The sequence below is a fragment of the Camellia sinensis genome, chromosome 10, assembly GCF_055761805.1.
Source record: "Camellia sinensis isolate YWXY chromosome 10, ASM5576180v1, whole genome shotgun sequence".
NCBI lineage: Eukaryota > Viridiplantae > Streptophyta > Magnoliopsida > Ericales > Theaceae > Camellia > Camellia sinensis.
In genome coordinates, this window is record NC_138970.1 from 180,377,879 (window position 1) to 180,449,967 (window position 72,089).

Here is a 72,089-nt window from a genome sequence, read left to right on the forward strand (position 1 = left end):
AATAAAATGTCGAACGATTGTATAGATTAATTGATTAATTCCATCAGGGTGACAACATCCTATGGATTCATCAAAGATAGGTAGACCATTTGCATCAGTTTGGTTAGCATATATAATTGAGTCTCGTTGTTCTTCAGTAAGGTATTTTTCCCACCAAGATTTGAGCATACCAGTAAAACCAGAGGTAAGTAAGGAAACAATTTCGGGTTGAGAATATTGGGGATAATTATTGAGATAACTATTTGCGACCATAGATAAATGATTTAATTTTTGAAGGATTTGATCTTCACTGAGACCATCAATGTTCCATTCATATAATTTTTTAGCAGAAACAGAAAATTGATTACTAATATTAGTTTCTTCAAATTGGAGGTCAGGTGGAGTAGGTCGAGAATACCAGTTTTTGGTAGTTTGAGGATTAACTTTAGGATAGTGAATTTTATTAAGATTAGAAGATTGGAATTGTTGGGCTAATTGATTGATGTCATCATCAGTGTCAGTGTGATCAGAAATAGTAGGAGTAATAGGTTGTTGATTTAGCACAGCAAGACCTTTATCTTTGGATGTAGAAGTATCATTGGGAGTTAATTTGGTAAATAAATGTTCAATAGCTTTGACAGTAGAGTGATCATTAGTAACAAGGCTAGTTCGTTTGGATCGATGACTAGGAAGATTAAGTAAAGGTTGATCTAAGGGTTTAGTAGATTTGGTAGATTATTCATCTAGATTAAGTTCTAATTTATCTAATTGTTTACCAATGGTTTTTAAACATTGATTAGTATAATTATTTTGTTCAATGACTTTTTTAATTTCAGGGTCAGAACCAGGTAATTTAAAAGGAGAGGCAGGAACTTCAGAACCTTGGTGATCAATAATTATATTTTCTAATGGAGGATGATTAGAGCTAACAGAAGTATTAGGAGAAGTTTTCCACTTATGTTTTGTGATTGTGTTAATCTTTTTGTAATAGTGATCTAGATAATCAAAGAAGGATAATTCAAAACCATACTGAACCATAAAATCATACCATTGTCTAGTTATTCTGGATTGTTGAGTAGAATCATATTTAGCACGATAAGCATGTCTTTTAGTCCTATTGTCATTGGAGCGAAAGTCAATAAGTAATTTATCTAAATGAGGAGTAAAATCTTTTTTGATTGTCATTAATTGGGGATTCACTGGTGGTATAAATTCTTCGAAATCAGTTTGAGTTGGGGAAGTATTTGAAGCTATTTCTTCTTCGGGGAGATGTGTAGTAGTAGTATAAATAGGTTTGCTAATCTGGGAAGTGGAAGAATTATCAATTCCTTTTAATTTGTTTTGGGAAGTTTGGTTGGTTGGACCAAGATGTATTTGACTATTTTTGCGGAATAAAGGGATGTTAAATATTTCATCATCAGTTGAAATTTCTGTAGGGATACTAGAGGTACTATGCCTAGAGGATTGACTTCGATTAAATTTAATTCCAACAGAACCATCATTAAACTGTTGAATATTTTGAATATCTTGGATAGAGGATTGTTGTTGATTATGTTTGTAATTTTCATTGACAGTAATCCATTGTTCAGGTAAATCTATATTTTGCCATTCAATCATTTGGGGAATATTAATATTGGATTCACCACTACTACTGCTTTGGATTAATAGAGTTTTATCCTTGGGACTTTTATGTAAAGCATGAACATTTAAATTTGTTTGCATAGATTTATAATGAACACGATAAATCAAAGCAATATTATGAGCTTTTTCTAACATTTCAGTGTATGAACCATGTAATTGAATATTTAATGTTAAAGCCTTGAGTATATGTGGATCTCGTAAACTAAGTGTGAAATCAGGAAAACAGTTAAAATGAACTGGACCTTTATGAAGACCAGTTTCCATCATTCCCATTAAACTATCATTGTAGTTTAGAAAGCGAGCATCACGTAAACATAAAAAAACAGAAGTATTTTTACCAACTATAGTTAATGGATTGACACCAACTTGAATTAAACTAATATGCATAAAATTATAACCATTATCTAAATGTCGTTTGATTAATTTTGCATCAAATAATTGGCAAGTTTGTAGAGGTTTTTCTAAAGCATAAACTTGTTCAATAGTTTTAACATGGAGAGTAACTTTGAAAACATTTTGTAAAAAAGTAGTTTTATAAATTTCTTTAATTGGCAGTTTGGGTATATTCCATCCAGTATTAAATTTATCATTTTGAATTTCAACATCTTCTTCATTAATTACTAATCCTTGATTAGGTATTGAGGGCAAAGTTGTTGACCTAGAACTGACTGATGAGTTACTTCTAAATAATCGACTCATTGTTTTGTGTGATTAATCAGTTTTACAGATATCTTAATACATACCCTATTCTTGTCAATTTTACCACATACCTAGTATACATACATACCCTATCTTGGAACCCCAAAGTCTGATTCTGCCTAAACCGAAGGACTTACTCTAGACTGGGAAGAAGTGGGTGACTTAAACTAGGTGGATAGAAAAGACTGGTCTTTTGGGTGATTAAGATGATCAGAAAACAGGATTAATCAGATAAACAATAGAGAAGACTGAATAGAAGTAGCAAAACAGTTAGAAACAGGATACAACATAACTTGGCTCTGATACCATTCAAGGCGGAAGCAGAAAACTACAGGATGAAGGAGATGGATTATGAAATCAAAATAAAACATTTAATATTAAAAAGATATAAATGGATCACATTCAAGGCGGAAGCAGAAAAACTACAGGATGAAGGAGATGGATTATGAAATCAAAATAAAACATTTAATATTAAAAAGATATAAATGGATCATAACTTATAAAATAACTTATAAACATTTAATATAACGTACAACATTTAATATTAAAAAGATATAAATGGAAAATAACTTATAAACATTTAATATAACTTACAATTACAATTGTAGCAACTGCAAGGATCTTAACTAGGTGCAAATATATATATATATATATATTGTGTGTTTATCTTAGATTCTGCTTATAGAATAGCTTACTGCTTGGAATAAGTTGCACCAGAGAAATGGAATTTAAGTACGAAAAAGATAAACACAGACAAATAGTTTAGCCCTCTTGGATATGGCCCAATCTGTAAAGATGATATATCAATAAAACCCTAGGTGAGTAGTGATTATAGGATCCAAATTGGCCTAGGGTGAAATGGAAGTGGAGGATTTGAGTTTGACATTTTGTGAATGACACTACAACAAAAGTAACCTATGGTGACGAAAATTAGTGAAGAAAATAAATTTCGTCACTAAATAATAATAATTTGTGAGGAATTTATAAATTGTCACATATAATAAAAAAATAAAAATAATAGGTGACGAAATTTATTTTTGTCAATAAATACTTCCTTTTAGGTGAGAAAAAATTAAGTTTCGTCACCAAAAAATTTCCCGCTAATTTTTTTGGGCGGCGCCAAAATTTTGGGACTTTTGGTGAGAAAAAAATTTATCACTAATTATAAAATTATTTGTGAGGAATAAATTTTCATCACTAATAATTTTTAATATTTTTGAGATCTTTTGGTGAGGAAATAATGTTATCACCAATTTTGGTGGGAAAAATTTGATGTGTTGAGCAGCAATGAAAAAAAACTAGGGTATTAATTTTTTAACCCCTTTTTTGCTTATCATCTCTCTCTCTCTCTCTAAAAATAGGGTATTAATTTTTTTTTCCCCTTTTCTAATTATCAACTAACTCTCTCTGTCTCTGTCTCTCTCTCTCAAAACACACACACGTTACCACTCCACCATCGCTCTTTGCCCTCGCTACTCCACCTTCAACGCCTACGCTACCGGTGGCCTTTCTTGTATACACAGGACTCCACTCTCTGCATCAAACTCGAGTTCTTTTTTCTCCATTTTTTTTTGTATTGCATCAATTTAATAGTTGTTTCAAATATTTTATGGGTTTTCAATTTTCACAATTTTCTTAGCTTATAATCTGGCTTTGTTGTTGATTTGGTAAATAAATTAGTGAAGAAAACAAATTTCGTCACTAAATAAAAATAATCCGTGAGGAATTATAAATTTTGTCACGTATAATAAAAAAATAAAAATAATAAGTGATGAAATTTATTTTCGTCAATAAATACTTCCTTTTAGGTAAGAAAAAAAATTAAGTTTCATCACCGAAATTTTTCCTGCTAATTTTTTTGGATGGCGCCAAAATTTTGACACTTTTAGTGAGAAAAAAATTAGTCACCAATTATAAACTAATTTATGAGGAATATATTTTTGTCACCAATAATTTTAAATATATATATATTTTTAGAAACTTGATTTGAAATATTTTAATGTCATTTGGTGAGAAATATATTTTTATCACTAATAAATTTTAATATTTTAAGACTTTTTGATGAAAAAATTATTTTGTCATTAATTTTGGAGGAAAAATTTTGCCATATTGGGGGGAATGAAAAAAAATAGACTACAAATTTTCCCCCTTTTTATTTTTGTGTTTATGAGTTTTTCTCTCATCTTTGTCTCTCTCCCTCTCAAAACAAAACATGAGTTAGCGCTTTGTCCTCTTTCTTCAGCGCGCTCTTCTCCGCCGCCGTCGCCTGTTCTTCTTCTTTAGTGGCGCCACCGACGTTGTATCTCCGAGCCCGTCCTCCCATCTCCTTTAGTGTCGCGTGTTCTCTTCCATCAATGCCTCTTATTATTCGTTTTCTCTGTTTTGTATATTCAGGTATGGGTCATCTCTCTCTCTCTCTCACTTACTCACTCACTCAAATTCTCTACTTTTCTATCTCTGTTTTCCTTAATTTCCAGAATTAATGTTTTCCCTAATTTTCGAAACTGCAATGTCCCATATGTGGTTTGTTGGGACTGTATTTTGCATTTAAAGGTTGTGATTTCTTCAGATTGAATGGTGGAGACACGATTCATTTGATTGTTAATGTTTATCCATGGTAGGCAGGTAGAGAATTATTTATTTGCTTGGTTGTTTTCACAACATTGATTGACTTCTGCTGCCTTCACAGTTTTTCCTAATTGAACATGTTTCTGAATAGCATATTGATGAAATGATGACTCAAGGAAGGGGGGTTAACACTCAAGGAAGTTAACTAATTATCCGTGGTAGATAGTAGGGAAAAAAAGGATTGTCAATAGATTTCTAGCAAAGGTTTATTAGTTGACGCGGCTTGATTATGCTACTCCAACTCCATAAATTTGTTATCTATTTAATTATGTTTACTAATATCAAGTAATTGTGCAAACTGTTTTGTTTCCCTATTTTTTGCATCCTGAGAAATTTCCTTGTTATGTTTGAAAGTTGTGATTGGTTTCAGAAAATCACTGATATTGTTATGTAATGCTATAGTTGAAATAGTATCTGTAGTACGCTGATATATTAGTGTGATGAAAAATTGCTTCCATCACTCACTCCCTAATAGGCTTTCTGCCCTACGCTTTTGGGGGGCTAGGGGCAGAGAGCTAATGGGGAGTTCTCGTATTGTTTGGAGTATTACAGCAATGTTACAGCCACGAAAATAGGTAACTATCATGTATGTTGTGAACTTAGATACAAGTCTTGGGCACATGATTTGTCTACTTGTTAAATTTGCCTTTCCTCATCCTTAAATTTCAGAAGTTGTGATTGTAGGTGAGCTGTCAATGCATCCAATTTTTCTTTGAACACCTATGCGCTATGTTACATATTTCCTTTTAGGAGGGTGAGTATGGAAGAGGCAGTTTGTTCCCCATTTGGCATTTTCTTCATTTGTATAAACCTCCAATGCCAGTCTATATTAGTATTGAAGGTTTTCTCCTACTCCTATGCTAGGAACCAATATCCTTTTCTGTTCATGCATTTACTATCTGATGGATGGATGTTTGCTTTGTTGTCATCAGGATGCTGCAAATAATCTCTGCCTGATGATGAGTCATATGACTTGGTCATTGGCATGTTGTTATTGACAGACCAGATTGACGCTGCCCTAAAATATATAGATTTGACTTTAAAATCTGGGTATATCCTATCAGTGAACATGTTTACCGAATGTGTGCGAACTGTGTTAACAAGGGAATGATGGATACATTGGTGTCAATTATTGAGAGGTGCAAGGTATATGTATCTTCTTTTAGTTAATTGTTAAATTTTCTATCGTAGTTGGTGCATTTTCTAAATATGTGACATTATGGGGCATTATCAGAAAATGGATCAGAACAAAGCCCTCTGTCCACCCAGGAACCTGTGCAACTATATTGCAGATGCTGCAATGGAAGAGGATAGTAGTGAGTTTGCTTATTATGCCCTGGAATTCATGGCCAAATGGATTGCATGAGGTGAGAATGTAAGGCCACTGGTTCTGCTCTCTGTAGATGAAGGACTAGTCGTGTCTGCGTACAATGCTAAACTCCTTGATGGATTATGGGCAATCCTTAAGCGTGCGTTGCGCCAAAAAAAGGTTCCAAACCCAGAATCTTACCTTGCTAAGATATATGCCCATGCTTCCTTAGGGAATCTACAGAAGGCCTTTAGTACTCTGCATGGGTTTGAGACTACTTATAGAAATTCTGCTAAGGAAGCTGAAGAGGATCCGCTCTCTCCATTTACCTCTTTGTATCCACTAGTTATGGCATGCTCCAAGGATGGCTTTGTGACTTTAGATTCAGTACGCTTTTATTCCTCAAACACCATATAACTTTAGTGTATACTGGCTCATCTTTTGACTTTCTATATTGTTGCAATGTCCTGTTTTGTTGAGTCAGCATTTCTTGTATTACCTCTTGAATTTGTTTCAAAGTGATGCTAAAAGTAAATTGATTGGTGTTCATTTTATTTGTTCTTTTGTTGTTCATTTGATTAGTCTAAAGAGATTTTGAAATACACAAAGCCTCTCTCTGCCCTTTCCTGCTTCTTTTTATTCTTCTTTTGCATGTGGAAAACAAGAATCAAACAATATTTACTAGTTTTTTGAAGAATGAATACCACACATGTTGATAAGAAATAGTTGAAAAATTGCCTACCGTATAAATGAGCACTGGTATGTATATATCATATACCATTTTAATTTTAATTTCTTTTCTTTTCTTTTTTGTGTGCCCGCATTTTGTATTATGTTATTCACAAGATGAGATGACTGGTTCAGACCTTGGGAATGATAGTGTTTCTATTGTTTTCTTGTGTTGTTGCTTGGTTATGCAACTTTACTATTATTTTAATTTTTTTTAGCTTGTCATTGATTTGTACTATTGAAATGTTACTCAGGTTTACTATCAACTGGAGAATTTGAGCCAAGCTGATCCTTCTTACAAATTTGTTGCTGCACTAAATTGTATAATTTTAGGTTGTGCAAATACATGGGATGTTGATCGGGCCTACCAGACTTTTGAGGCAGTTGATGGCGCATTTGGGTTGATCCCCAACATCCATTCATACAATGCTTTGAAGTGTGCGTTTGTAAAGCTCAACATGGTGGACACTTATTCTCCCCTGCCCACACACATGCACACACGCACTCATACAACAAACAATGGAAGAAAACCTTCTTCCAAACATGCCTTATAAACTAGGTGTTTGATACGATGACCTTTTTTAGCACTAGTGATGGTCTTTTTTCTGTGGCAGACATCTGAAGCTTCAAGTGTGTTTGACCACTTAATAAGTAAGGGCATGAAACCAAACTCAACGACATACTCTCTGTTTGTTAACACTCATCTTGTTAAGCGAGACCAAAAACCAGCTCTCTCTGTTATCAATGAGATGGTAACTGTGTTCTTCCCGTGTTTTTAGAGAGTTGGCTTTAGTTTCTGCATAGTCAACTGGTTCATGCAACCAAACTAATATATTGTATGACAACCTCATGAGCAGGTAAATTCAGGATTTGAACCATCAAGGGAAATGCTAAAAAAGGTCACAAGGTGATGTATACGAGAGATGGACTACGAGAGTGATGACCAGGTCGAGTCCCTGGCTAGAAAGTACAAAATTCGAATGGGTATGGAGAATCGCCGAGACTTGATGTTTAATCTCCAATACAGCACTGCTTACGCATGATAGGTAACTTCTAATACACAAGAGGAAATACATGCGTCATTTAAAATGGTTTCAAATTCAAGCTTTATTTTGGTCTGTTTGGAAACCTTAGTGAAGGAATTTTATTATCAACCATCATTTACTTTCATTTACGCTCCATTTGTTTAGCTTGATTTTGGTGTCTGTCCGGAAACATAGCAAAGGAATTTGATTATCAATCATCATTTAATTACATTTACACCCCAAGAATAGGGGAGGAATAAAAAAGAAAAGATTAGTCTCTTTAATAACTGATTTGGGGATTGGAACTACTACTGCACTTCTGTTAGATTAAGCAGCAAACAGGAGCATAACACACTGATGTGGGAGCTTTAATATGTATTCTTTATATCATTGATTAAAATAATTGCCAGTATGAGTACATACATGCTCATCTACCCCTCCAAAAATCAGACTTGATTTGCGAAATAAAAAATGACTTCCATTTTTTTTTTCATACGAAGACTCATTTTATGCAATTTTTGCCTCTTTGGTACTGCATACTTGCGATAATACAATGCCCAATTTTGCTTACTCCTTTCGTCATGGCTTACCATTATCATGAATAACCCACATTGACTTGATTTATCTTGTTTATCCCTGAATTACGGATGTCATATAAAGCTGTCAGAACACTTAAAAAATTAAAGATGTAAACAAAAGCTCTACTAGTTGATACGGTGGTCACTTTATACCATGATTGTCATTATATGTCTTGCATTATTGCCAACATTGCAAATTTGACTAATTGGTTAGGTTTAAACTGCTAAAAGAGTTACTTATTAGAAAATTACTTCTGCCTGCAAATACACATGACGAAAACCAGAAAAGAAAAAATCAGTGTCAGCTATGGTTAGGTAGCTTATTTATTGATATTTAACCAATGCATATGGTAATCCAGCCTGAAAAAGGCATTTGAAAATTCGCTTTAAAGCCTCAAAATCCATCTCAATTAACTAGACAAGGTTTATTGAGGGAATACCAGTCAGTGGTTACAAACATTAGGTGCAAATATTGAGAAGCTTGAAGTTATTCATGTAGGTTTTCCTTGTTCTTGCCACTGTACCTGCACCAAATTCCTGAAAGAATATTATAGAGAGTTAATAGCATTAGTATAACACACATTTTCAGGCTCACAGCACTCAACCCACTATATCTGAACTCACATCCCTCACTCTTGGTAAGCATCCTTCTGTACCTGCTGCTGTAACAGATATAGATATAAAGATTAGTACACCTCCCTGTAGAGCCTCTCATCACACAACCCTCAATTGGTAACTCACCAACACTCAACCCTCAGAAAGCTACACTCCACTCAATTTAAGAATGGTGGCTGGAAGCCTCCATTCTTGCTGAAACCAATCATCAGTGGGTGAATTCTTGATGTTCTTCAAGGCCAGATACCTGTATCTAACCATACATATGATACTCTGAAGGACAACCTCTTCAGGCTTCCTTTCTTTATTGAACACCCTGTTATTTCTTTCCAACCAGATTTGATAAACAGAGCAGCAAAGGCCAAGTTTCTTAATAATGGTAGATAGAGATTTACCCTTGCAATCTCTAGCCACCACACCCACCCAATCATTCCAGTTATTACAAGTCCAGTTCACATTGCATTTCCCAAGGATAGCAGCCTAAATTTTAGAGGAAAAAGGGCATTGAAAAAACAAGTGGTTATGATCTTCCCCAATCTGCCCACACAGAGGGCATGTGGAGGCAATGTTAATGCCAAATATAGTAAGCCAATCACCCGTATTGAGTCTACCAAGGATAACCATCCACACAATAAAGCTAACTTTAAGTATGGAATGAGGACCCTAGAGGAATCCAGCCCATTGATTCTTAGGCCACTTGGTTCTCCATTGTTGCCAGGCAGACTCAATACCAAACTTACCATCCTTATTAGGAACCCAAATAACTTTGTCAGCTCTCAACAGGGAAGGTGTCAAATCAGGGGGAGTGGTGGAGATGATCTCTTGTACCTCCCAAGAGGAATCATTGGGCCACTGCCACCCACTATTAGTCACAATAGACCTCACTTTAGAATTGCTATCAAGAGCAGTATCATAAATGAGCCTAGACACACACACACACACACATAACAGTTAAAGAAAGAGAAGAGTAACTAACTAATAACCAACATCTGGAACCAAGAGACATGTAAAGGCTTGGTAAATATATCAGCAACTTGGTCCATAGAAGCAACATAAGAAACCACAATCCGTTTTGTGCAAACAAGAAAATTCAGGATTATGAGAAGAACGAAGAAGCTGCAAAGGTAGGAAAGAGTGGAGAAACAAGAAAATGGAAGAGCAAATGTAACTGTGAGAAAGAGAAAATAACTTGAGAAAGGAAAAGCATCAACTTGAGAGTAAGGAACAAAGCTATAGTTGTATCTGTGTGGCTGCTGGTAGTGCTGTTTGTACAAGGCTCTTAATGGCAACAAATGTGTTCCAGTCACAATCATCCCAATTTATACCTTCTGTTCCATGTATGAATCTCTAAATGCTTAGTTTAAAGCTAATGGCTAACCAATATTTGGGCCTTTCCCAAAAACTGTAATGTTTATGGCCCACTTGTAGGTCGGTTTAAGGGGGCAAGCGATCATCATAAATCATAGCAAGTTGCATAAACTATTGTGTGTCTAGTTTGCAAATTAGTGCTCTTACTATGGTTGCTGTCATTTTAGAACTATATTGTTTTTTCTTTTCCTTTATTTTTCTTGTATTGTTTCATTCTTTTATGAAGATAGGTCGGGTTCTAGCCAATGAAATGACAAACATGACATGGAACACCGTTTAATCAACCATGAGCTGAACCATATTTCCCTTTTGATGTTCTGATTAGTTAATTATGTTTCAAAGTTTCAGCTTCTATGCAATGTTAATTTTAAGGTATTTTTCACAACATGTGCAACGTTTTACTAGTACTTTTTCCTTTTGTGTGGGTTGAAAGGAAAATGTTCTGAGTGGTCATTACAAAGTAATTTGTTTTGAATTTGCTTCTGAAACCTCTTGAGTGCAGGGTTTGAAGTAGTTACTAGAAAGCAATTGACTTTGATATAACAGAGACTTTGATGTAATAGAGAACACAGTTTACTTTAGATAAGGGTGTAGTTACAGTAACATTAGATAAGGGTGTGCCATTACAATAACACGGTTTACATAGAGAACACAGTTTACTTTAGCAATTGACTTTGAAGTAGTTACAGTAACATTAGATAAGGGTGTGCCATTGACTTTGATATAATAGAGAACACAGTTTACTTTACCATTTTTATTGGCTTCAAATTATTCGCCGGAGTGCGAAAAGAATTATGTATGTATACTTACCTTTTGTATGAGGATGATTGCAATTTTTATTGTCTCTTTATTCATTTTTTTTTTAAATGACAGGATAATATGATAAAGATCCAAGCTGAACATTGCTCCCAACCTGGTGTGGTTCCAATTACTCCGGAGGAGCTATCTGTGAAGGTGCTCAAGCCAAGGTCGGGATATGTTAAAGGACTTGGGTTGAGGCGTTCCTTTTCTGTTAGGACTACTAGTGCTTCGACTGATAGTGACTATGTGATGCGTCTAGATATGGAAATACAAGAGCAAAAGGACGAAATTAAGTTACAAAAAGAGGAAATTCAAGCACAAAAAGAGGAAATTCAATCACAAAATAAAGAGATAGGGAAGATGAATGGGTCGATTGACGAGAATTTTGAGATGACATCAAGCATCATGGAGTTTCTTAAGAAGCAAGGTTTCAAAGGACAATTTAGAGGAGGAGGTATCCCATGAACTCGTATATCGCCTTTTCGGTAAGTCTCGCTTGTTTTATCTTTTTATTTTTCTCATGTTGGTTAGTATATACTAGTTAAAGTACAACAGTTTGACTACTTATTAACTAAGATGTAACAAGTTTGAAGATGTATTTAATGAAAATAGATTCATTATCAAAATTCTTACTTAGCATGACCCTAGTTAAAAGACACACTAACCAAAGTAGAGACAAGACTATGTGTTTACCTTTTTTGTGTATTTTTGCTAGGCAGTGTTGGAGTTGCTCTAAGTTAGTGATGTGATTAATAATGGGTGTGTCTTTGATTGAGTTTTTTACAGTAGAAGAAATGAAAGAACATTTATTGAGTCTCAGGCAGTGGGTTGGTTAAGTTTGTATATCACTTTATGATTGCTGCTGTTTTGTATATATCATTAGGATGGTTTAGCATAATAAGGACTTTTAATAGATGGTGGCACACATGATGTATATGCATGCTGATTGAATTTAAAATCTGAGAAGTGTAACAGTTTTTCAACTGTGGAAATAGTATGGTTAATGTAAAATTTTAGTTTCCATGTTTGGGTCCAAAGTTTGTGAAACCGAATATGGGTGCAAATGTGATACGAAAGATAAAAGGAATACTTACATTTTAATTGCAGAAATCCAGTGCATAATGAATCATTTGTACTTTCTTCATTTGTCCTACTTTCTATATGGTTGAATGTTTTCTTCAGTGTGTTAAGAATTGGAAAAATCATATCAAATTATATCTCTCAAATCCGTCTATAGCTATAGCAATGTGCAATTTGGAAGGCCAGATGAAACTTGAAAGCAGCGAAAATGGAAAATACTTCGCTCAACAAAGCCACCATAATTAATGTCTTCTTTTTCTAGCGAAAAATGGAACAGTAAAGAGGAGAACATGGCCTTCTCAAGAATGTAACTGTCATGAGAACGTGGCCTTTGGAAAATGGTTTGTTAAGTTCACTAGTTTATAAGGTTTTGTATATTACATGTTTACCCCTATGGGTAAAATGCCAAATTCATCAAATAGTATGGTTTTTTGGTCAACAAAACTACCATGACACAACTTCCAGAAAATGTGGACACCATGTTGAGGCTTCCCATTATATATTAGTATAGATTGATACATTTGAAGGTTTTCCCTATACTCAACCTAGTGAAGCCACATTTCAACCACTTTGTCCTGGCTAAAGAAGTCTTTTCTTGAGATCATGTGCTTTCTCACAACTTACATTCATATCTGTTGGTCTATCTCTTGTTCTTGAGGCTTCAACTTCTCCCTCTTAGTGGTGCTGTCCTTGTTGTTTGACACAAACATTCAATTCGTGTTAGCCAACCAATCATATATTGTCTTCATTGTGCTCAATTGGACTATATAAGAAGCAAAGGAGGAATATTTAGCAAACTTTATTTTTAGCTGGTGCTAGCTTGAGTTGTGTACCAAAGGACTCGTATTTTCATATTCTTTTTTTTTTCTCCTTTTATTTTTAGCTCATCAAAATTATGACCATCCTTGTTACATGATTCTATGAATTTTTAATAATACAGTCTTATGTTGTAATTCTTTCAGTTTGACTGAAAGTAGGCAAATATCCAGATATATGAAACTAGTTCAAAGAAGAGTTTTTTGGATTTTAAATTATATGATTTTGAATCATTATTTCAAATATCTCTAGAATTCTAAACCCTTTAATGCAAACACACTCTTAGCTTATTAGAGTGGTTTGTGACTGCATACGCCCCAGGAAAAAGATTTCTTTGGGCCTCATAGATATGCTCTTAAAGCTATCATGGTTTCTGCTGCTTCCACTCAAAACTTAATGTATGCTGCTTATGAGTTGTCTCTTGCTGACAAAAGAAAATATTTGTGCAAATCTGTAAGCCATTTTACTTGTTCTTGCAGATTGGATTACTCTGTGCATACGTTATCAAAAAGTTCTACTTTGGCAGGTATGTAAATGCTGGTCTTTTGATTTGCCTCATTTTGTTCCACTGGAAAATCATGTTTTCATTTTTGCTTTATTTATTAATTTAATTGAGTCTCCAGAGGCAAGTGCTTCTGCATTATTATTATGCGAGTGACCAAATGAATGAATATAGTCCATTGTCATGAATCAAATGTACCTTAAAGCTACGTTATATTTTGGAGCTATTATATATATATATATATATATATATTTTACCATTAGTGATAGTGATATATGGCATTCTTGTAATCTTTTGGCATCTTATATTATCCGTGTTGCTTTATCATCAAGGATCACCTCAACTCTTTGAAGTTTTGATTTGTTAGATGCATTTCTACTAAATTAGTTTATAAAATAAAATTATTTATATATGAGTTCAGATGTATTTGATAATATATTAATGTTTTCTTTGTTTATTTTTTTTTTTTTTTGTAGATTGGTTTTTGATGACGTTTGGAAGCATACTTGCAAATGAAGATCAATTGTTGAATTTTGTTTCTTGAACATCAGTTGTAGTTGCAAATCAAGATTGAGTGTTGATTTTTTTTGCGGATTCTACGTTAGTTCATTTTGGGATTTGCTTTGATGGTTTTTTTGTTATACTTAATGGTTTATATTATTAAAGTTGTTTGATGGATATATTTTGATTTATAATATAAATTGTTTATTAAATTTTTTTGTGGAGTGATGTATAATAGCTAGTGGATTTCTTAGTACAATTAAAAGGCTATAGGGATATGAGCAAGGATATTTGTGAAATAATAACTGAAATTGAAATATAAAATATAGAACAGGTTTAGTGACGAATTTATTTCGTCATTTGAACTTGTTATTATGACAAAGTGATTATTCGTCGTTAATAAACATTTTTTGTGACAATTTATTGCAGCGCATATATGAAAGTTTTCATTGATTTTGTCGTTTGGTGACGAAATATATTTCGTCACGTATATATATATATATATATATATGTTTGCGACAAAATAAATTTCATCACGTATATAAATATATTTGCGACGAAATATATTTCGTCACCCATGTATGACTTTTGGAGACGAGAAATTCCGTCAGCTTTGCATCTTACTGTGACGAAATTATTTCCTCATCAATGATCAACATTTGTGACAAATTTATTCGTCAACTAAAATTATAAATATGGTACTGAATAATTATTTGGTGACGAAAATGATAATTCTGGGCGACAAAATCCTGTTTTATTGGTGACAACAAATTTCGTCACTGAATTAATTTCATTGGTGACAAAATTATTTTTCGTCATGGTGGTTTTTAGTGACAAACATTCAATGACGAAACTGGTGACGAAAATATTTCGTCACAAATATCTATAGTGACGAAATTAGCTCTTTCGAGACAAAAAAAATCCGTCATTCAAGACCCAACTTGTTGTAGTGTGAGTTTATTATGCAACAATCTAGGTCAAACCAGTTAATAATATTAGTAATGATAATTTTTTTTTCCAGCATAAAATTGCATGTTCAAAGTGCAATTTCATGGTGAAATTGCATTTTGAAGATGCCATTTCATATTCACTTGACTTACTGATATATAGATGTTGGTCATGTCAATATAAAATTGTATGTTGAAGATACGATTTCACCATGAAATTGTATTTTTGAACCTACGATTTTAAAAAGTGAGTTAGTTTGAGAAATAGTTTGAAAAGTTGGTTATTTACAAGGATAGTTTAATTTTTTGGAATATTCACATAAAAAATAAAAATAAAAACTTGCTGATTTGGATTTTTGAGATTATGTGATATTTATTTTTTGTAGTTCACATAAAATGAAATTTTTGGCTTTCTATAATGGAATTCACTATTTTTTCAAATTATTTCACTTTTTGGAATCGCATATTAATAATGCGATTTAAAATTGAAATTGCATCTTGAAGCTGCGATTTCAGTACAAAATTGCATTAACTCTTAAAAAAAACTCCAACTATGAAGGCATTTTGGTGATATTTGGTGATGCCTTGCACACACATACACCCCATTGTACTATTCCATACATGCTTTTTTATTTTATTTATAATTGCCTGACTCATAGATATTTCATGATGCCAAGTATTGCTAGGAAGGTTATTTCTATATTAGCATCGAACATGCTTTGTAATTAGTTACAATAGTTTAACCTTCTGATATAATGTTGTGTCTGATGTTTCCAATGTTGCTGCCAAGGTAATAAAAATATCGTCATCCATTAAAATATAGAATTCTATGTCATAGTGGAAAAGAATTCATGAAAACAAATTTCATTGAATTGAACTTTGTATAATAGAATATAATAGATAATAGGATACAAAATAATAAATAAATAAATAAAAATCTGAATTTACAGTTTGAAATCAACAATACAATTAAATAACAAAACATGATGAAAATTGGCCTTAATAGAACATAGACAAAACAACTCATGATTAGTATAGCTATCAGCCGTTGCATCCACTTGCATCCCAATTGAGATAACTTGCTTTAACTTTTTTCTTTAAACTGTACTACAATGAAATTGTCCTTCTATTATGTGTGAGTGCACAAAAAGTAGATTACAGAGATACTAATATTCTATTTAAATTAGTTATCATAGTTTTTATTAACATATTTGACTACAATATCTTGTTGTGATCCATTAATAAAAAGATATTATTCATTTTAATTAATTACAAGTTTATTGATTTATTTTGTTCACATTTATTGTATGATAAATTTGAACACAATGTTGATGTTTACATGTTCGATATATTATTTGTAGGTTATTGTAGCGATGGACCCAGGTCCAGTTGATCCTACTGTGTTAACACTACAATAGTCTCACCGATCCTCTTTAGCACGGATTGCCTCGGTACGTATATGTGACACTTCCTTTGCTTTAAATCATTAAATTATATGTCAAGTGAAATTGTATTAATTGTTAGGTTATTTTTACACACGATGATGTTGACTCCGTTATACTTACGTGTCGACCTCGCGACGCTACGATAGCACGTATGGGATGCCCTGATGCACGCATAGTCCCATACTTACAGAGAGCAAGATTTTCTAGACTCATCCATGTGTCATTCATACAATTAGATTGGCATCTTATTACTGCACTAGTAGAGAGGTGGCAATCGGAGGCACACACATTTCACTTAACATCTGGGGAGGCAACCATCACATTGCAAGATGTCAGTATCTTATCTGGACTATGGGTTGATGGAAATGTTGTTACAGGGAATACTGGTTATGATTGGCCTGCTATATGCAATCGTCTTCTAGGGATAGTTCCACTTACCAACCAGCTCAAAGGCTCGAGGTTGAACATGATGTGGCTTTCCCAAACTTATGGTAACTTACCCATTGGTGCTGATAATGTCACAGTTCAGCACTATGCTGGAGCATTCACCCTCCAGCTTTTGGGTGGTAGCATTTTTACAGGCAAATATGGTAATATGGTGTAATTGATGTTTTTGCCTTTACTAAAGGACTTTGATGCTACTGGGGAATACAGTTGGTGGAGTGCAACACTAGCTTGGTTGTATCAAGAGTTATGACGTGCATCTCGCGAATGTATGCGTGACAGTTCTAATTTTCTCATCCTTGTTCAAATCTAGGCGTGGTATAGATTTCCCCACATTGCTCCGCATCGTCTTCTTAGACAGCCAATAGTAGACGGTCCGCTTATCACACGATATTAATCATTTACATGTTATTATATTTTAATTTACTATGATTATTTAGACATTATTATAGTATTGATTAATAATATACTCAATTATTTAAAATCTTTAGTTGGCGAGATGCATTTAATGTTCGAGAGATTTCACTTATGTCCTTCGTCAATATTGTTATTCCTTGGAGAGACAAACCTTTGCATTGGTAAGTGTTCTGTTTATGTTTTACAGTAGTAAACATGAGTTACTTATATTGCTCAATTTTTTTACTTATACTTATTTCTTAAGTTGTAGGTGGTGTGGCGACCTTACAGTACTGAGTTCATTGAGGGGCTTCCACCATATTGTTTGGATGGTGCAGATATATGACAAGCAGTAGTTCCATTGATCTGTTTTTTCATTGTCGAGATGCAGATAGAGTACAATGACAATTTGGATTTTGCCAGACCATACCTCACAATTGTGACACTGTCATTGCTCTTTATGACCTCGATTTTCGTGGGACCATAACTAAAGATTAGATGAAGCATCACAAAGAGTGGATTCAATTATGGGATCAACGTCAAACCCGCATTGCTATAGGTGAACCATGGGATGGTAATATGCATGATGATGATCCTTACATGTTATGGTATCGACGTATCACTCGTCAATACATTAGTCGTGTTGCATGTACATTTTGATTTCGTGGTACGTATATATTTTTATTTGTCAACATTATTACTCATATTCAATATGGTTTTTCAATTTTAACATTTTCGTTATGTTTGTTAAAGTGGTCATTTGGTACAAATATGTAACGCATCTCTAGAGGGATCACATATTGGCACACTGGCTAGGCAGGCACTTGCGGCTCTTCATAAGCAAGATCTCTTCGTAGAGGTACCTCCACCACAGCTTGACGTTCACGCACATGCAAAGGCAGAACCATCTGATGAGGTAGATAGTGAGGTACATGTTGAGAGGGACTTTACCTCTATACTATACCTCAGATCCATGTTAAATGATTGGTGTGAAATCCATATCCGCATTGAAGATTTTGGGATTGCAATGACAGAACAACATGAAAAAGGGGTCAGATATTCTAAGGAGGGTGTTTCTCATACAGTAGTAGGGGCTCTACATGCTAGAGACGGACTAACACAATCACCTGAGAGGGTTCCAGCCTTTACCGAGATAGTCATACATAGTGAAGAGAGATCACATGCTGATGAGCAACATCTTCAGACTACACATGCATCGCACGAGGAGGTCCTAGTATCTGCCATTACACACTCTGAAAAGAGAAGTAGTCAGAGCGAAGATGGGATTCCATTATTTACCGAGAGAGTTACACATTGTGGGGAAGGAGGATCACATGTTGATGAGCGAGTACTACCTATTGTGCCTGTGGACCTTGTTCCTCATAGGAGGAAATGAGGCAGACATCAAGCTACTGAGGAGGGTGTCACACAAGTTGCAGAACCCTTACGTCACAAGGAAAGGATTCTAGCCTTTACCGAGACAGTCACACATAGTGAAGAGAGGGGATCATATGCTGATGAGCAACATCTTCAGACTACACATGCATCGCACAAGGAGGTCCCAGTATCTGCCATTACACAATCTGAAGAGGAAGGTACTCAGAGCGGAGATGGGATTCCATTGTCTACCAAGAGAGTTATACATTGTGGGGAAGGGGGATCACATGTTGATGAACGAGTACTACCTAGTGTGCCTGTGGACCCTGTTCCTCGTAGAAGGAAGCAAGACAGACATCAAGCTACTGTGGAGGGTGTCACATAGGTTGCAGAACACCCACGTCGCAAGGGAACTCGCAAAATTAGACATCCTGGGTATGGCACCTGTGGAGAAGTGGTTTTTGGAAATACTCTTCTGATCCTGGGGAGCGCTCGAGATCCTTCGATAGTCACCTGAAAGAAAATAAACACTCTGGTCGGACGTGCCGGAATTAGCACTCCGACGGACAAGTCAATCCCAAGCTCTAGGTTACTTATATTCTAAGTTAAATACCACAATTATCACACATATCTTTCCAAGATTGCAGGTCTCCTATATATAGTATTCTCCTTGGGTCTGGGAGCCTGGCCCACTCCTAGCCCCTATAATGCATTCCTACACGGCACTTATTAGTAGGAACGCCGGCTCTTATACTCGGCCCCTCAACTGGATAGGGTAAATGCCAAATAGAAGTCACGTTCGGTGCCAACCTATCTTACTCTCGTTGATCCAGAATTTATTCGGCTCCCACAATTGCCCCCCAAACACCCTACTAGCAACAGTTTAGTCGGTGTGTTTGGCTCCTGGTCTGGAGGTTAGAAATTCGACGGTTATTCCTTTTCCCGATGCGTGTCAGAACGCGTTCATGCTCCTTGGTCATTGCAACGTTTTCCCGCCCCTTCGTACGCTGCCTCCATTTAATGCGATTTGAATTTGCCTCTTCGAATGTGTGTTTTGCATACTCAAAGATATCTGGCTCACCTTCTAATGGGACTCCTGTACTCCGCGGCTTTTGCAACCCTTTGTTCCTCACCTTTTCCTTCTTCTCCTGTAAGTCTTCTTTTTTCTACATTCTTTTTGATCCCTTTCTTTATTCGCTTTTAGTTAGTTTTTTTTTCTATAATCCTTGGGTCGGCCAAAAAATGGCAAAACACTTGAAGGATCTCCTTTCTGCGGATCGAATTTTCGGCTTTAAATGCCATTTCTCCATCCCCGACGACGTCCATCTGTCACTTCTGACAGACAGCACCACTGATATGGTGAGGGAAGATGAGAACTCGATCGTCTTTCCTCTCCTATCAATTGCTGAGGGCGGCGTCCGTTTTCCTCTACACCCACTTTTGAGGGTCGTCCTTCGATACTGGGGTCTCATCCCTTCCCAGCCCAATGTGAACTTCTTCCACATCATAATGGGAATTGTAAAAATAAATCGGCTTCTTAGAATTAATTTAGGTATCCCCGCCATTCGGCACTATCACGTCCTTGCCAAATCTATTGGTCGGCTAGGACGCTACTTTCTTAGAGCCAAGGATACTGACCACCACTTAGTGACCATGCTTGCTAGCTCTAGCAAGCGTGTCGATGACGTGATGGTCGTAGTCCGAGGCAATTGGGAATTCGGCGAAGGGGAAGATCGCCTAGATCCTGTGCCAAGGCAAAAAGGCAAATCAGGTGGCCGACCGGATCACTTTTTTTTTGTCATTTACGTATGCATTTATTCGGCACCGTATCTTACCTGACTATTTTATTTATGCAGGCAGCGATTTGAAGAGAGTGTTGGCCTCAGACGACGAAGTTGTGCTCGCAGAAATCAAGACTGCGTTACAGTTCTTCAGCCGTCCAGACCTTAAAAAGCAAGGAAGGGCAGCCCATATTCTGTTGCGGTACGAGCCCACCTATACGACGTTCTCGGCGGCAGACAACATTCCCATCGTGCGAGGCGATGACCATCTGACGACCCTGATCTTCCCCAGCTTCAAAAACTTGAGACAGATCGGCCTCGAATCATCTAACTCTGAGAACGAACAAGTGGTTGAACCAATCGTTGAGGACCTAGAGGAGTTGGCTGCGAAAGTTGACGAAGCCATAAATTCGGCCTTTGAGGAAGCCAGGTTGAACTCTTCTGACCCTCCATCTACATCAGGCCGAGGGGACGCCTACGAAAATATCTTTACAAACTTGGGAGACCTTCCCGGCGATTTTTCTGAAGATATGGTTGGGGAAAGCCTGACGCAAACGGCACGAAAAAGGAATGCCGAACGCTTGGCCGCCCGACAAAAGGCCGTAGTCGTTCATTCCGGACTTATTCCGTCTGAATCTGTTGCCCCGGCTGTTGTAGAAGAAACGGCTCACGTCGTCGTAGCCGAGACGGAAAAAGAGGTCGATCGCCCGATTACGGAAATACAGCCGATTTCGAAAGAACGGGGCGAAAAGTGAAACACAGAGGGTGAGGACGGCTTCGAAGGGGTTCCTACTGAAAAGCGGCCACACTTAGAGGAGTCGGCCGTGGTTGCTCCTTTTGTTATCGAGCCAAAGATAAAAAATGTGCTGATCTCCTCCGAAGCGTCGGCTTTGAAAGATCCAGCCGTGGCCCTAAGCCTGGCTGCCTCGATCTCCTTGCCGGCGGACAGGGCAACCTTTCGTTTCGAGCCGGATTTGGTGACAGTAGCTTTAGCCACCCAATCGGCTCTTCTGGTATGTGACACTTTGGTTCGGTTTACATTTGATATTTCTCGGCATATGATGATCCTTTGTTTTGCAGACGGTTGGAAAGATTGCAGAATTGGGCCACCGCCAGCATGACGCTGTGGAAAGGATTGGCCGTTTGTAATTTGAAGTCGAGGGTCAAAGGAGCAAGGCGGAGTTTGAGGCGATGAGAGCCGCCATGGAAAATGCACGGGAGCTGATGCCGAGAAGAGGGAAAATGCGAGCGAGGAATCGCTCAAGTTAGCCAAGGAGGCGCTTGCCAAGCTCGAGGCCGAGTTTGAGGAGTTGAAGCAGGCCAAGGAGAAAACCGACTCTAAGTCTTCGGCGGCGTTTGAGGCGGGAAAAAACTCCGCCCTTCAGGACTATGTAGAAGAGGTTCCCAAATTCGAGAATCGGGGGTTCAAACACAGCTGGCTCAAAGCCTTTGCTACCACTAGAGTTACATTGGCCATGCCAATTCCTTACGAGCAAGTGGATGTTGAGCCGCTTGAGTCTGACCTTGAGACTTGATTTGGGAGACATTCTAGTTTTGCTAGGCTTTTCTTATTTTCAATGTTTTTTTTTGTCTAGTAGATTTTCGTCTATTTTGGATTTTCATATGTAAAATGTTCGCTGTTAGCGCTCAATTTTATGAATAAAAATTTTATATGCTTTTCCAGACATTTTTCGTATTGTTTGTTGATTGAGTAGACAATTAGGAGCATCAGTAGTTATGACAAAATTTCAAGACTATGTGAGGCGGCAGGCTTAGGAACCGAATAACACTTTGATGATGATTCTTGTGTTGATGAATCGATTCGTGGAACAACTGGGGCATTTGAGCTGAATAAATTGATGAATCTGCCCTTGGCCCAGCGGGTCCACAATCGCAGCTCGCCGAATAACATTTTCATGATTCTTTGTTGATGAATCGATTCGTGGAGCGGCTGGGTCATTTGAGCCGAATAGATTGATGAATCTGCCCTTAGCCCAGCGGGTCCACAATCGCAGCACACCGAATAACACGTTTATATTGATTCATGGAACGGCTGGGGTATGCGGGCCGAATAGATTGATGAATCTGCCCTTGCCCCAGCGGGTCCATAATCGCAGCTCGCCGAATAACATTTTGCCGATGATTCTGGTGCTGAAGAATCGATTGGTGGAACGGCTGGGGCATGCGCTCGGCACACGACCCGGTCGGCACCGGGTTGTTTGGCGCTTCGACATTAAGGAGATTGCCTCAGAGGTGCTGCCCCCACAGGTAATAAATGGGCGTGTACTTCGTGAACGAGGGTCCTATTTACGTGCTCAATCAGCGGTTCAGTCCAGCTCTTTCGAGGAAGATTAAATAAGCGCAAATGTCAGATAAACTTTTCTTCAACAACAAAGGAGAAGCGAAGACGCTAGCTGAGCTGGGAGGAGCCATGAGTCGAAGCGGTGAGCCTTTACGCATGGGCAATAGGACTTTGAGGGATCGGGAAAGACGCCAATCTCGTCGTCGTCGGAGTAGGTCGCCCAGGAAGGACAAACAGCCTCACCATAAGTCTGCTCAACTCGGTCCAGGCAGGCAATCTGACGTGACTCCTCATCCATTGAGTTTCGCGGTCTTCATGGGTAATAGACCAATGACAGAAGCGGACTCAATTATTCGAGATCTAAACATGGCAGTCGAGTTTGCTCAACAGATTTTCCCGTCCAAAGTTCAGCAGTCGATGGTAGGTCGACAGGATTTCGAAGTGTTTCGCGAAGGCGTTCACGGGGCGGTGAGGGGACTATACACGGCTTACGAGATTGGCATGCGTCTCCGCGTCGTTCGCCGCGATATCGAATAGAAAGATGACCGCATTCAGAAATTGGAGGCTCGTGTCGAGAAGGCCGAGCGCGAACTAAGGAAAATCAAGTCTGCGGGGCCCTAATCGACCAGCCACCCCAACTCGATTGTTGAAGAGAGGGTTACTCAAAGGCTGATTAACGATGCGATCGCCGATCGAAATACGGCTAGCATGTTTGCGATCGAGACTGCGAGGACAACGGCCTATGAAAAAGGCTTCCACGATGGCCGAAAGATCAAAATTCAGAAGACCAAGGAGAAGCTCACCGAAGAAGTCTACCGATGCGAAAATCGCGGATTTAAGCACGGTTGGATCAAGGCGCTTCAGCAAGCGGAGAGTCTCCGGGCAATAGGGCTGGATTCGGCGTTTCCATTGTATCAACAGAATGATCTTCCCTTCTCTGCATTTGAAATTGAGAAGAGCGATGACGAAGAAGACAACGAACCGAAGAAAACTTTGTAATACTTTGTAATGCTTTGTAAAAGTGAAGTTATGTATTTACTATTTGAATTTAATAAAATGGTTGATTTTTAGTTCTTTGTAGTAGCGCACTTGTTATTTATATTAGTACGCCCTTTATTTATATTAGATGCTTGTGCGGCTTGAACATTCTTATTCGGAATTTGAAAATTTTGTTCGGCACATGCGTAATTTCTGCGGGTCCTTTTTCGGCCCAAATATTTGGATTGACTCCGAACTCGGAGACTCCAATTAGCCGATCGTGATATCTACGAAGGGCGCTCCGAATCCGGATGATTTCTCGGCCTAAAGACGTCTTGCGCTGAGGGCGCTTCGAATCCGGAGGCTTTGATTTGACCAATCGTGATATCCACGAAGGGCGTTTTGAATCCGGAGACTTTCTCGGTCCAAAGACGCCTTGCGCCGAGGGCGCTCCGAATCCGGAGGCTTTGATTTGGCCAATCGTGCTATCCACGAAGGGTGCTCCGAATCTGGAGACTTTCTCGGCCCAAAGACGCCTTGCGCTGAGGGCGCTCCAAATCTGGAGAATTTGATTTGGCCAATCGTGCTATGCACAAAGGGCGCTCCGAATCCGGAGACTTTCTCGGCCTAAAGACGCCTTGCGCCAAGGGTGCTTCGAATTCAGAGACTTTGATTTGGCCAATCGTGATATCCATGAAGGGCGCTCTGAATCCAGAGGCTTTCTCGGCCTAAAGACGCCTTGCGTCGAGGGCGCTCCGAATCCGGAGGCTTTGATTTGGCCAATCGTGATATCCACGAAGGGCGCTCCAAATCCGGAGGCTTTGATTTGGCCAATCATGATATCCACGAAGGGCACTCCGAATCCGGAGGCTTTCTCGGCCCAAAGACGCCTTGCGCCAAGGGCGCTCTGAATCCAGAAGCTTTGATTTGGCCAATCGTGATATCCACGCAGGGCGCTCCGAATCCAGAGGCTTTCTCGGCCCAAAGACGACTTGCGCCGATGGGGCACCTTTGAACTACGTGTGATAAATGAACGGGAATCTTTGTATTATAGAAGAAAAAAGATGTACATAGCATTATGTCCCATAAGTCGGGTTAATGATAAAATTTGCGTAAATACGTGGAATCCCAAGGCCGTGGCAGACTCCTTCCTGACATGTCTTTAAGCCGATATGCCCCTACTCCTGCGATCGAATCAATCTCATAGGGGTCGTCCCAGTTAGGACCTAATTTTCTATCAGTCGGTTTCTTGGCGGCTAGCAGTACCTTCTTCAGGACCAACTCTCCTGGTGTGTAGCGGCGCAGCTGAACACGTTGATTGTACGACTTAGCCAGCTGCTGTTGATACTGTGCCATGGATGCGAGGGCACGGTCTCTTCGTTCTTCAATTAGGACCAAGTCCAAGGCCAGCATCATATCGTTTCGGCCCATATCGAAAACTGCCAATTTCAAGGTTGGGAGGCCGATCTCCAGGGGTATGATGGCCTGGGTTCCGAAGCAGAAAGCAAATGGGGTTTCCCCAGTAAACCGCCTTGGCGTAGTTCGATGAGCCTATAACACACTTGGCAATTCCTCGGCCCATTCGCCTTTGGCCTTTTCTAGCCTCTTCTTGATGCTATCCAAGATAGATTTGTTAGAGGCTTCGGCCTAACCATTGCTTTGTGGATAAGCCGGGGTAGAAAAGTAAGGTCGTATACCGTACTTGCTGCACAGCTCTTGGTAGACGCCACAATCGAATTGGGTGTCGTTGTTTGAGATAAGTGCTCTTGGAATGCTGAACCTTGTTATGATGTTTCTCCAAACAAATTGCTTCACGTCGGTGTCTCGGATGTGGGTTAGTGCCTCTACTTCTACCCATTTTGTAAAATAATCTGTCGCGACAATCAAAAATCGCTTGTTACCCGGGGCACAAGGCAGTGGTCCGACGATGTCGAGTCCCCATTGGGCGAACGGCCATGGACTGGTTATGGAGCTCAGCTCTTCAGCAGGCAGGTGGGTCAAAGGAGAGAACTTCTGGCACTGTTCGCACTTTTTCATGTAGCATTCAGCATCTGCTCTCATTGTTGGCCTGTAATATCCCTATGTCACGGCTTGGTGGGCCAACGACCGCCCGCCAGAATGTGTGCCACAACTGCCCTCATGTATTTCATTCAAAAACTCTTCGACTTTGTCTGGGTGCACAGATTCCAAATACGGGCCAGAAAGGGATTTTTTATAAAGCCTTCCTTGTGGGTCCAAGTAGTAGCGCAAAGCTTTGTTTCGCTGCTTGTGCGCTTCTTTCTTGTCTTCTGGGAGCTGTTCGGAAGAGAGGAATGCGGCAATGGGATCCATCCACCTTGGTCCAAGTTCTACAACATTGACCTGGAATTCCTCCGAAGAGCCAATGCTCGGCTTTGGGATGAATCCTACCTCGATGGTTCGTTTAATCTCCGAGTTAATGGCAGAGGCTAGGCAAGCAAGGGCATCTGCATGTGTGTTCTGATCACGTGTTATCTGGTTCAGCTCATGATGGTCGAATTTTGCCAGCAAGGAGTTGGCCGTTTTCATGTAAGCCGCCATACGGTCGTTTCTTTCCGCGTACTCCCCTTTTAGCTGATTGATCACCAGTTTTGAGTCACAAAATACAAGCAAACGCCGAGTGCCCAGAAGATGTGCATTCCTCAAACCGGCTAAAAGAGCCTCATATTCGGCTTCATTGTTTGACGCTTCGAAGCCGAGCTTGACGGCCTGCTCAATTATTGCGCCATCCGGAGCCATGATCACAACTCTTGCTCCGCTGCCCCGTTGGTTGCATGATCCATCACAGTACAACTGCCAAATGTCCCTGACATAAATCCTCCAGTTCATCTCCGATCGACTCTCCTCACCGGACTTGAAATCGGCAAGACCCCCAGTGAATTCGGCAACAAAGTCGGCAAGAACCTGTCCCTTGCTTGAAGTTCTCGGTAGAAACTAAATGTCGTATTGACCGAATTCAAGAGCCCACTTTGAAACACGTCCTGCCGCTTCCGCACTTCATAGTATTAATCGGAGGGGATAGTCTGTTAGCACCCCAATGCTGTGACCCTGGAAGTAATGCACCAGTTTTCTTGCCGCCATGACTAGGACAAGGATGAGTTTTTTTAGCGGAAGGTAGCGTGTTACGGTGTCAACCATAGCCTTGCTCATGTAATACACTGGACGCTGCTCCCCCAGCTCTTGCTTTATCAGTACGGCGCTGACGGCCCTGTCGGAGACTGCCAAATACAAAATGAGCGAGTCACCAGCAGCAGGTGTTGACAAGAGTGGTACTGAACGAATGTAGGTCTTGAGCTCGTTGAAAGCGGCTTCACATTCGGCGGACCATTCAAAAGCCTTGCCCTGCCGTAGTGTATGGAAGAATTGTCGACAGCGATCTGTGGACCGACTGATGAACCTGTTGAGTGCGGCGGCCATCCCCATCAACTTTTGAACCTCTTTTACTGAACGGGGGGAGCGGAGTTCCAAGATTGCTGTAATTTGCCTCGGGTTGGCCTCGATTCCTCGGTGGTTGACAATGTAGCCCAAGAACTTGCCGGAGCCGATTCCAAACGCACATTTGGAAGCATTCAGCTTCATTTTGTATTTTCGTAAAATGCCGAATGTATTCCCTAGATCGGCTATATGATTCTGTTCTTCCTTGGACTTGACCACCATGTCATCAATGTACACTTCCATAGTGTGGCCGAGTTGCTCCTTGAACATGGCGGTAACCAGTCTTTGGTAGGTTGCCCCTGCATTCTTCAGCCCAAAAGGCATGACCTTGTAGCATTCCTCTTAGGGTGAGGAATACAGTTTTGTCCTAGTATTCTGGATGCATAGCGATCTAATGGTAGCCTCTGTAAGCATCAAGGAAGCTCATACGTTGATGGCGAGCCGTCGCATCGACAAGTTGGTTGATTCTAGGTAGGGGAAAACAATCTTTAGGGCAGACTTTGTTTAGGTCGGTAAAATCGACACACACTCGCCAAGTCCCATTTTTCTTCTTCACCACCACTGTATTAGAGAGCCACGTAGGGTAGGTTACTTCTCTAATTGCCCCGGCGGCAAGTAGCCTGTCAACCTCCTCAACAACGGCGGCAATGTGTTCTGCGCCTGACCGCTGACTTTTCTAAATAATCGGCTTGCATTTTGGATCAACATTCAACTGGTGCTGAGAAACTGACGGATCGATACCCGGCATCTCATACGGAGTCCAGGCAAAGACATCCAGGTTATTGAGCAGGAAAGAGACCAAATGTTGTCTGTCGGCCTGATTTAGGGAGGAGCCGATCATGAAGAACTTGTCCGGGTTTCTATCGATTTCAACTCGGTCTAAACCTTCCGTGGCCTTTTCATTTGGGAGCTGTCCAACATCGTCGAGGCTCTCTTGATCCGGGACCTCAATGGAATTCACCTGCAGTTCCTTTGGCATTTTAGCAGCAAGAAGATAACATGCTTGTGCCGATTTGTGGAAGCCGCGAATTTGCCCAATACCGCGCTCCGTCGGGAAGCGTAGCAGCTGATGGTAGGTGCTTGGCACGACTTGCATTGTATGCAACCAAGATCATTCCATGATGAGATTATACGGCGATGGCAGCTTGACGACCAAGAATTCTACATCTACTGTTCGGGAGCCTGCTCGAACGGGTAGCGTGATTTTTCCCAACGGATACTCTGGATTGGCATTGAAGCCGAATAGTGGATAAGGGGCCGGAGAGAGATCGGATTCAGAGAAGCCGAGTTTGGTAAAAGTCTTATAGTACATAATCTCCGAAGTGCTCCCCGGATCAATGAGTACACGCTCAATTATGAATCGGTTTACGCGTAACTCGATTATTAAGGGATCAATGTGGGGCAGTGTTACTCTGGCCAAATCTGAATCATCAAAAGTAATGCCCTTGGCTTCGTGGGGCCGTTTAGCCGGGTGAGTTGGTTCTGAGGTTCAGACTCTGACTGGATCGCGTGCTCCGCTGATGACATCGGCAGGCTGTATATCATGTGGATTACGCCGGGCGGAGGTGAATCCTGTCTCAAGGCTATTGCTTTGTTTGGGACTGCCAGTGCTTTGAATTTCTTAGGTAGCACTGCCTTTGCAATCCGTTGTACAAAAGGATTATGTTGATCTTCATCCGAGCTGTTTCTTCTTCGCTTAAGCCTTATACGGGGCCTCTCTTCAGAAGAGCTGGAAGTTTTAGCTCGTCCCTTCTTCTTGAGCTCCGAGGGTAATGAGTCAGAGTTGTTATCAGTGTCTTGTTGTCGGGCTCAAGATCGTCGACCATCTGTCCTCACGGGTTGCTCCGGGCCTTTGTGTGCAGCTTGTTTGGACTTCGCCACCTCCGGGGCCAAATCCTGGCAGAGACGCTCGTTCTCTGCGCTCATGTTCTCTAACCTCCGTTCGTTTTTCTTTGCCTGTTCTATGATCGCTTGCATTGCTTCATGCTCTGGAGTCGAAGGTGAGACGAAGTTCAGGGCGCGTCTTACGGGGATGGTTTTCGGTCTAAGCATGGTTGTTGCAGTGAGGTCGTCTCTCTGCATGGTTTCATGAATGACTATCAGAGGGTCCTCCGTTACGCCCGCCATGGATGTGTTTGAGTATTCCCATAGACAGCGCCAGTTGTGGAGAAGTGGTTTTTGGAAATACTCTTCTGATCCTGGGGAGCACTTGAGATCCTCCGATAGTCACCTGAAAGGAAATAAACACTCCGGTTGGGCGTGCCGGAATTAGCACTCCGACGGACAAGTCAATCCCAAGCTCTAGGTTACTTATATACTAAGTTAAATACCACAATTATCACACATACCTTTCCAAGATTGCAGGTCTCTTATTTATAGTATTCTCCTTGGGTCTGGGAGCCTGGCCCACTCCTAGCCCCTATAATGCATTCCTACACGGCACTTATTAGTAGGAACGCCGGCTCTTATACTCGACCCCTCAACTGGATATGGTAAATGCCGAATAGAAGTCACGTTCGGGGCCGACCTGTCTTACTATCGTTGATCCATAATTTATTCAGTTCCCACAGCACCCATGCACCTCCCCCTGCCTAGCACAGACAGTAGTGATGTATAACATATATTATTTTTGTGACATTTATAGTTTTTAGTATTTAACGTATAATTAGTATTATAAGTGGGAAAGAAAATGTTAAATTGAATATGCACAGTTTCATGTTTTAATTTTTGATTTTGGGTTCTGATTTGAATGTTGATTTCTTAATGTGGTTTGACTTTGAGGAAATTAAAGAGGCTAATGGGCTTATTGGGGACACCATCTATGCTGGCAAGTAAGTTATTATTTCCTGATATGATATATCATCTTGTACTTGATGTTTGTCCGTAATTTTATCTTGGCTTTAAGCTATAACAAATGTGTCTTATTAGAAAAAATTGGTTCCGCAAGTAGTGTTCTTCGTTGATCCACCTGTTTACACAACTGGTCATCATTTAACCACATAAAAGCTTTGGCTTTGGCATCTTTTGTATTATTTCTTTTTGGAATGTTGGAAATAGTACATATTTTTTCCATAACGCAGTAGGCGTGTTGTAACAGAGCAATGTGAAACAGATGTACATGTGATATATCTGGACTTATAATATATTGTATTTGTTACTTACTTATTTTTGACATTGGTTTTAGCCGAACATGAAGGTGGTTCTATGAACGCCTAATCTGTGAGTGCAGTAGAGGCTGAAAAATCTTTATCTGATAACAATTATGTTTCTATTATACTTACCGGATCAGGTCTCTCTTCGAGAAGTTGTTGAACATGCTGCCTCATGTCACCCTTCCATTTCTCAGGTAGTTCATATCCATTCTATTAGTTTATTGTTCTAATGGGGACTACGGATTTAGTGTACAGTCTTACTCTTGGCTTCATTTCATTTGGTCAATGGTTTATATATTATTTTTGGCTAGACAATTTGAAGTTAGTTGCTCAAGTAGTTGTATTATTAATTTTTAGTGACACAGAATTTTGTTTGTAGTTTGTTTCCCTTCTTGAAGTTTTCTTGCAGAAGTTTGGGCAGATTAACTCACAAAATTCTTAACTTCTCCAAAAGCTTCTCTTCCTTACCGAAGTCGTCATTTTCTTTGGACTTCTCGGTTTAAACCAATATGTACTTCAAATGTTTAATTTTTGTCTATATCCTACAATCTCTTCCGATGGAATATAAGGGTTTTTGGTTTTGATAGCCTCTATTTACATATTTTTGTAAGGGTCCAAAATGTGTCATAGGTAACAATTCTCTCATTCAAGTGTTAGGCGATGTGTCATTCAATTTTGTTTCAATTCTCTGGATGGTTTGATTTCAGGAATATGAAATTGGTGCTAAGCTTTGTTTCTTACTTGGTCAGAGTATTGTTAATTTGGGACAATGGGATTTGTATTAATCCAATTATGATCTATAATTTAGGTAGAGGAAAAATGGTGACCCTTGCCCAATTACATGGAAAAGGTTTGAAATGATATTAATCAAACTATGCGAGATATTCTATTGGATTGGTTAGTTGAGGTTGCAAAGGAATACAAACTTGTCTCGGACACCCTTTATCTCACTGTATCCTATATTGACAGATTCCTATCTCATCATGCTCTAAGCAGGAACAAGTTTCAGCTTCTTGGTGTTTCTTGCATGCTTGTTGCCTCATATGCTCATGAACCCCATCGTATATAGTCTTATTTTTCTTGGTCATTACGTGGGTTGATTCTCTTAATGGTACTCTTTTATGGTTGATAATGCAGCAAATATGAAGAGATTAGTCCTCTTCATGTTGAAGATTTTTGCTATATAACAGATAATACTTATACAAAGGAACACTATATAAGATGGGTACTCCCACAATAATTTATTTTACGAGGTAGGAACACTGTCATTTTGCAATCCGACTATTTCTTTCATTACTACTTATTTTTATAGTGATATTGCTGTTGCGTATGCCTTTGTGATTAGATTTGAATTATTGTGGAACCAATAGCAATTTTCTTGGTAGATTTGCAGAATTTTCACGAGGACTTCTCAAGAGAATTGCAACGTAGGCCATCTTCTTGACATAGTTGTTATTATTATTATTTTATGTTTCTATCTTTGGTTCTTCTTTCTCACTTTGATTGTCGTTGATTCAATATTTTCTATCCATTCCAGTTTTTCGATTTGCAAATAGAGTTTTTGGGTTGTTACCTTGCAAAGTTAAGTTTGTTAGATTATGGGTGTCTGCGGTTCTTGCCATAATTGGTTGCTGCTTCAGCCATCTTTCTTTCTAGATTCACAATCGAACCTAAGATATATCCTTGGGTAAGAACTAGTTCCATTTATTTACTGGTGCAATAGAATATTTCCATTGTAGCCTCAATATGTAACTAGACAACCTTGTATGCAAAATTTTCTTCTTGTGCTGAAGACTTAAGCTGGTAGGTGTAGCTCGACTTTTCGTGCCCCCTTTTAGAAGATGAATAAGCCCTACAGTATCGGACTTCTGTGGTTCTGAATCTGATCTCACAAGTGCAATATGAAATAGATAAACACCAAAGAGTCCCAATCCGGAAAATCTTTTGAAAAAATTAATTTTGAATCAAATTGCCAAAAATGAACTACTTTGTCAGATACAGAGTCGCCACCTACATGTTTTTTGAGAAATCTAGGAAACCCATGACTCGTGCCAAAGGCCACGTGTCCGTCATCACCAAGATTGTCTCGGCTTGGGAACTTAAGTACGAGAGAGGAAGGTCATGAATTCAGCACCCCCGCTGGCCCGATCAAAGATTGATCTCTACTAATCATGATATGAATCTTATTTACATCATATGCTCTTGTTCCGGTTATTAGACTAACTTTACTATGTGATGCGCACACACACAAGTATAGACTAATTTGCATGGACCATTTTGATTCATGTTTGTTTTGAGAATTGTTTTGAATATGTATCACTTGAAAAAGTGATTGCATATGAACATTACTTAAATTATTCGAATTTTCAAGCAATTGGCCTTCATCCACAAGCATTCAAGCAATTGTAGCACTTAAGCAATTAGCCTCATGGCAAGCATGCTAGACATGGCAACAATCACACACATGCGATATGCAAAAGCGAGTAAAGGCTTACCTAGTACTTCAAGCAAAAAAAAAAATGATAAAGTTAGAAAGATGCATGATCCTAACTAGGTAATATGACTAATGCAACAAATACGATATGCAATTACTAGGCTCGGCTATTAATATGGAAAATGAAGCAATTTAATAACATGCGGTCTAAGCACATATTCAAAGAAGTATTTAAACTAACAATGCAAGTTAGAATGATGAACCAAGCCTCAGTGCATGCAATGCAAGTGGATGCAAAACATGAAAAATGCTAAATGAAACTTGATGCCTTAAACTAACCATCATAAACTAGTAAATAAAAGGGAGAAAGACGTGGGGTTGGAAGACATACACGTTATTACAACATTGCGCTCTTACAAAGGAGAGTCCAAATGAACTAACTAATTAGCTAAACTAATTAACTAGCTATTACAAATTCAAATGAATAATTAGCTAAACTACTTAACTAATTATTACAGACCGAATTAATTAACTATTCTAGCTAACGAAAATAATTACAACACAAGATGCATTAGTTATTATAACTAATTAAGTACAAAGCCACTATTTTAACAACACTAACATATACAACACGAATCCCGAGGATCGATGGAGGCCTCATGAATGAACATGGTTTTCACCCGAAAAAGCCATTGTTTCTACTAGTGAATGCCTATGTCGCACAGTAGAACATTTGCACTCATTTTCATCTCCAGACTAGCTATGTTTTGCTTCAAAAGGACACTACTTGATTTTGCACTGGTGGCCGGCAAAAGGCCTGCCGTCACTAATGGAAAGAGGGCTTAAACCAAAAGTCAATTGAGGGCTCAAACCATCCATTCTTTAGTCAATTGAGTCCAAAAAGTGAATTTAGTTCCTCTAATGGAAAGAGGGCTCAAACCAAGAGTTACTTTGGGCATGAAAGAGACATCATACCATTGGTAATGAACCCCAAAAGGGATTAAACCATTAAGCATGACATCTCAATCTCATGCCTAAACAAACAAGTAATTTGAAGCCAGTTTCAAAGCAAAACAAAAGCCAAGAAATGAGGGAGATTGCAGAGGTGATTAAGAGTGATCACAAGTATGGAAAGCCATAAACAAGCACAATCAACTCAAATAAGATGGTGTCTAAGGTCTAAAACACCAAACTCATGAGGACAATTACACTACAAGCATACAAAACAAAGCTCAAATGCAACAAACACTTAGAAACAATCCTAAAACAGTCTAAAAGTAGTCCTAAAACATGCTAGAATTAAGACAAAAATGGCTTGAATAATAAGCTAAAACATGGATCAATCTAGACTAGTAAGCAAAACACAAGGAGGGGGAGGCTAACCCCTCCAATTTTGGACTTCAAAACATGATTTTAGCTACTGAAGTAACTCTAAAAATCAATGTTTAAAAGCTCAAAAAAGATAGTGCAAAGGTGGGAAGCACAATGGTAAAGGCCTTGAGAGTAAGGTGTAAAGAAGGGTGAACCACCCCTCAACCTCTATTGGCCTTAAAACCCAAGTTTCAACCCAAAAATATAGAGTTTTTACAGTCCAAAAAAAGTCAGAAAATAGTAAGAAAAAGAGTGAATACAACAAGTAAAAAGGCAAAACTTTATACCTCTTGAAGAGGAGATCATTTTCAAGCAATAAACCAAGGCAAACACACCCTAAAAAGCTCAAACAAGGCTCAAAGATACCTTAGCTCAAAGATGGAGAGGTTTAGTTAAAAGCGTATAGGCAAAGGTGAAGGATATGTAGGCAAAGGCTAAGAAATTTGCAAAAGTGAGAGAGAGAATTGTATAGAGAGAGGAAAAATTTTGCTCCAAAATTTTTCTAACCTTTAAATGTGAGAGGGAGGTCATCTATATATAGAAAACATGAATCTCCCTCATAAACATCCAGCCATACACGTGGGATCAGATTTAAGTATCTGTGCAAACAGCTAGCACAGCTGTCACAAAATATCTGCAAAAGACATTGGTGGCCGGTCGGCCATCACTAGTGGCCGGAAGGCCACATCAGTGGACGGCAACCAGAACTGATGGCCGGCAGCCCAAAGTAGTGGCCGGCAGGCCACCAGGGGTTGCAGACTTGAAAATCCAAGGTTTTGATCAAAAAACAAGGCAACATGGGTGCAAGGTTTGGAGGGCTCAAAGTTGTGGCATTCCGCTGAGGACTTCGAGCACTTGACAAGCATAAGCACCCATCATTGGGTGTGTAAGCGATGACCTCCAAGTCGTAAGGGTCGTAAAAAATGGGGTGTCTACAGCTGTCCCTCTTTGACAGAACTCAGAGTCATGAAATGACAGGAATGAATGTCAAAGCCCAAAGACGACCCATTTTGATAAGGCCATAAGACTTGGACAAACAATCAAGATAGAAATAAATGGTTGTGCCCACAGGCTGCCTACGTATCCCTTTGCAACAAATCAAACCAGCGTAGTTCTGGGGCAAGATGAAAATGATATGCACAATGACTTTGAAAGCTGAACTCACACGCTTTGTGAAGCCGACCATTTTGAAAACTTATGATCATGTGCGATGATGCAATAAATAATAACATATACGATAAGCAATAACAAGTTACCAGCATATGATCTAAAACAACACAAGTTTCCTGCAAAAAGATCTAAAACACACTCTGACCATGCCAAAACAAAAGACGAGGAAAGAGAACACTACCTAGGGTTACGTTTTACGTATCCTAAGAAATAGAGAAACGAAAATTGCTCGGGGCCGTGTTTCACACGTCCCGAGATAAAAAATGCTCAAGGTCGCATTTTACGCGTCTTGAGATAAAAGCAAAACTGCTCAGGATCACATTTCACACGTCCCGAGATGAAAATGGCTCAAGGTCGCGTTTCACACATCCTGGGATACACAAGAGAAACTGCTCAAGCTTGCGCTTCATGCATCCCGAGATAAAACACGCCTAAGGCCGCGCTTCATGCATCTTGAGAAATAAAAGAAATCGCACATGCTCTCGCTTCACGTGTCTTGAGATAAGAGAAAATTGTTCTGGCTTGCGTTTTACGCATCCCGAGATACAACATGCCCAAGGCTACGCTTCACACGTCCTGAGAAAAGAGAAACCGCTCGGGCTCGGGCTTCACGCGTCCCGAGATACAAGAAAAATTGCTCACGCTCGCGCTTCACGTATCTCGAGATAAAAGAAAAACCGCTCAGGCTCAAATTTCACGCGTCCTGAGATAAAATAGAAAGGTGTGCGATAGATGTACAAAGTGAACGTGTGCGATAGATGCACAAAATCAATACAGTGATAATGCATATTCTATGCAAGATGGTGAACTGACGTATGATGTTAATTGAAGGCATGTTCTATGCAAGAAACAAAAGCAAATTCTATACAGGAAACGAGAGCATATTCCATGCAAAATTGACAGCTACGCACGAATCATAATGATGCAAGACACGCATGCAACATATGTATATGTGAAATGCACATTCTATGCAATAAAAGAGAGCAAAGACGTAATTTTAACAAAATGAATAAAACGATATTCGGTGGCAACTTTCGATTTACCTCTCGGAGGAGTTACAACATGTTCAAAAGGATACACCTTGTTCAAAGTAGCAAGTGGGACACGTTCGCACCAGAACGCAGCTGTAAGCTTCCAAAATAGAACCTTCCACACACTACTCAAAAAATAGAAGCACAGAACAGCACCATGACCTACCTGAGAACCACCAGCCACCTGCCAGCCACCAAGAGAGGCTGCCGGCCAACTGCCGGCCATCAAAACATCTTGCCGGCCACCAGTGGCAGATTCGGGGCAGAATGGTCCTTTTGCTCATGCGTCTTTAAGTATAGACCAAGACTCCTCATTTCCACACACACACACTTCCGAAAAGCCTCTTTCTCTCTACGTGCTCTTTCTCTCTTGATTTTCACTTTATACGCGTTTTCCAATGCCCTACGCACATTTTTTTCGCAAAACCCTCTTAGTTCTCTTCATTTTAACCAATTAGATTTTGATTTCGTCACTTTTTCTCAGATTTTCATCACTTTAGGCTTGTTCCCCTCGAGTTTCTCTCAGGTTTCGTGAACTTTCCCTGGCTTTGACTTTTTCTCCCATTTTCTCTCTCCTAGGATTGACTTTTTCCAAGTTTATCCTCTTTTCTCCATTTTTCTTTACTTTTCACCTACTTTTCAACCATTTCCAGATGGTAGATGAGATTCCTCACAACGGAGCTCCTCTAGAGGTTCCACCTGCATTTCCACACGTTGTTGTAGACGCACCCGCGGAGGGGGGCCTCATGCTACTACAGTTCGGACTCGCGATTTTGTTGTCCCGGTTCTTAATCTGAACCAAAGAGTCCAAATCTGGCAAATCGTTTTGAGAAACAAATTTTTGAAAAAGTAGTGCCAAACATGGACTGCTTTGCCAGATACAGAGTCGCCACCTAAATATTTTTTAATGGAGAAATTTAGGAAACCCTGACTCGGTGCCGAAGGCCACATGTCCGTCATCACCGGAGTTGTCTCGGCTCGGGAGCTTGGGTACGATCGGGGAAGGTTAGCTATGAGCACCCCCTTTCGCCCGGTCCGAAGACCGGCCTCTACTAACCATGATATCCGATTTAGAAAACATTACGTGTTCTTATTCCATTTATTAGCCTAGAATTACTATGTTATGCGCGCAGCAAACAAGTATAGACTAGATTGCCTAATTTGGAAATAAGCATTGCATATCCGTTTTTTTTGGAAAATGTTTTGGATTTGCTACTCGCAAGTAGGCTAAAATGCAGATTTCAACGAGTTTTTCCAACTCAAACAATCCAACCTTCACCCACAGGCATTCAAACAATTTAACACATAAGCACTTAGCCGCATGGCAGGCATACTGTCATGGCAACGCTCAAACGCATGCGAGATGCTAAAGCATAAATACTTACATCGTACTCCGTGCCAAAACAGTAAACTAGTTAGCAAACATGCATGTCCTAGTTCATGTTAAAAATGGCTAATGCATCACATGCAAAAATGCAATCTAGGCAGGCTCGGCTAACCCTAAACATGGCATGTGAAATGCGATCAACTACCACATATTCAATTTGTGAATTGAAGTACAGATGCAGTTAGCGTGATGTACCGAGCCTAATGTATGTAATACAAATGTATGGATGCACGCATGCATAGCATAAGGTATGCTAATTTTAAAGATGCCCTAATCTACCATCATGAGCAGGTAAATAAAAGGAAAGAAAGAAGTGGGGATTGGAAGACATACACACCACCCACACACACTTATTACAGATTTGCCCTCACTCGGAGGGACCAAATAAATATTACAAATTAATTAACTACGCAAGCTAATTAAATATTACAAATTGCCTAATCAACTAAGCAAATTTAATTAAACTAAGAAAACAATAAATCGCCTCGGGAAATGCGCCGCCATGCGTGAGCTGCCTCTGTTTTCCTTCCTTCACTCCTCTGGAGGTTGCCAAAACCTCAGGACTACTTCCTTGGATGCTGGGAGACATCACCGGCTGCATGGAATTGCCACCGGCAGTGGGATGTGGCCACCGGCACAAAGTTAAGCTGTCGGCAGGGAAATGATTGCCGGTCGGCACTTTACACTGTCGGTCGGCAGAGTGTTCCTGCAGAATCTGCAAATGACAGCAACAGAGGGCAAGGCAAAGCATGGCAGCACAATTCAAGGCATATATGCACCAACCATGTCCCTTATCATGTTTGTGACTCAAAGGGGCATGTGTCTCGATTCTCGGACCACCAATCACGGATTTCCATGCATGATGGCCCAAGGGATCAAGTATGCAACTTTCATGTCAAATGAAATGCAAATCAATCAAACAAACTAAGGCCCAATTCCTATCATCAAGTCAAGGAATAAGGCATGCATGCAAGATGCAATGCAACCTAGGCATGCAAGCTAAGGATGCAACTTGACATGGCAACAAACTTATGCAAGCATACATGCGAACATGAGGTAATGCTAACCAATGAAAAGGTGGTCTCAAACATGGTTTGGGCAGCTCTAATAAGGCCCAAAACAGTGGCCAAAATGACTAAAATAAAGGACCAAAACACATGCACACATGCACATAATTAAGGGCCAACACTTAGGCACAAATTGGACAACCCTCAAGCACACTTGAAAGAGGCATTCATGGACAAATTAGCATGCAATCATGAGCTCTAAAATCATGCTATAAAATGATGCCCAAATCATGTTAAACAAGATAGGCAAATGCATGCAAGCATGGTCCAAATACTTGAGGCAAATCATGAAGCTTTGAAGCACATTTATCACAACAATCATGGCATGCATTAAACAACTAAAAACAGGTTTTTAGCATGTTAAAACAAGGCTAAAGGACTACTTAGATGGCATCTAAGTGGCTCAAATTTAGAGGCATGCACAAGTGCCAAAACAAGGAGCATTGCTACACAAGCTTATGAGGCATTAAAGATGCATTCAAGGCAAACACATAGGCATGAAAATGGGACTGAAATAACATGTAGGGTGACCCCAAATCACCAAATCCATGCAAAGATGTCATGCTATACATGCACATACTTAAGGCCAACAAGCCGGAATGCAAAGTGGCTATACTAAGCATGCTAAAATCAACCCAAACACTTATGGACAGACCTAAAACATGTCAAGATACGCACAAAATCTTCACAAATGTAAGCCTAAAACATGTTAGAAACAAAGGCACACAACCTAAGACATGTTAAGGGATCACAAGGCATTACATGGCAACTATGCTAAGCATGCATGGAGTACCAAAACCAATTTAAAATCATGTTATATTATGGAAATATAAGCATGAAAAACAGTCTATACATGCTCAACACACACTCAAACATGATGCTCTCTCAAGAGGCCAAAACATGCCCTTTTCAAGGACAACAAGGAGAGGGGGTGGCCCTCTCCTTTTGGAGACTTCAAGGCACCATCTCCACCACTAAAATCCCTCAAGATTTTAGTGGTGAAGAGGCCCAAACACCAAAGTCCCGAAACTAGTACAAAATAGCACAAAATAAGGCCTTTCAAGGCCTAAGAGGGGTCAAACACCCTCAAATCACAAAACACCCTTAATAAACAATCAAGAGGGTCTAAAAACAGAACTTTTTTGTATTATACACCAAGCTCAAAAACGAATTTAAGACAGGTAGAAATAAGGTGCAAAAAAGGGGAATAAAGGGGTGAGATTCTTACCCTTGAAGCCTTCTTCAACAATGATGCTCCAATGGCCTTCCTTGGCTTGAATCCAACACCAAAGTACTAAAATCAGTCCCTTAGAACCTCAATAGCTAGACAAAGGTGAAACACTAGGTGTTTATGTGCAATAGTAAGACACAAAACACCTAGAGCACAAAAGAGAGGGAAAGAGAGATAGGATGTGTATCTAACCCTAACCCTAGAACTCAAACCCTAACAATGGCTGTCTAAGCTCTCAAAATATCTCAAGTCTCTAACCTCTCAAGCCAAGAGACCAACCCCTCCTTTTATGGAACTTCTTGTCTTGTAAAGCTTACAAGACAAGCTTCATGAGAGGGAAATCCCTCTATACACGTGTATGGAGGGGAGCAAAAAGCAAGACAGCTGTCTTAAAATATCTGCAAAAGAAGATGCACAGTAGTCGACCGGCCAAAAATGCCATCTTGGCCAAAAGTAGTGCCGACCGGCACTAAATAGCGCTGACCGGCAACAAAAGGTGCCGGCCGGCAATAAAAAGTGCCGATGGCAGCAAAAACCAGCCGGTGGCCTCTAGCCACTGCCGGTGGTGGGTGGGGATGGTCTACAAGCCCTACCCTGCATCTCAAAGGCAAAACACAAGTGTTTGGTGTGAAACCAGACACTAAACAGTCAAGTTCGGAGATCCTGAGGCAAGGCGCGCGAGCCGAGACCTCCGGGAACTCCAAACGAACACAAACACGAGTAATCACCGAGTGTTCAAATGGTGACGTCCAAGTCTTGAGGACGGTCAAAAATGGGGTGTCTACAGTTACCGAGTGTGGAACTGCCTTTTTCCGTGCCCGCAACCTTTCGGAAAGGGTTTGAAAAGAATGCCTCACAGTTCAAACTCTCGCGGTTCTGAATCTAGTCTCACAAGTGCAATGTGAAACTGATAATCACCAAAGAGTCCAAATTCGGCAAACCTTTTTAGAAAATCGATTTTAAATCAAATAATGCCAAACACCAAGGCCCAAGGGCCGGCCGTGCATTGGTTTTCGGTACAATTATGCTCCTATGCTTTGGGGTGAAATAGGGCAGATAAAGCATTTTTCAAACTCTGTTTGCCCTTCCTTCCTTCTCTATCATAGGAATGCCTCAAGAGAAGAATGGAATCATTTCTAAAGACATCAATGAGAAATTGATTGCTTGATGCTTTAGGACATGATTTTTAGACAAAATCAATAAATGAAATGCAAATGACCACCCTTCCTTTTTTGTCATGAAATGAACTCAAAAAGGGAAGTCGAGACGCTTCAAGAACATCAAAACGCCATGGATTGATGCATGATGACACTTGACACAAGAAGCTTGGCATAACATCCGACCAAGTTCAACCTTTTCAAGCCATTTTTTTTAAGTGTGTTAAACCAAATTTTAAGCCAATTTGCTTTAGTCATATCCATTCATTAGTCCATTTGTCCAAGTGTGATGTTAAGAGTCCTCTAAACAATAAATAACATCAAACGAGAGGTTTCTCTAAAACATGAGAGAAAGGCTACACCGTTGACAATCAATCTCCTAAGAGATTAAGCCATTAAGTGTAGGCCATTCTTACATGTTTCAAGCAACCTCGATTGGTTGAAATCATTATCAAACACAAATGATAGATAGTTGATTGATTGGTTAGAGTGAGACACTTAACATGAAAGCAAAGAAAGGAAAGCAATACAACAAGCTATGTAGGCCAACTTATGATACAACACATGAACTAACCAAAGCATGAAATAATTTTAAGGGCCATGGAATCACCAAAATAGCCCCCAAAAGGGTAAAAAAAAGTGGCCAAATAACACATTAAAAGCTTAACAATGAAAAAGAGAATCAAAGCTAGTGAACAATGGTAAGGAGGGGTAGCTAACCCCTCCATCTTTGAAGCTTCCAAACATGATTTTTAGCCTTATTTAAGCCTTTGAAAATTAGTTTGAAAACCAAAGAGCAGAGGGTGAAAAGGAGAAGAGTTTAGGTTAGGAAATAAGAGTGTAGAAAGAGCAAACTCTTTCCACCCTTTTGGTAACCTTTCGAACTCAACTCCAACACCTCAAATGGGCTCAAAAGCAACCAAAACAGCAAGAATAATGGTGTAGATGATAGAAATGAAAGCAAGAAAGAAGGATACAAGCTTATACCTTTCAAGAAACAAACTTGTTCTTGGAGCTTCAAACTTGATTCCTATGCACTCTCTAGTTTGAATTATGCTTTCTCAAGATCAACCAAGGTCTTAGGATGATCAAACAAGGCTGTGTATGGTGTGTAGTGATGGTGTAAATAAACTAGGTTAGCTCAAAGGGTGCCTTGCAATGGAGGAATGGGGAGGAAAGGCTCTATATGTGTATATATCTCTTTTGATATTTTTTTTCAACCCTCAAAACAATCCCAGAGCCTTCCTTTTATAGAATTTGAGCTTAGGAGGTGGAAAATATCTTCAAAAATGGACATCCGGCTGCCTCCCGCCCAGAACAGTGTTTAATACCATCGAAGGCTGGCCGGTCATTCATAGAAACGGCCGGCCATCACCAATGCACGGCCAAGCCTTGATGGCCTCCCCTGTTTTTTTGTTCAAACTCAGCTCATGGAGGGAAAAGGTCCAAAAATAAAGCTCACAGGTTCAAACAAAGTAAATGTTGAAGACTTGAGGTTATTTCGTGAGCCTGATTAATTCCGAATCGCTGCGAATTTGTAATTCAACTTTCATCATCGAGTGCACTGAATCAAGTGTCCAAGTCTCACAAGCAGTCAAAAGTGGGGTGTCTACAGTTGCCCCATTTTGACAGAACTTGGAAGTCATGAAATGACGGGAGTGAATGTCAAAGCCCGAAAACGACCCATTTTTTACAAGGTCGCAAGACTTGGACAAGAAAGCAAGACATAAACCAAAAATGGTTGCGCCCGCAGACTGCCTACGTATCCTTTTGCAAGGAATCAAACTAGCGTAGTTCTGGGGCAAGATGCAAGTGACATGCATAATGCAAAACATAACTTATGATTATGCAATGAGGTCGCAATGAAACATCTAGATGCAAATGTTAAAATGCTACAGTAATCTCATACACGAAAAGAAATAAGTAAACACATCACACGTGAGAAGCATGAGCCAAACTACATTTTATGCAGAAATGATGTAAGAAAATTATGCAAACTTAACTATTTCTCATGCAGGAAAGACAAAGAATAACACAAACCACAGACGCACCCGAGTTGCCAAACAAGATTCCAATGCGTTGCACGCAAAAGGAAAAGAAGGATGGTGTGAACACCGGGACACACCCAAATGTTTCTAAACCGAGGCGTCCTAACGCATCGCATGCCAGAGGAGAAAAGGCAACAAGAACACCGGGACGTGTCCAAATGTCTCTAACCGAAAGTGTCCTAATGCGTCACATGCGAGAGGAGAAAAGGCAACGAGAACACCGGGACGCGCCCAAATGTCTCTAACCGAAAGTGTCCTAACGCATCGCACACGAGAGAAGAAAAGGCAACGAGAACATCAGGACGCGCCCAAATGTCTCTAACCGAAAGAGTCCTAACGCGTCGCACGCGAGAGGAGAAAAGGCAATGAGAACACCGGGACGTGCGCGAATGTCTCTAACCGAAAGTGTCCTAACATGTCACACACGAGATGAGAAAAGGCAACGAGAACACCGGGATGCGCCCAAATGTCTCTAACCGAAAGTGTCCTAACGCGTCGAACGCGAGAGGAGAAAAGGCAACGAGAACACCGGGACATGCCCAAATGCCTTTAACCAAAAGCATCCTAATGCGTCGCACGCGAGAGGAGAAAAGGCAACAAGAACACCGGGACGTGCCCAAATGTCTCCAACCGAAAGTAGTGGTGTAAACATCGGGGCACACCCGAATACTTTTAACCAAAACAAGGTGTTCGAGGGACAGGAATGATCTCACCTGGAATTCCTCTGAATGAACCATACATACAATATTGTATGGTTGCACCAGCTTTGAATGAACTGTGCACACAATATCGTGCCTGCATAAGAGAGAAACTTAGCAGGTACAATACAATAATACAATAAGGATGCATGTTCTACGCAAGACAAATAACTGAAATCAAAATGTGAGAGACATGTTTTATGTAAAACATGTGAGAAACAAAACGGAAGCATATTCTATGCAACGAGAACCGGAGCACGTTCTATGCAACATTTAAAGGGAGGAAGGGAATCACATACGTACTCCGATGCCTCCGACTTACCTCTCTAAAAACTTCACAACATGTTCAAACTCAATAAGATGCAACTTGTTCATACCGACATGGGGTAAAACCTGCTATTTTTTTAATTGACACTCTAACAATCTTGGGGTTGAGATATACTTACACTTTAGAGAAATGGCGAGGCTCAAGTAGGTACATCCGGAATGCAAGCTCGGCATTTGTTGAGGTGGAAACACATTAAAATGCTCCAAACTTTCCTCATTTTCTTTTCCTTTCTCTTTCATTTCATTTTGTCTTCTCTTCTTTTTTTCTTCTTTTTTTTATTTTTTTCTTTTTCTTTTTTCTTTTTTCTTTTTCTTACTCATTTTTCTTTTCTTTTTCTTTTTTCTTTTTTCTTTTTTCTTTTTCTTTTTCTTTTTCTTTTTTCTTTTTCTTACTCTTTTTTCTTTTCTTTTTCTTTCTATGGCTAGTGACAACGTCCCCATGCCAGAGCCTGTCGTAGATGTTGGTGCTACCCTCGGTGCAGACATTGAGGCGGAGAAAGCCGCTACATTACTTCCTCTTACCGAGAGGCCCTTTGATGTGGCCAGATATCAGCCAAGTACACATGTGCCACCTCCTGGCAATATTTTGAGATTTGAGGGCTTTAATCTAGGGGCCAACGAGGAGACTCTACTGAGAGAGCCCATGGAGCATATTTCTGCCGATGCTTCCACGGTACACAACCATTTCCATTTCTATTTTACATTTTACTCTGCACATATATTGACCTGTTAAACTCCGTGAACAAATCATTTATCCTTACTGCTGTAGACCGCCCGGAGGACTCTCGAGAAAATCTCGTTTTGTTCTCTAGCTACTACAGTTCGGACTCAATGTCACAGTTCTGAATCTAATCTCGCAAAGTGCGATGCAAGACCGATAAATCACCAAAGAGTCCAAATCTGGCAAATCGTTTTAGAAAACTGATTTTTAAGAAAGAAGTGCCAAACATGGACTGCTTTTCTAGATACAGAGTCGCCACCTAAATATTTTATTTTAGGGGAATTTAGGAAACCCTGACTTGTGCCTAAGGCCACGTGTCCATCATCACCAAAGTTACCTCGGCTCGGGAACTTGGGTACGAGAGGGGAAGGTCATGCAATGAGCACCCCCGCTTGCCCGATCAAAGATCGACATGTACTAAGCATGATATCTTGTTTTTGAAAACACATGCGTTCTTGTTCTGGTTAATTAGCTAGAATTACTATGTGATGCGCACAACACATAAGTATAGACTAGATCGCCTAACTTGGAACAAAACATCGCATATCCGTTTGTTTGGGAATGGTTTTGAAGTTTGCTACTCGCAAGTAAGCTAAAACACGGATTTCAATGAATCGTTCCAATTCAAGTAATCTAACCTTCACCCACAGGCATTCATGCAGTTATACCACATAAGCAATTAGCCTCATGGCAAGCATGCTATCATGGCAACACTTACACACATGCAAGGATGCTAAAGCATAAATACTTACCTAGTACTCCGAGCCAAAACAATAGCTAGTTAATAATCATGCGTGATCCTAGCTATGTTTACGATGGCTAATGAAACACATGCAAAATGTAACTAGAAATAGGCTCGGCTATTCTAAGATGGCATATGAGATGCGACAATTCGATACATGTATTCAAGTAAGAATTGAAATACAACGCAGTTAGTATGATGCGCCGAACCTGGTGCATGCAATACAGATGAATGGATGAGAACATGCGAGCATAAGGTATGCTAAATGAAATATACCCTAAAACTAACCATTGTAAGCAGTTAAGTAAAAGGGAGAAAGAAATGGGGGTTGGAAGACATGCATCACACACACGCACGCTTATTACACCAATTGACTCTCTCGAGGGAGAGACTGAAAGAATAATACAAACCATCTAATTAACTAACTAACAAGCTAATTAATTATTACACAATCAAATGAATAACTAGCTACAACTAATTATTACAACACTTAAATAATTAACAAATTAATTAAGCTACGAAAAACAGTAAAGAGGCCTCAGGGAGAGGGAGAAATGCATACTCGGTTGGCTTCGCTCGGAAATCCATTGCCATGCCTCATGTTGCCTCTGTTTGCACTGCTCTGTACCTCTGCAAAGTGTGAAAATTCCCAACACACTTCTGATTCTCCCCATGGGCACTGTGGGAGGCCATCGGCCAAAAATCATGGTCATCGGCTAAGATAAACAGGTCATCGACCAAATATGAAGCCATCGGCCAAGCACTTGTAGCCGACCGGCATTGAAGATGGCCGATCGGCCAGCCCTTCCTGTAAAATGCTCTTTTGCTGCAGCAGAGGACAAACAGAGTATGACAATGCATTTACAAGACAATGTTTGCAACTACACCCCTTATCATGTTTAAGACTCAAAAGAGTGTAGTTTTCGACCTTCGGACCATCAATCGCGTATTTCAATGCATGATGGCCAAAAGAGTCAAGTGTGCAATTCAATATCAAATGAAATGCACAAAACACATAAGGGACCTTAACCTCTATCACGTGTGATCAAGAGGCAAGGCAATGCACACACAATGCTATGCAAACTAAGCATGCAAGCAAGCATGCAACGGAACTAATATGCAACAACATATAATGTACTAAATGTGTAACAAGCATGCGACAACATGCAAGGCAAGATAGATGAGCATGCAACAACATGTCAATTAGCAAGCATATGATAACATGCAATATGACAAGCATGCAACAAGCATGTAAGCATGATGTAACGTAGCAACTTTGAACAACATGGTAAATGGACTTAAACTAAAGATGGACAGACCTCAGCCATGCCCAAAATCAGTGGCCAAAGTTATGAATTGGAAGCATAAAAATGCAAAACAAACATGCACATGTCAATGGTCCAATACCTAGGCATAGGAGGGGAACTTTCAAGAGCACTTAAACGAGGACAAATATGAACATGTGACAAACATTATAAGCTCTGAAATCATACATGGAAAGGTGTCAAACCAACCAAACAAAGCAAGCAAAGCATACAAGAAAGCCCAAAGCTTAAGGCTAACCAAGGGACTCAAACCATGGCCATGCAAGGCAAGCCCCAAAGGGCCAAGGGCACTTAAAATAGTCCCAAGGCAGGTCAAGACAAGACCAAAAACATGCTCGAAACTAGCCAACACAAGCTAGAATACAACTCCAAAAGGCATGAGGCATGCAAGGCCACAAAGGGGTGTTACACTACACCTATCAAAACCAAACATGGCATGAATTGTCCAATGAAAAACAGAGTTATGGCATATCAAAATAAACCCAAAAACCCACTTAGATGGCATCCCAAAGACCTAAGCATGGAGGCACACACAATGGTCCATTCATGAGGCATAAGGCATCAACTCTTTAAAGCATTAAAGAAGTGATAAGTGCAAGTATATGAGCATGAAACATGGACTAAAATAACATAACAAATGATGCCAAATCATTGAAATAAGCCAAGTAATGCATGCTAGAGGACTCAATACTCAAAGCTAACAAGCTAGAATGTCTTATGGCTATACAAAGCGTGGCATATACAATCAAAACAACACAAAACAGAGCTCAAGCATGGTAAAACAAAGCTAAAAACTTCTTTGAGTTGAGCCAAAACATGCAGGAATGGTAGTCTAAACGCAAGATGCATGTTAAGGCAAATGAGAGGATTGTAAGACAAGTACATGAAGCATGTAAGAGCCAACTAAACCCACCCAAAACAGAGTCATGGCATGCTAAAACAACACCAAAAACCCACTGAAATTAAGTCAACATAAGCTAGAAAGACATGCTCAAACATGAAGCATATAAGACTAGTTTGTGTGATTTACACTACAAGTGTATTAGGTATGCATGGAGTGACAAAACCAAGCAACAATAGTGTTGTATCATCGCAAAACAAAGCCTAATATATACTGAAATGAAGCTACAACAAGCTACGCCAACATGCTACCAATATAAGCCACTTATGCAAGCATACAAGACAACAAGGAGAGGGGATGACCCTCTCCTATTTAAGACCTCAAAACTACCTTTCCACCACTGAAAATCCTTTGGATTTCAGTGGTAGAAAGGTCATGCAAAGTCAAGAACAAGGGCCAAAAGAGATGGCCTAAAACAAGGCCTAACAAGGCCTTGGAGGGAGGAGATGACCCCCAACCAAAAAGTGACCTTAACCAAAGATTTAAAGCATCAAAAAACAGAACTTTTATCAGTTATGAGTTAAGCTTAAAACAATAAGCAAGTAGGTCTAAAAGCTAAAACAAGAATGGGGGTTTAAAAGCAAGGAACTCACCCTTGAAGACCACCTTCAAGAACAATGCTCTGGCAGCCTTCTCTGATCAAAACCAGTCCAAGAACACTAAAATCACCCTCAAGGGACCTCAGCTCCAAGAGGATGGTGTTCTAGTGTGTGTTTGTGTACAATAGTAAGACAAAATGACACTTTTGAAGCACAAAATGAAGAATCAAGGCAAAATAGATACAAAACTATATCTATTACTCTAACCCTAATTTTTCTGAACCTCTGGAAAGGGAGGAGAAGCTCCCTCTTTATAGAAGTTCAATTCCTACGCTTGTTGAGCAAGCTAAGCAATTAAATCAAATCCCTCCATATACGTGCATGGAGGATATGAATTGTGCATGCTAGCTATGACAGCTAGCATAAAATATCTACATAAAGTAGATGAATAGGGCTCGGCCAGAAAATATGGCTGATCGACCAACATAAGTGCCGATCGGCCAACACTTTTGGTCGATGGCAAGAAAACAAGGCCGATGGCTTCATGCCTTGGCCGATGGGTTGAGGGGATGGCCAACAAGCCACCCTCTTCCCTCAGAAGCAAAAACATAAGTGCTTGGTCCACAACCAAGCACAAAACAAACAGGTTAAGAGATCTTGAGACAAGGTGCGCGACTGAGACCCCCGAGAACTCAAAACGAACATGAGCATGGATGATCATCGAGTGTTCAAATGATGCAAAATGCAATGCACTAACAGGTGCATATAAGGTGTGCAAGACAGTGCAATGCGCAAAATAGCGCGAATGATGCAATACACTAACAAATGCATATAAGGTACGAATGATAGCGCGATACGCAAAATAGCGCGAATGCAATACAATGCACTAACAGGTGCATATGAGGTGCGCAAGATAGCGCGATGTGCAAAATAGCACGAATGATGCAAAATGCAATGCACTAACAAGTGCATATGAGGTGCGCAAGACAGCGCGATGCGCAAAATAGCGCGACTGAAATGCAATGCACTAATAGGTGCATATGAGGCGCGCAAAATAGTGTGATGCAAAGGGGCGACAAACCTCAACCATGCTGGAATCATGAGAAGAGGAAAAACAAACAATCAGGCACGTACACAACGCATCCTGAGATAAATTTTAAACACGCTGCAACCGTGTAAGGAAAGGGACACTCAAACCACGTTGAAATCGTGAGAGGAGGTCCAAAAACAAACAATCGAGAGCGTGCACGACGCACCCTGAGTCAAATTCCAAACACGTTGAAATCATGTGAGGAAAAGAACACTCTAACCGTGTTGAAATCGTAAGAAGAGGTCCAAAGCAAACAATCAGGAGCGTGCGCGACACAACCTAAGACAAATTCCAAACACGCTGAAATCATGTGAGGAATGGGACACTTAAACCGCGTTGAAATCGTGAGAGGAGGTCCAAAAACAACCCGCCCAGGCACGTATACGACGCAACCTGAGATAAATTCCAAACACGCTGAAATCGTGTGAGGAATGGGACACTCAAACCACGTTGAAATCGTGAGAGGAGGTCCAAAAACAACCCACCCAGGCGCGTATACAACGTAACCTAAGATAAATTCCAAACACGCTGAAATCGTGTAAGGAAAGAGACACTCAATCCACGCTAAAATCATGAGAGGATGTCCAAAAACAACCCCCCAGGCGTGCATACAACGCAACCTGAGATAAATTCCAAACACGCTGAAATCGTGTGAGGAATGGGACACTCAAACCACACTGAAATCGTGAGAGGAGGTCCAAAAACAACTCGCCCAGGCGTTTATACAACGCAACCTGAGATAAATTCCAAACACGCTGAAATCATGTGAGGAAAGGGAAATTTCTCAGCGTATCACATGCAAGAGAAGAAAAGTAAACCTCTCAGCGTTTCACACGCAAGAGAGGAAAGGTAGAGTTTCTCAGCGTATCATACGCAAGAGAAGAAAGGTATCAGTCAAACTGATCCGGAACTTACCTGAATGAATAGTACATACAATACCGTATATGAATGAGAAAGAAACTTGATAGGTAGAATGCAATACAATGCATGATACTAAAGGAATGCAATGAACAAACACAGCGGCGCTTTAGAAAGCACCTCACGGGGGGAGTGGCGATGAACCGCTCTAGTCTGACGGGGATCCCCTCCCTCGTGTTCCTCGAACACCTACCTTCAATTCACAGTGCAAAGGTGCTAAAACGCTGACAAGGAGAAACATCTGCTGGGAAAGCCACGGATGCCGTTTTTCTTCCTAATCGTATTCACAACTTTCCCTATTCTTCAACAGGATGACAGACTAGGTTGGATCAGTATCCAGGACCGAGGTGCAAACCTGCTACCTCAACCTATAGGGCTTCCATACAGGTTCCAAGCCGAGGATATACCCCTGGGTATTCAAACCAGACTTTAGTCTCAGAAATTCCAAACCTTTGTGTTCTAGGTAATAACCATTCGAACTCTAGTTTCCACAATTGTAATTGATCTTCTAGGAACTCATTGCAAACACAACCAAGATGCCTCTGGCAGGGATTGGTACTCCGGGAGAACACTTCTGATTGCCATTCTGGCATGAAAATAGTCGACATAGCATTCTGTTCACTTCGAATACACAGCTCGTACAGCACACTGCTCATTCTGAACGCACGGCTCATAACACAGTACATGGTTTATTTGGTGCATAGCTCACACGGGGTACTGCCCACTCTGAACACACAGCTCATAACACAATACTTAGTTTATTCTGCACATGGCTCATACAACACACTGCTCACTCTAAATGCACAGCTCATTCTGAACATACTGGATGTAGTAACGGCACTTGCAGAAGTTGAAACAAAAATCAGATGCTCCAAATTTTCTCTCTTTTCTTTTACTTTGCAGCCTGGAACCTATACAGCTTCAGATAGGTCCTGGTTTTTACTGTTCTCACATGACCTAGGTTGAACCCTAGAGTTTTATGAAAGAACAAATCATGTTTTGCACAAATGTGGAGAATGGCACAGCACTCCTGAGCACAAAACAATTTGAAATTGAGAAAAGAGTTCTTGACTGGGTATTGAGCCTACGACTAAACACAGCGCACCACGACTCAACAAAGGAAAACAAGAGGTAAACAATCCAAACACATCGAGAAACACTCGAAATGACTCAAAACAAGAATCGAGACAAAACAACAAGACACGACACTCAGACCCGCACAGGGAGCCTGTTTCTCTAGGTATTGTTTCCCACCCTTTTCTCATTTGTGATTCTCACATCACTCGACCCTCAGACTCTGTTTTTTTTTTCTGAAAAAGCCATTTTCTCACTTTTCTCTCCACGCACATCTCTCTATTCTTCAATCTCTCTTTTTTTTTTATCCTTCCCCTGGGTGGTTGACGGATAAGCAGAAAGTTGCGGGCTCTTGTCCCTAGCATTCCGCTAAATTCTTCTTCTTCTGCTCACAACAGTGAACTCCCCCCACAGAGGGGTCGCGCTACAACTGGATGTGTAGCCAATCTGCAGCTAACATTGGTTGACGATGCTCTGTTAGGGAGGTTGGACGTGATCAGATGTGTCTAGACGAGGGATTGGAATATCTTGATCCAATCCAGTTCGTGCTTCGCACTTGGCTTGATACCTCGTTGCTTGGAGGATGTTGAGAGTTTTCAGCCCTTTGTTATTAGCTTCAGTTTTGCCCTTTCTGGCGAATACGATGCCCTTTCTAGCAAGTAGAGTGCATTTTCTGGCAAGTATGTGGTGACAATGTGGAAAAGACAAAACACCTGACTTAACTGTGCCCCTAGTTCATTATTTTGACCATTTTTTTTTTTTGTTTTGGTTTTCTACTAAAACAATTTTGATCGATATAAGAGTTTGATTAACATGCTTGTTCGATTTTTTTTATTCAAAATCATGCAAGTTAGATTATGAGCACTGAAAATTTTTCTTTTTTGGGTCCAAGAAAAGGTCCAGTTTTAGAAAAATGAAATAATTTTCGAGAAAATTAGTCAACCTCAATAAAATTTCTCAAAAATTGTTTTTGCAAACAGCCACTGCTCAACGAGCACGAAACCTACTCTTAAGATGCACAACCTGGAATCGGAAGTAATGAAAAATTGCCCCTTGTCTGAACGGCACTATATGACAATGGAAAATTGCCCCTTGTTTGAATTGCACCGCAGCACACTGTATGGCAACAGAAAGTTGCCCCTTGTTTGAATAGTACCGCAACACATTGTAATCAGTCCTGAAAGTAGCGATCACAATCGAACTCTCGGGTACAGAGAAGATCATAACAAAGATGATCAGAATCATTACATGGACACAATTGATTTGGAAGTGTTTATGGCTGGACTTCAGAATGAAGTTTCCTACATATCCCAAACATGGAAATCAAGCCTTACATAGTTCCGGTTAAGGTACACTCGGTTATTAACCTCTCATTTTACGCTCTAACTTTTGCCAAGGCCGCCCATCAGGGTTTTCAACCCAGCGAGCTCTGTTTTTCTTTTCAATTCTTCTTTTCTTCTTCTTTTTTTTTCCATCTTTTCTTTTCATTTTCTCTTTTTTGTTCTTTTCTTTTTTCAATTTTTTCATTTTTTCTTCTTTTTTTCTTTTTTTTCTTGCTCTAACTTTTGTCTGGGTCGCCCTTCGGGGTTTTTGGCCCAGGGAGCCTGTCAAGGGTAAAAGTGTAGCTTTGTCCATGTCAAATGGTTTAGGATCTCGAAGCCATCTGAATCCAGAAGAATGGCCGTTGTTCGTCGATGATGTAGAAGTCCATCCAATGGGGGCTGAATTTGCCCCTAGTGTTGTGGATAGAAACTTAGTTGTCCTTGAGCAATACTTTCTTCTTTCTTCCCTTCTGGGATTTGGCATTCTTGTTGATCTTCATTGATTTGCAGAATGATCCATCTTTGGCTCTTCGAGCATAGTCTGACATCTTTTGCCCCTAGTTCGAGGGGTGTTCCTGATCTAGCTTCACAAGCTTCTTTTGATCACATCTGATATTCTCGCCCCTAGTTCATGGGCTGTTTCTGATCCGGCCACACAGGCCTTACATTGTGGTTGACCTTTGAACATTTTGAATCCAAGTTTAGGGTTTGAAAGCCAAAGGAGTCAAGTGTTGAGGCTGAGAACGATCCTAAGCTGCACAATCTCAAGAGCGATTCCACACAGGTCTTCATAGGATAGTGCAAAACATTTTTTGAAATCTTTTAAGAAAGCGACTAATCACTCGCGCTGAAGACAATGTAGAACCAATCTGGATCAAGCAAGGATCCCTCTCAGTACTCACATTAACAAGCATGATTTCATTCATTAAAGGCTTAGCACGCCTCTCTTTCTCTCAATTTGATCAAATTTTTGCAAATCTCGAGGAATTCCTTCCTCTTTGTTTTCATCACAATGTTCAAAAAAAGGTTTTGAAAAACTTAAGTCAATGCAATAATTTCAAGGCACAGAAGAGCAGGTGAAATGCACTGCCGTTTCATTCAAGTTTGCTGGCACAACAGGCTCAAAGCAAAAACAAGCACAAAAGCATGAAAATCACAGCCGTTTCATTCAGATCTTCTGGTGTAACTGACTCCACGGCAGAAACAAACTCAAAAGAAAGCGAAAAGACAAACACAAAACAAAATAGTGATATCCGAGGTAACGCCCCCGGAATCACTCGACTCTCATACAACAGGACTGACTCGATACAACAAGACAGACCCAACTGACATAGTATAAAAAGACTAACTATATACAAGACAACAAAACTGACTAAATACCCAAGTCAGAAACTACAAAAACTAGCATTTGCAAATGCTCAAAATAATGCGTGCCATACGCTACATTTGAAGTAAACTGAGTGCCGCCCGCAGGTGGTTCATCCCCTGATCACATCACATTATCCTCTAGGTTCACTGATCTAGTAACAATAGACTTTGCTGAGCTTGGTGGGAAGACGACCCCATGGTCAAACAAGTCCTGTACTTCGTGGCGAAGACAAAAGCAATTGTCGGTGCTATGACCAGTTTGTTGATGGTACGCACAGTACTAGGTAGCGTCATGACTAGATAGAAGACGACTAGGGAAAGGTCAAGGCTCGAGGGGTTTGAGATGCCCTTTTTTGGAAAGGATTTGAAGAGCCTTGGATAAAGGCATATAGAGGGCATGGAAGACCCTACCACCTCGGGGTAGATACTTTGAGGTTTGTGGACTTTTGCTGGACGTATTAGCAAAGGGGTCGGCAAGCGTTGATTTGGTCTTCTGATCTTTCCTGAGTGTAGAATTAGGGTCGGAAGGAACAATTCTGGTAGGACGGCCCTTCTCCCGATTTTTCCCTTGGCTCGAACTACCCTCATTCTTAGTAACGAAAGTGTCATCCATAATTTTTGTAGTAACTACGAGCACTTGCTGTTTGTTCAGTCCCCCGGCTTTCAAAGCCTCAACAACCTGCAGAAGTTGTTCATAGGGATCAGTGTCCGCCTCTACCTTGTTCTTACCACTCGCCTCAGCTTGGTCAAAGGTTTGGGTTGCTGCATCAGAGCGGAGCCCTGTTGTTGTTGACATGTTATTGCCGAAACTTGGGATGGTTTCGGGTTGACTGAGCTCAATTACAATTCGCCCCAATAGTGGAGGCTCTTCTGGCATGAAGTTCCCAGCATGTGATATGATCGATGGCAGAGCTGACATTCCGAAGGCTAGATCAGCCACAGACCTCTGAAGATCGCCGATCATTCCCATCAGCTCAAAGGTGGTGGGTTCGCGGGTTTGGAATAATTGGGGTTCCCAGATTGGATGTGCGGCAGGTGGCCTAGGCGAGCATTACATTTCAACATCGGTCTCACCCTGCATGGCGATTCCCTGGTTTAATGTTGCTGCCATGACCATAATTTTTTCTGAATTTTATGTCATCACAAGTCTGCTGAACTGAACAGAGGTGATATGACTAGTGACTAACGGATCAGATGAACCAGTGAGCCTTGATTGGCCTTTCTCTGCCTTGCCTCAGCGAAGGAAAACACTGACTGCTCTAAACTAAATCTCTGACCTGACAAAGTCTATCAGCACAAGTCCAATGTACTCGGGAGATATTGGAGCCTTCTAAAGCTACGGTTCCAAGACCACCCTAGCAAAAGAAGAAAACAGACAGCATCTTAGCCTGACTTCACTGGAACAGATACGAGCCTAGCTGAATGAATGTGCTCTTTACTGAATTCTGCCCAAAATTCTGCTTGTAAACTGATACCCTCAGGTAAAACTGATTCCCCCAAAATACTGATGCCCTCAAGCCTGATACCCAGACTTGCAAACTAATACACACAACCCTGTAGAGACACACTCTGGCAGCACGTATCAAGTAAGTATGAGCCAAAACACCCCTATGTTGGGGTAGAGTTTCCCTGTCCTATTTTGTCAAGAGCTAGGGTTTCACTACGCACGCAGCGGTTTCAAACAACCTACAATCGGGTAAGTAACCTGTCCTAGTTTGGAATAGTCACTATGGATTCCGAATATGCACTAGGTCGAATGGTCAAAAAGGGTGCCTCGGTGAAAACTGAGGTTTGTGTTCCCGTCGTGGCGGAGCCCACAACCGATCAGCCTTATGGCACGCTTCTCAAAGCATGCCTCCGGCAAACCATTCAGGAATAGCATACGGCAAACACAGTGTCCTAGGCGCACCAATGCACATGCAATACAAAGAAACACATAAATGTAGTCAAAATAAGATATCATGAGTTCGAGTCAAATTCTCTAAATCCCCAGCAGAGTCGCTAGAAACTGTAGACCGCCCGGAGGACTCCCGAGAAAATCTCGTTTTGTTCTCTAGCTACTACAGTTTGGACTCAATGTCACGATTCTTAGTACACCTGCGACTTCCTTATATAACTACGATTCCAGACACTACCAACCATGGAATGGTGCGTTACAGCTGGTTTTATGACCATTTCTCTAGCACGCAGCCAGCCACTGCAGACGAGGTTGCTTAGTACACCCGCGACTTCCTTATATATATGTTTGGTACTACCTTGTTTGCAAACAGGGGGAATACCATAGGATTATACATTCTAGGAGCATTGGTGGATCTCTCCCGGGTGATGGACTATGACTAGGATGGTGCAGGTTTGGCCACCTTATTACTACATGAGCTCCGTTTCCCACCGAAAGGCGGACTCACTTGGCGGCTACTAGCGAGTTTGGGAGGTACACAATTCACACTTACTGTTTTGACATGCTTTACACTTTGTTCATTATTGCATTTCTTACCCATTTGATTTTTCTTCTCATATCATCTGTCTGCCTTTGATTTGCAGCTTTGGGTCTACATGTATTTCATTTCATTGGCTCCAACTCCAGTGAGGCCGATCGAGTTGTCTGTGCCCCGCTCTAGGTACTATAACTCACGATTCGAGCGATGTCGTCTCATAGATCGCACCTTCACATATTTTCGTTACTTTTTTGACACCGCTACTGCAGACTTGGTAATCTCAACTTTAGCCTTTGCATTTCACGTTTCTGTTCCCATATTGCATTGCTCTTCTCCCACTACCATTCCCACACCTACACAAACACTATCACACGGTTTAAATTTTGACATTGACATCTGTTGCTTTACTCATTTTGTCCATAGATTGACTAGCATCCATGGGCGGGTGTCTCTCCAGCGTCGAGGATGACTTATACAGCTGCATGGCATGCCTCTACTATGCGGCTTTTGTTTGAGGGTCCTTTTGGCAAAGCATACTATTTTGGAGAGCGGTTCATTCGCCAGACTAGACACTAGGTCGACCCCAATGTTCCACTTCCTCCTCCACCGATTATGAGGGTAGTCAATGAGATCCAAGATAGTCCTCAGATCCACCTCTTGATGTTGGGAGAGAATGGTGATCTATCACCACCTTTTTACAGACTCGGGTGATGGCACATCTCACTCCTGGCGTAGCTCGAGTTGTCCCAGAGGTTGCTGGTGCTGCGGCTGCAGTTGGTGCTACCCCTGCCGAGGGTGCCCCTGTTGTTGCTCCCATTCCTGGCTTGTCGATACTTCTTACTGAGATCATACACATATGCCCAGATAAAGTGGTTGGGGAGATCCCACTTCAGCCCATTGAAGAGAGGGACCACAGACTCAGGTTCGCCCCAGGCGTTGAGCGTGTATGCTTTCTTCTTGTACTAATCCATGCTACACTTTAGCTTATTTCTAGCCATTATTGGTCATTGTTTCATTACTTCTATATACTTCTCTCAGTTTCCGTTTTCTTACAAATTCTCCGGGCATATGGTGACGAGCTACTTCTGATGATCGACCAATTACTCATTATGGTCCGAAGGAGGCAAACTGCCTTAGTCACCCACGGGATCGAGGTACATTCTGTATGTAGCTTACTGTCATTACCTAGTTGTACATTCCACATCACTCTATTTGATATCTAATATTCTTTTCAGCTTGAGTCGGCGCTAGCAGTGTCTGCAGGAGCTTTCACAGCCAATTGACGAAGATGGGGCCCAGTGAGAGGCCGAGTGCAGCAGCGCTAGCCTTTCGAGGAGTCTTTTAACGGGTCCACGACCCCTGAAGATGGCGAGGAATTTGACCTGTAGTCAAGCAACCCCAGTGATGACAGTAATGGGCCTCCTCCACAATTGAGGAGGAAGAGAGCGAAGCCGAGCGACTGATGACATCGATGATTTTGCTTTCATTTTGCTCTTGCTTTTGTTTTTACATGTAGTTATGAAACAAACTCCAAACATGTGTGTTGTTTTTGTTTTTGAAAGAAAAACTTCTTTTTATATTGGCTATGTAAAACAATGATCGGGTTTAGGCCTGCCAGTTACAGAAGACAAGTTTGTTAAATAATCTCCTTTGTTAAATGATAAGTTGCATTACCTTTGCTTTTGCAACGTTCAAAACTTGTGAATACATCGCATTTGAACTTATTCGGAAATTGGAAAATGACTCAAATAACCAAAAGACAAAATACAACTCGATAATGGAAAAACAAAACAAAAACAACTCAAAACGACTAACAAACACTTAGTGCAAATACAACAAAACTCAAAATTACAATTGAAGACCATTCAAACAAAGATTGGCTTTAGCTGCAACTGCCCTGTTCTGAGTTTTCATCAAGACCAGCCGGGCTTCATTAATGCACAGCTGGCTATCACTGATACACGGCCGGCCATCAGTGTGATGTCGGTCAGTGCTGTCCAGGTGTCATGTCCAACTTCTTCTCGAACTCTATAAATAATGCTCCTATGCTGATTTTTTGGCAAATCCCTGATATTTCTTCTCAAGAATAGAGATATTATTTACCAACAAGCTTCGGGATTGGATAGCCACCTTAGATGGCTCAAAAAAAGTAAATTTCTGTGGCTTTGGCATAAATGCGCTATTTCCGTTGAGTCAAACTTCTCTATGCTTTCCGTTCCTTCATGTCGCAGCTAGATATTAGAACCCGATCACACATGTTTTTAGCTTTAGGGGGCAAGAGATATGGCCAACAATTGAAGAATTCCAAGTTTTAATGGAATCCTAGCGTGACGAGGAAATCTTGCCCTAGTCCTATTTTGGTCACGTCCAAGCTTTAGGCAGGATGTGTGGGCTCACTCTGCATGAGGCTCGATCCTTGATTCATAATGGAGAGATGGATATTCCCAGCCTTATTCATCGATTTTCGGATGCCGGTGACCGCGGCGACTGTCTTTGGCAAAATTTTCGACAGCATGCCCTTTGTTTGTGTATGTTAGCTCATTTTCTTCTTGCTCCAAGTTTCGGGGGGTCCAACATTCGCTTGATCGAAGTGGTACAAGGCTTAAAAGAAGGCAAGAGCTGCATGGGCTTGACATTGGTCGGGACTTTGATGGGTTTGGATGTTTTCCATCGGCGAGAGACAACCAAATTGGCAGGGAGTACACTACTTTTGCAGGTAATGTTTCTCACCCATATCTTACATGTGTTTCTCACATCACTCAACACTCGTGCTCTGTTTTTCTCTCAAAAACCCTTTCTTTCTCACTTTTTCCTCTCCACATACACCTCTCTATTCTTTAATCTCTCTTATTTTTCATCCCTCCCCAAATATGGCTCATGGACATGTTGAAGGTAGTGGAGTATTGCCCCGCATACTCAACACGAAGCTATTTCTTTTGCCAATGGCTAGTTGATTTCTCGAACGAGGGATGGTGGTGCCATTGGATGTGCAACAGGTCTGCTGTCGACATTGCTTGGTGTTGCCCCTAGTTTGATCTGCCCGAGATGAGCTACAGTATGGCTTGGCAACCCGGCATTCAACTGATTGGGCTGACTCATTGCGTCTTCTACTTTCCATTCCGATTCAAACGTTAATTTGGATACGACCAAACTAGCCCATAAGATGGGGTAGAGTAGCCGGCTTCATACCCAATCCGAGGTTCACATTTAGCTCGATACCCCAATGCTTAGAGGACAAGGGAACTTCTGGCTCTTGCCCCTAGTTTCAACTGTGTACTTTCTAGAGAGTGCCTGGCTTGGCTTGAAGAAGAAGCACAAACCGAGCCTACTTTAGCATCGGAAGCTTCCACAAGCATAAGGAGGGGACCCAGGAACATCTGACTCATCTATGCCCCAAGTTTATTGCTTTGATCTAACTTTCAAGTTTTCCTTCGAATGTAATAAAAAGCAACTTTGATTTGTATCGAGAGTTAGAGAACTTTGTATTGAAATCAGTGAATTGAAGTTGTAGGCATTGAAAATTTTCCTTTTGGTCCAAAAATGGTCTAAGTTGTAAAAAGATTAATTTGAACAAAATCAACTTTTATTAAAACTTTTCGAAACCATTTTCGATAAGGATCATAACTGGACACACATGGAATCTACCAGTGAGATGTACAACCCCGAATCTAGTAAATGGAAAGTTGTCCCTTGTCTGAATAGCACTGCATTGTATGATAACCAGCTCTCATAATGAAGACCACAACCGAATTCTTGGATATAGAAAAGACAGAGACGACCTAACAATCTCATGGACACAGTTGATTTTGAAGTGTTTGTGGCTAGACTTCAGAATGAAATTGCCTACGTATCCCGAAGATGGGAATCAAGCCTTACGTAGTTCGGTACGGGTTCACTCGGGTATTAACACTCTTCTTTTGCGCTCTAACTTTTGCCAATGCCACCCTTTCTGGGTTTTCAACCTTGCGAGCTTAGTTTTTCTTATTTCAAAATTTTTTGTGCTCTAACTTTTGCCTAGATCGCCCTTTCGAGTTTTCGGCCTAGCGAGCCACTCAAGGATAATATTTCTTCAACTTGTCCATGTTGATTGGTTGGGAGAATTCCAGGCCATCTAGGTCCATAAGAATGACAGCTCCACCCGACCAAATAGATTTAATGATGTAAGAACCAGTCTAATTAGGTTTGAACTTGCCCCTAGGGTCATGGATGGGAGCCTGGTTGTCTTTCAGTACCAAATCCCCTTCCTTAAGATTCCTGAACTTAACCTTCTTGTTGAAAGCCCAAGTGATTCTGCATTGATAACCTTGAACATGGTACAGTGCTTTCAGCCAATGTTTTCAAAACCGGACCGGTGAGCGAACCGGAAAAGGGACTGGGTGGACAGGTTACCGGTTCAACAGTCGGGTCAAAGTGGTCGAACCGTGACGTCATAATTAATATTATATAATTAAAAAATATAATTATAAATTACAAATAAATAAAAATATATATAAATAATCAAATAAAAATAAAAATTGTTGCATAGTATTTATTAATAATATTTAATAAAGTCATAATTGATAAAAAAAAAGTCACTTATTTTAAAGAAATTAAATTTTTTATACATTCCCTCCAAATAAATTGATTGAATGCTAGATTTAATTTTGGAGGGAAATGAAATTTTCAACTCTCCTTCCAATCAATATGTTTCAAATAATTTGATTGAATCCCACATAGAATTTTGTAGGTTCTCTTTGAAAAATCTTTTCCTATAAATAGGAATAGACTTTCATAATCTTCTCAAGCTTTCAATGAGACTCTTCCTTATGAGAGGAGACTCTTGAAATAAGAATTTTTAGTTCCTCGAACCTGCTCTGCTGCCAATCTGCTTCTGTTATCTGGCACTCAGCCATAACCCGCAACGACAGAACCTCTATTTCAATCAGGAAAACAACTTCCATCCCATAAACCAGAGAATACGGAGTTGCCCTAGTAGATGTTCGAATTGATGTTCTATAACCCCAAAGAGCAAACAGCAATTTGTCTAGCTAGTCCCTATAGGTCTCACCATTTTTTGCAAGATGTGCTTGATGTTCTTGTTGGGGCCCTCAACAGCTCCGTTGGTTTGCGGCCGATATGTGGATGACTTATGAAAAGCCACGTTGTATTTCTCCAACAAGTCGATCACTTCCTTCTTAAAATGGGACCCATTGTCTAAAATGATTTCATTCAGGACCCCATAACGACAAATGATGTTATTCCTGATGAACTTGGCTATGTGCGACGCTTTCAGCACTGCATAGGATTAGGCTTCAACCCACTTTGTAAAGTAGTCTATTGCCACCTGGATATACTCATGCCCATTCAAGCCTTTTGGCATAACTGCCCTAATAACATCAATTTCCCAGACTGAAAACGGCCATGGTGAAGTCATGTTGTACAGCTTCAACGGCGGGATATTCATGCGATTTGTGTGAATTTGACATTTGTGGCATCGCCGAAAAAAATTGATACAATCCTCCTCCATGGTTAACCAATAATAACCCTGCCTGAGAATCTTTCGGGCTAGCATTACTCCACTCATATGCAATTCGCACTCCCTTCTATGGATGACCTCCCTTAGATGCTTGGACTCTTCGGCATCAACACATAGTTTATGCATTCCTAGATGGCCTCTTTTGTACAATTTACCCCTGCAGATGATAAACTGAGCAGCCATTCGCCGTATTGCCCTTTTATCTTTGGCATTTGCCCCTAGTGGATAAGCCTCATTTTCTAAGAAATTCTAGATATCATGACACCAGGGGTTTTGATCTTGCATTTCATCTATTGCGGCAATCAACTCATAGGCCGGCACATATCTTTGTTCAATGATGATTGGACGCATCCGAACTCCTAGATGGATGTCTATCATGGAAGATAGAGTCGATAAAGCGTCAGCAAACCTGTTGTTCTCTCTTAACAGATGTGTGAAGGTTAGCTTCTCAAACCTAGGAATCAAAACATCCAGGGTTTGGTGATAGATTTTCATCCTTTCTTCCTTAACCTTCCAGTCTCCTTTTGCTTGAGACACAATCGGGTTCAAGGCCCTAATGACGTCCAACCGTTTTGCCTCTAGTTCTAGGGCGGCTTCCAAGCCAGTGATACACGCTTCATACTCTGCCTCATTGTTGGATACTTTGAACCGGAGTTTGAAGGCTAAAGGTATATGGGAATTATCAAGTGCTATCAACAACATCCCTATCTCATAACCGTACTGGTTAGACGTTCCATCAAAATACATTGTCCAGATCTCTTCCTCAACCTGCACAATAGCCTCATCTGGGGATAAATGCTCTACTACTTCACCTCCTTTCACTGGGTGATCTGCCAGGAACTCAGCTACCGCTCTCCCCTTGATAGACTTGCGAGCCACATATTTCAAATCAAATTCAAAGAGAAGAAATAGCCAACGAGCTAGCCTACTGGTAAGTGCTGGTTTCTCGAAGAGATATTTGATGGGATCTATTCTCGAAACCAAAATTACAGAGTAAGCTAACAGGTAATGTCTCAACTTCTTGGTAACCCATACCAAGGCTAAGAAAGCCTTCTCCAGCGGGGTGTAACGGGTCTCATATTACAGTATTTTCTTGCTCAGGTAATAGATGGCTTTCTCAACTCTATCCTCAGATTCCTGCGTAAGCATGCAACCCATCGTGGTGTCGGTTACTAATAGATACAAAATCAACGGCTTCCCTAGCTCTGGCGGTGACAACACGGGTAGGTTCTAAAGATACTACTTGATCTGCTCAAAAGCAAACTGGCATCGGTCATCCTATTGGAATTTATTTCTTTTCTTCAGGAGACCAAATAGTGGTTCACAAGTCAAGGTTAATTTTGTAATAAACCGTCTTATGAATTGCACTTTACTTAAAAAGCCTCGCACCTTCTTTTCAGTCCTTGGTGGTGGCATTTCTAGTATAGCCTTGATTTTGGAAGGATCAACCTCGATGCCGCTCTGTGTAATCAAGAACCCCAGCATTTTCCCTGCTGTGACACCAAAAGTGCATTTCTGTGGATTCAGCCTCAACCGATATTCTCTGATCCGTTGGAAGAATTTCTTTAAGGTGGTGTAGTGGCCCTCTCTTTCCTTGGACTTGACAATCATGTCGTCCACATACACCTCAACCTCTTTGTGGATCATATCATGTAAGATTGTGGTTGCAGCCCGTTGATAAGTAGCCCCAGCATTTTTCAAACCGAACGGCATCACCCTGTAGCAATAGGTTCCCCATGGCGTGGTGAAGGCAGTCTTCTCCTTATCCTCAGGTGCCATCAAAATCTAGTTGGACCCGGAAAACCCATCCATAAAGGACAATAACGCATGACCTGCAGTGAAGTCCACCAATTCGTCAATGTGCGGTAGAGAGAAGTCGTCCTTCGGACTGGCTTTGTTCAAATCTCTGAAATCCACACACACCCGAATTCTGCCATCTTTCTTCAGCATCAGAACAATGTTGGCCAACCAAGTAGGATACTCAGATACTAACAGGAACCCTGCATCTATCTGCTTGGTGACCTCCTCCTTAATCTTCAAAGCCCAATCTGGGTGTATTCTCCGAAGCTTCTGCTTGACGGGTCGGGCCTCAAGGTCAGGAGGGATCCGGTGCTGTACAATCTCAAGATCAATTCCAGGCATGTCTTCGTAGGACCACGCGAAAACATCTTTGAAATCTTTTAATAAAGCGACTAAACGCCCGCGTTCCTCCGAAGACAACGTGGGCCCGATCTGGACCAGACGCGGATCCTTCTCAGTACCCACATTAATTGAAATGATTTCATCAAGGGATTTTACAAACCTCTCCTCCTCTCGATCAATCAAATGTTTCAAAACTAGAGGAACTCTTTCCTCATCGTTTTTATCAAAATTTTGAAAGTCATGATCAATGCAATATACAAATGGCACAGAAAAGTACTCAGAAACAGCAGTGGTACCATTCTCATTTAAAGCTTCCAACTCGTCCAATTCCTCGGTTACAACCGACTCAAAAGAAAAGAAAAAAAAATGATCTGGACAAAACAACGGCATCCAGGTTGTCAACCCCAGGAATACTGAACTCCAACTCAGAAAAACTAGAATTTGATTCCGACTCCATAGATTCTGTGGAATCAGATTCCAGCTCACTACTTGATTCAGAACTACTGGACAAAAAGCCCTCCTCTAACTGCCAAATGAGAGAGGGTGCGTTGGATGCATCCAGAATGCTGGTAGAAGGGTCCATACCTAGGTCTGCCCCGATCATAGAAACGGTGAAGTCATCCCCCAAGCTCTCTAGTTTGCTCTGAGGATTCGAAAGGAGACAAAGCCAACGCTGCCCCTATCTCAAGTTCATTGTTGTTGGACTCATCCTCTGTACTCTGTTCAACCTCAACTAGTAGATTAGTCTGTTCCTCTACGGCTTTATCCTTTTGCAGTTGTAGGTCAAAGAAAATCTCAAAGTCGGGCAAGCGCCGCTTCTCAGAGTTCAACCATGGCTCAGGAAAGCCGCAAAATGGGAAGTCTTTCCCTTCCTAGACAAAGCAGTCATTCAGAGTTCCCTGAATTGGTCTATGCACAAGTTCATAGTGCTTCCCACTCTGCTTTGCTTTGGCTCTTCCTGTCATTTCCTTCCCTTTTCTCACCCAGTCCTCTTTGGTAGGCATGTAACCAAGACCAAAGGTATGAGGGTTATGTGGCACTTCGGCCCATGCAGTAACGCCCTTCCAACCACTCTTTCCTAATTCTATCCCAGGTATGTGTTGTAGCTTATTCATGAGGTAGACTGATTGAGCACTGACGTATAACTCCTCATCAACAACTAGGATATTTTGCACCACCTGAGCCTCAACCAAGGTAAACCCAGACAAGAAAACATCCTCGTCACCATGTACAATCTCCAGTACGGGTGTAGTGACCTCCGACGGAGGATGTATAGAAAAATTCCCAAACACAATGGCCACTCCCTTTCCGAGAGGGTATTTCAGCATCTGATGCAAGGTGAAAGAAACAGCTTTTACTTGATGCAGTCATGGCCGTCCAAGTAATACGTTAAAAGTGACCGGAATATCCAGGACGTGAAGCTCAATATCCTGTTGTCCCGGGCCAGCCTGTGTTCTGATCTGAATTGTTCCCATCACCTCTCGACTTGTGTTGTCGTAAGCTCGGATCACCTGGATCGCTGGTACAAAATCCGTTGGCTTCAAGCCAATGGCATAGGCCGTGCGAGACGAACAAACATTAATTGTAGACCCAGTCTCCACCAATACAACCGGCATCCACTTCTCTCAGCATTCAACAAAGATATATAGCGGTTTATTATGCTCAGAGCCCTCAGGAGACAATTCTTTATCCGAGAACGTCAAAGTAGGCGCAGCACCTCCCGGGAAGACAAGTCCCATCAGTTGCTCTGGAGTTGTGTCGATGGAGAGCTTAGCCTTATCTATTGCTGATAGAACAGCTCGTCGGTGCACACGCGAAGCCATGAGCAACCCCCAAATAGATATGTCTGCTTGGATCTTCTTCAGCTGCTTCAATACAGCTTCTTCCTCTAACAGTTTCTCCCTATGTTTTTCAGCCTCTTTGTCCTTTTGGGATGCTTCTGGTTGGTCCAAGTGTAAGGGCTTGAAGTACTGCCCACTTCTAGTCATATGATCCACTTCCTCAGAATACCAAGTATCGTCTGGCAGATTTTGTCCCCAATCTTCATTGGTGTGGGCAAGACGCAGATCATCATCTTCCTAGCATATTCCTCCAAAAATCGACAAGCAGTTGTCCAGTTCCGTTGTAATTACTCTCACATCACAGTCATCCCCTACAGGACCTTTAGCTTTCCCAGCTTTCTGACTATTCTCAGCTCTTTCCTGTTCAAACCACTTTAGTGCGGCCTCTTGCTCTGTATCAGCTGTTTCCATGATGCCCACTTCTTGAGGGAAATTCTTAGTACCAGCACTCTCTGGCAGCTTTCCTTTGTCTTCAGTCGTTCCGGCCCTTATTGTAGTTCCTGCTTCCGGCTGTTCCAGTTTTGGTTGAAATCCCTCATCCACATCAGGCTCGTCACTGAACCACCCCGAATTATCTATCGATCTATTTAGATCAAACCAGCTAATTTGCATGTCCCCTGAATCTTGCTCATCGAAGAATTACAGATTGTTGATGTCCTCCTCGAGGTCAACCAAGTCATCTAATCCCTGGCTCGGTCCATCCTCCCGGACCACATTCACCTCCATTCTTGTCGGCAACTCTAACTCTGGTTTGGCCTAATTAGTTGGTACAATGTAGAGGCACGGGTTGTATCCCTCCTCAAAAAAATCCATGGAGCCCTCAGGCACTGGACTGACGTCCCTATTCTCCACCAAGGACACCCTCCCTTCATCTACCACGTTCACCACCATAGGTTTGGGTCGGGATGTGGACGTGTTCAACATGCATAAATCTGTGCTTTCTGGGATGAACAGCACCGGCATAGGTAGGTGGGAAGGGGTAATGTATATACTGGGGTTGTAAGGGACGGCCAGTGTTTGGATAAGGTTTTTTTGCTGGGGTGAAGGGATTTGGTTATGTGGTAGGAGAGGATTTGTAGTGACATTAGGCTTCTCAGGGGGCACTATCACTTTAATGTCAATGAGATCTTGAATCTCATGACAAAGTCTAAAGCACTGGTCGGTATCATGACCATGTTGTTGATGGAAGGCGTAATACTTGGCCGGGTTGTTTTTAGGAGGGAGTGGATCGAGCAATAGACGTTGTTCTAATAGTTTCAAATGCCCTTTTCTGATCAGGACCCTCAAGGCCACAGATAGAGACATGTATAGTGGGGTGAAAACCCTCTGGCCTCGGGTCTAATGGCTGGAAGTTTGGGGAGTTGTATTGGTTGTACCGGTAAAGGGGTTAGCAGTTTTCGGCGTATGGTGACCATACCCACATCTAAAGGCCTTGCAGCTGCATTACTATTGGTAGTTGCATTCGAATTGCGTGTGAAAGTCCTCTTGGGCTACTTTTTCTCATGGTCTACCAGACCCTGCTTCATGGTATCCTCTATTTGCACCCTTATTTCATGGAGGTCAACAAAAGTAGACAGAGGTATGACTATCATCTTCTGTAGCAATCTTGGTTGCAGGTTATGGACCACCATTCGGATCTAGTTGGCCTTGGCCCTCCACCAGGTTACAAAATCTAAGAAGCCCTTTTTTAGCTCTTGGCGAGTTGCTTCGAGATCACGTGTTGTGACCTCGATCTATGTGTTGTAGGAGTATTGAGTAATAAAGGCCTCGGTTATCTCTTTCCAATTCCTTTTTACAAAGTCTTCAAGTTTAGGGTACCAAATGGTCGCGATACCCGACAGGGTCCGGCCGCAGAGAGATAACTTCTGCAGTCTAGATAGGCCTATTGGCCGCAGAATGTCTGAAAATTGTCGCAAGTGGACCATGGGATCACCTGAGTCGTTAAAGTGGTCTATATGCGTCATTTTAAACCTATCTAGCAATGTCACCGCCGCATCAGTATAACCATCCTCTATATCTAGGATCAAATTCACACCCTGAGCTCGTTTAAAGAGTTTCTCCAGCTTGCTCACTTTCAGCACAGTAGGGTCGACCTTAAACTCAAACGGTGCCTCCATTTGATAAACCGGTGCTTTGGAGGAATGGGATCGGCTTTGCCAGAATGCCTGCATTTTTCTGGACATTTATGGTGACCCCGGGTGCCGGGATTCCTGCTAGGGGTGCATGCGATGCTGAGGCTACTGTAGGTTACGGCTACTGTTGTTGAAGCCTAGCGATTAACTCAGTTTGCTGGGCTGCAATTTCTACTTGGCGGGCGGTGATTTTCGCTTGGCGAGCTGTATCCAGCTGCATATTCTCAATAATCTGTTGGAGTTGGCAAAGCATTTCTTACATGTTGACTAAGGGATGTTGAATTGATGTGTACTCTCTTTCTGAAGTCGAAGCAAATAACTGGGCCTAGTTGAGCACAGGTGAAATAGGTAGTGAATGTTAAGTTGGTAACTGATGAACCGGTGAATTATGCCTGACTCTCCTCCGTCTTGTAATCGGGGGTTGTGAAGCAAACACTGGTTGTCCTCTTACAAGATCCCCAGATCGGTAAAGTTGCCTTACTCGAGTCCAGAGTGCTTTGGGGGTAACAGCCTCGTCTGAAGCAATCGTGAAACACTACCTTTCAAAATGAAAATAAGGCAAAAAGAAGCAAAAATCAGAAATCGTACAGCACCTCAGCTCAGACAGAAACAACTCGCAGTTGTAATCACAAGCTGAAGAACCGTACTCCAACAATGATTTCTACCCCAAAAACTGATACCCTCAAACGAATACCCAGACTTGCAACTGATACATACATTCCTGTAGAGTTTCACTCTAAAAGCATGTATCAAGCAAGTGAGAGCCAAAACACCCCTATGATGGGATAGGGTTACCCTATCCTAATTTCTTCAGGAGCTAGGGATTCACTATGCAAACAAGTGGTTTCAAACAAATCCTGCATTCGGGTAAGCAACTTGTCCTAGTTTGGAACAATCTCTATGGCTTCCGATATGCAACTAGGTCAATTGATCAAAAAGGGTGCCTCGGCAAGACTACCTAATATACCTCTCACTTCTAACCCCGAGAAGTGAAAGAAGGATCAAACGATACAGCGATAATCCAGATCCAAGGGTTGTGTTCCCATCGTCATAGAGCCTACAACCGGTCAGCCTTTTGGCAAGCTTTTCCAAGCGAGCCTCCGACAAACCACTCAGAAATAGCAGATGGCAAACACTGTGACTTAGGCGCACCAATGCAAATGCAATGCAAAGAAACACATAAGTGTAAATAAAACAACATATCATGAGTTCGTGTCAAGTTCTCTAAATCCCCAGCAGAGTCGCCAGAAACTGTGGACTCGCCTTTTTTCGCGCCCCCAGTATTTTGGAAAGGGTTTGCAAAAAGGCCTCACAGTTCGGACTCCCGTGGTTTTGAATCTAGTCTTACAAGTGCAATGTGAAACTGATAATCACCAAAAAGTCCAAATCCGACAAACCTTTTTGGAAAATCGATTTTAAATCAAATAATGCCAAAATTGGACTGCTTTGCTAGATACAGAGTCGCCACCTAAATATTTTATTTTTTAGGAAAATTTAGGAAACCCTGACTCATGCCAAAGACCATGTGTCCGTCATCACCAAAGTTGCCTCGGCTCGAGAACTTGATACGAGAGGGGAAGGTCCTGAAATGAGCACCCGCGCTTGCCCGATCAAAGATCGACCTCTACTAATCATGATATGAAATTTTATAAACATTATGTGTTCTTATTCCGATTATTAAACTTGTTTTACTATGTGATGCACACAAGTAAGTATAGACTAGTCGCAAGACTTGGAACGAATTCAACTCATGTTTGTTTTCGAAAATGGTTTGAAGTTGCCACCCTCAAGTGGGCTTAAAGCTACGGTTTTGCCACCAAACATAGTGGACTTCAAACGCACATTTGTTGTACTGTTCCAATTCAAACAAAAAGCCGCCATCCACAAGCATCCATGCAGTTTAGCAAGTAAGCACATAGCCTCATGGCAAGCATGCGAAATATGGCAATATGGCAATCACACTCATGCAAGTATGCTAAAGCATAAAACTCATCGAATACTCCAAGCCAAAACAAAAGCTAGTTAGAAAAATATATGATCCTAACTATACAAGATGCCTAATGCAACACATGCAATATGAAATTAATAGGCTCGGCTACTAAATGGCATATGAATCGATTTGAACAACATACTATTTAAACACGTATTCAACGAAGTATTGAAAACAATAATGCAGTTTGAATGATGCGCCGAGCCTCGGTGCATGCAAGACAAATGAATGGATGCAATCATGCAAGCATAAGGTATGCTAATTAAATATGATCTCTAATCTAACCATCAAAAGCAGGTAAATAAAAGGAAGAAAGATACGGGGTTGGAAGACATACACGCATGCACGCACACTTATTACAACATTACGCCCTCGCGAAGGAGGGTCCGAATGAATAAGCTAACTAGCTAAGCTAAGCTATTTAAGCTAATCTAACTAAACTAATTAGACTAAGTATTACAACACTTGAAATGAATACTAACTATTAAGCTAATTAAAATAAATTAATTATGCTAAGCTAGTTAAATATTACAACACAACTAATTAGCTACAACTTATTGAACTATTACAATACAATTCATTATACTAATGAAACAATTGAATGCCTTTGATACAAGCACTACGGAAGATGGATAGAGGTTGCATGCACATTGCCTGAAAGACACTTTGTCTGCCCAGATTGCCTCTGTTCCACCTTCAGCCATTGCCTCTATTTCTCCAGAATTTTCTTTCTGACCAAACACCAAGGGTCGGTCGTTGTAGACACCCCATTTTTGACCGACCTTGAGACTCAGATGTCACTGATTGAGCGCTTGGTGATGTTGCATAATGTGCTCGTTCAGAAGTTTCAGAGTTGCGGCCGTGAGCCCTGCCTCCGGACTTCCGAACCCTCTTCTGTGCCTTGTCTCGGTTTGCGAACCAGACTCGGTTTTCTCTGTTTCTTTTCCTGAGGGGAGGGAGAGGTCCAGTAGACCATCTCTCAATGTCCGCAGGCTACATTTTGTGGCCGTAGGCCATTTTGCCCATTTCGGAGTCCGGTTTCCGATTTTTCGGGACCGTTGGCCGTGTGCCTCGGTTCGGGACCACTTAACCATCTCCGTTTGCTCTAATTTTTGGCATACTCCTTATTTTCTCCCTTTTGAAGGACACTGGGGTCTGAGAAACCAACTTCGTGGCCGAATGCCACTTTCGGTGCTTAACAGCCCATTTTCGGGACCTCGAACTGCGCGTTTTGGCCCCCGAACTTTCGTTTTGCAACGGTTTTCATTCATTTTTGGCAGGTACCTCTGTTTTATCACTAGGGAGGTCACTGAAGGGTGGGAGGCCAGTAATTGTTACAGCAACCAGTTATACATCCTCCGACGCCCTCCGGCGCCCGTTTTTCACACTTCCGGGCTAATGTTGAACACCTTGGGCCCATTTTCTCGAACTTTGAACCACATATTTGTGATGTACACACATGAGAAGACCCTAAAATTTGGTGGCCGGCCAGTAATTCCACCTGACCCTTTTGAACCCCTCTTTCCGAGCTAATGTTGAACCCCTTGGACCCACTTTCTTGGACTTT

At 41.0% G+C, this 72,089-nt stretch overlaps 1 long non-coding RNA gene and 1 pseudogene across 1 annotated transcript; both read left to right on the forward strand.

Moving 5' to 3' along the window:
- The first annotated feature begins 7,245 nt into the window (after nucleotides 1-7,245).
- Nucleotides 7,246-13,917, forward strand: LOC145801794 (uncharacterized). Its single transcript, XR_014343444.1, has 4 exons — nucleotides 7,246-7,737; nucleotides 7,843-8,031; nucleotides 11,445-11,857; nucleotides 13,748-13,917. It is a non-coding gene; the product is annotated as an uncharacterized LOC145801794 (long non-coding RNA).
- Nucleotides 13,918-30,157: 16,240 nt separating this feature from the next.
- Nucleotides 30,158-57,991, forward strand: LOC145800916 (cyclin-A3-4-like; annotated as a pseudogene).
- The last annotated feature ends 14,098 nt before the right edge of the window (nucleotides 57,992-72,089 follow it).